We start from the raw sequence: 72,089 nt of genomic DNA, 5'->3' as shown, positions 1-72,089 counted from the left end.
GAGTAAGGTCACCCTTTCAAAGTGAAATGGTCAGAACTAAGCAGCAGACCAAATACTGGTTGATATAAAGGGGAGCGTCTAAAATGACTCCCAGGTTTCCAGTCTGGAAAGCTGAGTAGCTGGCGAAGTCATTAGCCAATTTGAGGGACACAGGAAATAAAGCATATTTGGTAAAAATACAATGAAATTTTGCGGGGACAGGTTGAGTTTGAGGTGTCTACAGGATATTCAGTTCGAATCAGCAGAAGGAGGTGTATATGGGTATGAATCTCGGGAGAAAGATCTAGAGTGGAGATAGACATTTAGGAGTTATTCACTTAAAGACATTTTTCTCACCCATCAACTCAATCATCCAGCCAGGAGTTCATGAATAAATAATCTAATGATAAAAATAGATTGTGGTAATTCTGATACAAGGACACACAGGATTTGGGGGAACTACAGTGGATAATCCTACCCAGTTTGGGGACATCAGAGAAAACTTCACAGAAAAAGCAACATATGAACTGAGTGGTGAAGTGTGAATAGGACGCACCTGACGGATGAGCACTGGGAGGCTGCCGGGACTTCTGGAGAGAGCGCACCTCCGGGAGCGTGGAGCTGGAGCCCTGAGCCGCGCCTGCAGTGAGGCCTCGCCACTACTCCAACCAGTCCTAAACCAGATGTGGTGTACAGATGCAAAATGGATTGCATTTGGGCACTGGTCAGTTTTATTCTTTCTGCTGTAACAGTTAAAAGCCTAAATTTCATTAATAACATTGTAGAAGTTGCTTTTCACTTACGTAACAGCCCAGTGTGAGCAGGAGGCTCTCCTCCACATGGGGATTCAAAGATCCAGGTTCCTTCCGTCTTGTGGCTCCATCATCCTCTAAGGCCTGAGAGTCCTCAGCTCCCAGGCATTGCAGAATAGGGAGGAGTGGGAAGGAAGAGTAGAGAACCCCCACCAGCTGCTTAAAAGTGCCAAACTAGAAGTGACACACATTACTTCTATTCATATTCAAATAGTGAAAACTAGTATGTAATCAAGCTTAGAAACAAGAGAGGCCAGAAGAGATAATCCTTCACCTGTCAAGGCTCCCTTAGTGATAACTCCAGGCTCTGGGACAGGGTAATGGAACCTTCTAGAGAGCCAGCAATCTTTGTCACTGTAGGCATCAAACTGAGTAGCCGAGGGAGCATGAAGAACTGGTGTAAGGAAAGATTGGCTGCAACAGGGCTCCATGAGAAAGTGATGTGGGATTCATAGTCTGCCGTGCAGGCAGATAGAAGTTAAGGTGGTGACCATTAGTCACAGCCCAAGCGTGACAGATAGTACTCAAATCTGCCTTTCAGTGCAGCTCCCATGGATTCATATGGGGGCTCCATGTAAAGCATGGAGGTTAAAATTCCACTTTAACCCAAAGAAGAAATAAATATCCATTAGTCCATACTCATATAAATAAGTGATTGAATAAGCAAGTAAATGGGGGATTAACAAATGTGGATATAACAAAAAAGAACAAAGAGCACTGTTTTGGTTAAAACTCCACAAGGCTCTGCAGGCATTAGCAGTCCAGCACTGGGTCCCCAACAATAGTGTGACGTTCAAAGGAAGGAGAACATCTCCCCTTACCCAACCAGGGCCTGAACAAACTGGAAACTACAAGGGCTCCAGGGTGTCGTAGTCCTGCCCATCCGAGTCTGAGAACACTGGAGGCAACTGTGGAGCTTGCTGGAGCGGCACATCCCAGCAGGCTCACACCTCTTCTTGGGCACATGTGAGAGTCCACCTGGGCTGGAGAGTGAAGCCTTTACAAGGGGCTAGAATTCTCCATGAGTGTATGAGGGCAGGTGTCTGACACAAAGACATAATTGTTAGTAAGAACCCACCATACCTCTCAGTGGTAAGGCCTTGGGAAACAGCTTAAGTATAACACAATGCATGAACCCCTCCAAAAATGCTAGCCTTCAGAGCCCACATGGCTCCCTCCATTCTGTGAGTCTTTACAATTAAACACAAAGGGAAGTGACATACTCTAACACACAGTTAATGACTCAAAAGTGTCCCTAACAATGTAAGAAATTTTTTTTTTAAATAATTATTTTTTATTGAAGGGTAGTTGGCGCACAGTATTACATTACATTAGTTTCAAGTGTACAACACAGTGGTAGAACATTTATATACATAATTCTAGGTTCCAGCTATCACCCTACCAAGCTGTTACAATATCTTGACTATATTCCTTATGCTATACATTACATCCCGGTTACTTATTTATTTTACCATTAGAAGTCTGTCCTTTTTTTTTTTTTTGAGGGCATCTCTCATATTTATTGATCAAATGGTTGTTAACGACAATAAAATTCTGTATAGGGGAGTCAATGCTCAATGCACAATCATTAATCCACCCCAAGCCTAATTTTCATCAGTCTCCAATCTTCTGAGGCATAACAAACAAATTCTTACATGTAGAACAAATTCTTACATAGTGAATAAGTTCTTACATGGTGAACAGTACAAGGGCAGTCATCACAGAAACTTTTGGTTTTGCTCATGCATTATGAACTATAAACAGTCAGTTCAAATATGAATACTCATTTGGTTTTTATACTTGATTTATATGTGGATACCACATTTCTCTCTTTATTATTATTATTTTTAATAAAATGCTGAAGTGGTAGGTAGATACAAGATAAAGGTAGAAAACATAGTTTAGTGTTGTAAGAGAGCAAATGTAGATGATCAGGTGTGTGCCTGTAGACTATGTGTTAATCCAAGCTAGACCAGGGCAATAAATAAAACATCCATGTATGCAGAAGATTTCTCTCAGAACAGGGGGGGTGAGGTTCTAAGCCTCACCTCTGTTGATCCCCAATTTCTCACCTGATGACCCCCCTGCGACTGTGCCTGTCTTAGGTTGTTCCTCCCTTGAGGAATCTTACCCGTCTCTGGCTAACCAGTCATCTTCCAGGGCCATACAGGGAAATGTGAAGTTGGTAAGTGAGAGAGAAGCCTTATTGTTTGAAAAGGTTAGCTTTTTACTTCTTTGCATATTTATGCCCTGTGGCTTCTATGCCCAGCATTTGTCTTGAGGTATCTTTACCACTTGGAAGAATTATGATACTTGGTAAATTTGATATGAGGCACGAATTCTATTTAAGGGTTGTAATTAGGAAGGAAGAAGAAAAGCTATAGAAGTAGCAGGCGGCAGAAAACATGGGAAGATTGATTATTTCTTTGACATATCTTCTTGTAGAGTACTTCAGCATGAATAGGTTTTAAGCTACTACTTAAATTGCACACACACATTAACATAATAGGAGTATAGTTACATAACCAAAGCATACCTGTAATTACCAGCCATCTCCAGTGAAACCAAGAAAACCAGTTAGGCACCTTAGGCATTTGTGAAAACTTATCTATGATATGGTGGATATTGTCCAACTGAACTTGAACAGACTGAGAGAAATCAGACAAATTAAAACAACCCATTCCTGGGGACTGTTCACATGCCATATGTTCTTTTAACAGTAAATAATCTGTAGTTGTAAGACTTTGGAGCGCTACAATTTGCACTTCTCCAAATTCTTGGTTGAGTTCCAACAGTATAGATCCAGTCAAATTTGTTGTTTTACTGTATGCACAGGCCAGCTTAGATATCTCCTTCCTCCTTCCCATGGCAAGTCCAGGAACTGGTGGGATGAGTGCATCTACAGCTGTAGCAGTGCGTGGATCTTTGTTGGGGATTTTTGATGATCATCTTCTGGCATGAGTCTTCCAGAGAGTGCAGATGTTGGAAGTTCTTTTTCATATTGTATCTTAGTTCATTTTCAGGGTAGCCCAATTAGGCTTTGATCCTCTGTATAAACACAAACAGACCCGTTGCCTACACTTTTATATGCCCTTTATATCCTTGTGTAGAACTCATTGGAGGTTACCACACAGGAACTGCCCTTTTTTTTTTTTTTGCTTTGTTTTTTGTATCACTAATCTACACTTACATGATGAATATTATGTTTACTAGGCTCTCCCCTATATCAGGTCTCCCCTATAAACCCCTTTACAGTCACTGTCCATCAGCATAGCAAAATGTTGTAGAGTCACTACTTGCCTTCTCTGTGTTGTACAGCCCTCCCTTTTCTCCTACCCCCCCATGCATGTTAATCTTAATACCCCCCTACTTCTCCCCCCCTTATCCCTCCCTACCCACCCATCCTCCCCAGTCCCTTTCCCTTTGGTACCTGTTAGTCCATTCTTGAGTTCTGTGATTCTGCTGCTGTTTTGTTCCTTCAGTTTTTCCTTTGTTCTTATATTCCACAGATAAGCAAAATCATTTGGTATTTCTCTTTCTCCGCTTGGCTTGTTTCACTGAGCATAATACCCTCCAGCTCCATCCATGTTGCTGCAAATGATTGGATTTGCCCTTTTCTTATGGCTGAGTAGTATTCCATTGTGTATATGTACCACATCTTCTTTATCCATTCATCTATTGATGGACATTTAGGTTGCTTCCAATTCTTGGCTATTGTAAATAGTGCTGCAATAAACATAGGGGTGCATCTGTCTTTCTCAAACTTGATTGCTGCGTTCTTAGGGTAAATTCCTAGGAGTGGAATTCCTGGGTCAAATGGTAAGTCTGTTTTGAGCATTTTGATATACCTCCATACTGCTTTCCACAATGGTTGAACTAACTTACATTCCCACCAGCAGTGTAGGAGGGTTCCTCTTTCTCCACAGCCTCGCCAACATTTGTTGTTGTTTGTCTTTTGGATGGCAGCCATCCTTACTGGTGTGAGGTGATACCTCATTGCAGTTTTAATTTGCATTTCTCTGATAATTAGCGATGTGGAGCATCTTTTCATGTGTCTGTTGGCCATCTGTATTTCTTTTTTGGAGAACTGTCTGTTCAGTTCCTCTGCCCATTTTTTAATTGGGTTATTTGTTTTTTGTTTGTTGAGGCGTGTGAGCTCCTTATATATTCTGGACGTCAAGCCTTTATCGGATGTGTCATTTTCAAATATATTCTCCCATACTGTAGGGATCCTTCTTGTTCTATTGATGGTGTCTTTTGCTGTACAGAAGCTTTTCAGCTTAATATAGTCCCACTTACTCATTTTTGCTGTTGTTTTCCTTGCCTGGGGAGATATGTTCAAGAAGAGGTCACTCATGTTTATGTCTAAGAGGTTTTTGCCTATGTTTTCTTCCAAGAGTTTAATGGTTTCATGGCTTATATTCAGGTCTTTGATCCATTTTGAGTTTAATTTTGTATATGGGGTTAGGCAATGGTCCAGTTTCATTCTCCTACATGTAGCTGTCCAGTTTTGCCAGCACCACCTGTTGAAGAGACTGTCATTTCGCCATTGTATGTCCATGGCTCCTTTATCAAATATTAATTGACCATATATGTCTGGGTTAATGTCTGGATTCTCTAGTCTGTTCCATTGGTCTGTGGTTCTGCTCTTGTGCCAGTACCAAATTGTCTTGATTACTATGGCTTTATAGCAGAGCTTGAAGCTGGGGAGTGAGATCCCCCCTACTTTATTCTTCTTTCTCAGGATTGCTTTGGCTATTCGGGGTCTTTGGTGTTTCCATATGAATTTTTGAATTATTTGTTCCAGTTCATTGAAGAATGTTGCTGGTAGTTTCATAGGGATTGCATCAAATCTGTATATTGTTTTGGGCAGGATGGCCATTTTGACGATATTAATTCTTCCTAGCCACGAGCATGGGATGAGTTTCCATCTGTTAGTGTCCCCTTTAATTTCTCTTAAGAGTGACTTGTAGTTTTCAGAGTATAAGTCTTTCACTTCTTTGGTTAGGTTTATTCCTAGGTATTTTATTTTTTTTGATGCAATTGTGAATGGAGTTGTTTTCCTGATTTCTCTTTCTGTTGGTTCATTGTTAGTATATAGGAAAGCCACAGACTTCTGTGTGTTGATTTTGTATCCTGCAACTTTGCTGTATTCCGATATCAGTTCTAGTAGTTTTGGGGTGGAGTCTTTAGGGTTTTTTATGTACAGTATCATGTCATCTGCAAATAGTGACAGTTTAACTTCTTCTTTACCAATCTGAATTCCTTGTATTTCTTTATTTTGTCTGATTGCCGTGGCTAGGACCTCCAGTACTATGTTAAATAACAGTGGAGAGAGTGGGCATCCCTGTCTAGTTCCTGATCTCAGAGGAAATGCTTTCAGCTTCTCGCTGTTCAATATAATGTTGGCTGTGGGTTTATCATAGATGGCCTTTATTATGTTGAGGTACTTGCCCTCTATTCCCATTTTGCTGAGAGTTTTTAACATGAATGGATGTTGAACTTTGTCAAACGCTTTTTCAGCATCTATGGAGATGATCATGTGGTTTTTGTCTTTCTTTTTGTTGATGTGGTGGATGATGTTGATGGACTTTCGAATGTTGTACCATCCTTGCATCCCTGGGATGAATCCCACTTGGTCATGGTGTATGATCCTTTTGATGTATTTTTGAATTCGGTTTGCTAATATTTTGTTGAGTATTTTTGCATCTACGTTCATCAGGGATATTGGTCTTTAGTTTTCTTTTTTGGTGGGGTCTTTGCCTGGTTTTGGTATTAGGGTGATGTTAGCTTCATAGAATGAGTTTGGGAGTATCCCCTCCTCCTCTATTTTTTGAAAAACTTGAAGGAGAATGGGTATTATGTCTTCCCTGTATGTCTGATAAAATTCCGAGGTAAATCCATCTGGCCTGGGGGTTTTGTTCTTTGGTAGTTTTTTGATTACTGCTTCAATTTCGTTGCTGGTAATTGGTCTGTTTAGATTTTCTGTTTCTTCCTGGGTCAATCTTGGAAGGTTATATTTTTCTAGGAAGTTGTCCATTTCTCCTAGGTTTCCCAGCTTGTTAGCATATAGGTTTTCATAGTATTCTCCAATAATTCTTTGCATTTCCGTGGGGTCCGTCATGATTTTTCCTTTCTCGTTTCTGATACTGTTGATTTGTGTTGACTCTCTTTTCTTCTTAATAAGTCTGGCTAGAGGCTTATCTATTTTGTTTATTTTCTCGAAGAACCAGCTCTTGGTTTCATTGATTTTTGCTATTGTTTTATTCTTCTCAATTTTATTTATTTCTTCTCTGATCTTTATTATGTCCCTCCTTCTGCTGACCTTAGGCCTCATCTGTTCTTCTTTTTCCAATTTCTATAATTGTGACATTAGACCATTCATTTGGGATTGTTCTTCCTTTTTTAAATATGCTTGGATTGCTATATACTTTCCTCTTAAGACTGCTTTTGCTGTGTCCCACAGAAGTTGGGGCTTAGTGTTGTTGTTGTCATTTGTTTCCATATATTGCTGGATCTCCATTTTGATTTGGTCATTGATCCATTGATTATTTAGGAGCGTGTTGTTAAGCCTCCATGTGTTTGTGAGTCTCTTTGCTTTCTTTGTACAGTTTATTTCTAGTTTTATGCCTTTGTGGTCTGAAAAGTTGGTTGGTAGGATTTCAATCTTTTGGAATTTTCTGAGGCTCTTTTTGTGGCCTAGTATGTGGTCTATTCTGGAGAATGTTCCATGTGCACTTGAGAAGAATGTATATCCCGCTGCTTTTGGATGTAGAGTTCTATAGATGTCTATTAGGTCCATCTGCTCTACTGTGTTTTTCAGTGCTTCCGTGTCCTTACTTATTTTCTGCCCAGTGGATCTATCCTTTGGGGTGAGTGGTGTGTTGAAGTCTCCTAGAATGAATGCATTGCAGTCTATATCCCCCTTTAGTTCTGTTAGTATTTGTTTCACATATGCTGGTGCTCCTGTGTTGGGTGCATATATATTTAGAATGGTTATATCCTCTTGTTTGACTGAGCCCTTTTTCATTATGTAGTGTCCTTCTTTATCTCTTGTTACTTTCTTTGTTTTGAAGTCTATTTTGTCTGATATTAGTACTGCAACCCCTGCTTTCTTCTCACTGTTGTTTGCTTGAAATATGTTTTTCCATCCCTTGACTTTTAGTCTGTACATGTCTTTGGGTTTGAGGTGAGTTTCTTGTAAGCAGCATATAGATGGGTCTTGCTTTTTTATCCATTCTGTTACTCTGTGTCTTTTGATTGGTGCATTCAACCCATTAACATTTAGGGTGACTATTGAAAGATATGTACTTATTGCCATTGCAGGCTTTAAATTCGTGGTTACCAAAGGTTCAAGGTTAGCCTCTTTAGTATCTTACTGCCTAACTTAGCTCGCTTATTGAGCTGTTATATACACTATCAGGAAATTCTTTTCTTCTCTCCCTTCTTGTTCCTCCTCCTCGATTCTTCATATGTTGGGTGTTTTGTGCTGTGCTCTTTCTAGGAGTGCTCCCATCTAGAGCAGTCCCTGTAAGATGTTCTGTAGAGGTGGTTTGTGGAAAGCAAATTCCCTCAGCTTTTGTTTGTCTGGGAATTGTTTAATCCCACCATCATATTTGAATGATAGTCGTGCTGGATACAGTATCCTTGGTTCAAGGCCCTTCTGTTTCATTGTATTAAATATATCATGCCATTCTCTTCTGGCCTGTAGGGTTTCTGTTGAGAAATCTGACGTTAGCCTGATGGGTTTCCCTTTATAGGTGACCTTTTTCTCTCTAGCTGCCTTTAACACTCTTTCCTTGTCCTTGATCTTTGCCATTTTAATTATTATGTGTCTTGGTGTTGCCCTTCTTGGATCCTTTCTGTTGGGGGTTCTGTGTATTTCCGTGGTCTGTTCGATTACTTCCTCCCCCAGTGTGGGGAAGTTTTCAGCAATTATTTCTTCTAAGATACTTTCCATCTCTTTTCCTCTCTCTTCTTCTTCTGGGACCCCTATAATACGGATATTGTTCCTTTTGGATTGGTCACACAGTTCTCTTAATATTGTTTCATTCCTGGATATCCTTTTGTCTCTCTCTATGTCAGCTTCTATGCGTTCCTGTTCTCTGATTTCAATTCCATCAATGGCCTCTTGCATTCTATCCATTCTGCTTATAAACCCTTCCAGAGTTTGTTTCATTTCTGCGATCTCCTTTCTGGCATCTGTGATCTCCTTCCGGACTTCATCCCATTTCTCTTGCGTATTTCTCTGCATCTCTGTCAGCATGTTTATGATTCTTATTTTGAATTCTTTTTCAGGAAGACTGGTTAGGTCTGTCTCCTTCTCTGGTGTTGTCTCTGTGATCTTTGTCTGCCTGTAGCTTTGCCTTTTCATGGTGATAGGAATAGTCTGCAGAACTGGAACGAGTGACGGCTGGAAGGACTTCCTTTCTTGTTGGTTTGTGGCCCTCCTCTCCTGGGAGAACAGCGGCCTCTAGTGGCTTGTACTGCGCAGCTGCGCGCAGACAGGGCTTCTGCTTCCTGCCCGGCTGCTATGGAGTTAATCTCCGCTGTTGCTGTGGGCGTGGCCTGGCTCGGGCAGCTGCTCCAAAATGGTGGAGTCGCGTTGGAGCAGGAGCTGCTGGGAGGCTATTTATCTCCGTAAGGGGCCTCCCTGCTCCCTGCAGCCCAGGGGTTAGGGTGCCCAGAGATCCCGGATTCCCTGCCTCTGGATTAAGTGACCCGCCCTGTCCCTTTAAGACTTCCAAAAAGCACCCGCCAAAACAAAACAACGACCACCAAAAAAAAAAAAAAAGAAAAAAAAAATTTTTTTAATTAAAAAAAAAAAAAAAAAAGGTGGTCGTTCGTTTTTCTTTATTCTCCGGTGCCAGCCTCAGGCCTCTGCTCACCGGTCTTTCTGCCCTGTTTCCCTAGTATTGGGGTCCCTATCCCTTTAAAACTTCCAAAAAGCGCTTGCCAAAACAAAACAGCAAAAAAGCAAAAAAAAAAAATGGTTGCGCGCTTTTCTTATGTCCTCTGTCGCCCAGCCTCCAGTGCCTGCTCACTGTTCTTGCTGCCCTGTTTTCCCAGTATCGAGGGCCCTGCACTCTGGCCCGGATGGCGGGGGCTGGGTGCTCGGCAGCCCTGTGCTCCGTCTCCCTCCCGCTCTGCCTGCTCTTCTCCCGCCGGGAGTTGGGGGGAGGGGCGCTCGGCTCCCGCGGGGCCGGGGCTTGTATCTTACCCCCTTCGCGAGGCGCTGGGTTCTCTCAGGTGCGGATGTGGTCTGGATATTGTCCTGTGTCCTCTGGTCTTTATTCTAGGAAGGGTTGTCTTTGTTATATTTTCATAGATATATGTTGTTTTGGGAGGAGATTTCCGCTGCTCTACTCACGCCACCATCTTCCGCCCCCCTGAAAATTTTTTTAGTTTGTTTTTTGCTTGAATTACAAATCTCTCAATTGTCCATTGGTTTTTATACGTGATTTGACTTAGCAAATGTCTTTTAAACTTCACTTTTTCAGTATTGGATGAGACATGGCATTTGTCTTTACCTATTTCCCAAGGCTTCATCAAAAAGATGTAAGATATATGGTAAATCCTTATAGTTAATCAGTTTTCCTACAGCGTGCGCGGGTCACGGCGAGGTCAATGTAAGAAATTTTAAATGTCAAAAAAATGTATGTATCTGAAATGATGAATGAGTAAGTAAATATATGGTAGGTATTAGTCGTATTTTCTACTGTCACATAGAAGTTTCAAGCAAGCAAAGAAGGAATTCTAGAATGAACCAAAATAAACTCATGCTTGTTTGATTTTGATAAGCAAGTGATAGATAGATGAGAGAGAAAAAGAGAGAGAGGTGTGTGTATACGCATGGTCTAGTATACATCCATATTTCCTAACTCTGCCCACTGAGAAAGCCTGAAGCAATGACAGTCCTGTAGCAGTAGGTGCACCTGACACCCAGATCTTGGTTCCTAAATATCATTCCTCAATAAAAGGAACCAGGGCTCCTTGGAGTTGGAGTTGATTCCGGAAATGGTACAGGGAAAACACAGGATGAGCCTAGAGCATCTTGTGGTGCCAAGAAATACATGGAAGTGCCAAAAAAAAAAAAAAAAAGGTGGAATGTGTCAAAAGAACACAGGAGCTTTCATAAAAATGAACCCAATGACATAAGCTGAACAATTTGAGCAAAATAAATAATGACAGTATTTGATTTTAACCCAAAGAAGAAATAAATATCCATGAGTCCATACTAACATAAATAAGTGATTGAGTAAGCAAATAAAGGGGGGTAAGGGACAACTTTTCCTTACAGAGGTATTCCAATTATAAATGTAGAAGAAAATGGGGGAAATAGAAAATTGCTATTAGGACACTACAGTAATAACTGTTAACAGGCAAGATCCACTGATGAATGCTAAAATTAGTGTGCAAAAGTTTAAGGAGACACAGGATATTTGTACCTCCTCAAAGTAACTTCTCCCCAATTTTTACTAATTCAGAGGGAAACACAGGAACATATTACCATGGAGAAACCTGGTAAACACCACCTACACTGAGATTCACGGTTTACATCACCAGGAATAAGACAGACCAATATCATGCACCCGCGGCCATGATGCTCTGAGAACGCCGCATCAACTCCATGCAATTCATCCCCACATCCGTGCCCTCAATGTCACCATGAGAAAACACCAGACCACCCCAAACTGATGGCCAGTCCACAATGCACCTGACCTGCACTATTCCAAAGCATCAAGGTTATGAAAGAGAAGGTAAGGCTGAGGCACTGTCGCTAATCAGAGGAGACCAAGGAGACAGCTAAATACAGTATGGATCCTGGCATAGATCGTGGAACAGAAAAAGTGTTTTAGTGGGAAACTGATGAACTCTGTATAAAGTCTGTAGTTCAGTTTCTTTTTTTTAATGCATTTAAAGAGTTTGATCAAAATTATTTTGGGAAATGTGGCAGAGACCTCAAAGCAATACTTCAAATCAATGTTATCATTAAAAATGGTACATTGTATAACCAGATTTAGCAATTAAAAGTCACTAGTAGACCTGGGGAAAATGGTGCGTGTGTGGCTTTGTGTCAGGGCATCTGTGGTGGTGATGTAAGGGAGACCTGGAAGGAAAGAGGAAGTGCCCGGGCTCTTCCCAAGGGCAGGTGGGATGTGACCAATTTCTGTGTCACGGGCACTTCCCACAGCTGCCTTATTTTAAGCCACAGAAATCCTACTGGGGTTGGGGAGCAGGGATTACTTATAAGTAATTCCAATTTACAAATGAGGAAACAGGCTGAGTGAGAGACATTCAGAATAGAATGACTACTACAGGTAAATCTTTAAATAACATTGAATTAATGCAAAGCAAGGTAGGTACAATTATTAAACTCATTTTAAAGATGGGGAGGCTGAAACTTAGAGGGAGAAAGGGAGTTGGCCAAGGCCACAGACCCAGAGCAGCAGAACCTGGAAGCCATGCTCCTTCCAGGGCCTCTGTCTTGCCCTCTGCCGCGTGCCCACCTCACAGCCAGCTCAGCGCTCACCGGGTTTCTCATATTGAAACAAAATTACATCAAGTCACTCCCCAGTCTCTGGATACCATTCCTGCTGGAGACAAAGAGGCAAAAACAGAGGAAGACAAGGACAGATGGAGAGAGATGAGACTGAGAGAGGCAGAGTTTGGGGAGAGGGGTGCTCATCTTTGAGGGTAACTTTGATTGATGAACTCTGGGTCTGAGTTCTCGGGAACAGATCATTTCTGACAAAAGGGCAGAGTCAGATAAACACCCTGCTGTGCAGACTGAGTCTGATCTATGGGGAACAGCATTGGTGTTGCCATAGCAACCAGTCTTTTTCCCTGAACTGTTCTTCTAAAGAGATGGTGGTGTGTTCTTGGGAAAATTCTCAGGGATTCATTTCTTATTCTTCAGCCCACATGACTCCCCAGTCAGATTAGAGCCCATTTGGGAAGGATACATTGATCAACACCGATTCTGATAGGTAGTCTTTTGATTTTCCAGAAAAATGCATGCCTTCCCATATACCTTCCGGCCTGAGTGACTGTTAGGATTACCCTGGACGCCCTCACTGCCTCTCCCCAAGGCTCAGCAATTGTCTTTCCATCCATCACCCCCCTCCTCTCCCCCTCCTGGCAGGTGAGCCGCAGGGAAGCAGCAGCGGCTTCCTGAGCTGGTTTAACCTTTGCGTCCAGCACTGGCCCCCAGACATTCCCGGGGCGTTTGTGCGGAGCAGCCCGGGCCATCTCTCCTCCACCCTTTCTGTTGTTGTCCCCATTAGATGGGAGGTGGCTCTGTGATGTCTCCTCTCCACCCTCCTGAATTATTCTTCCCCTCAAAATGCAACCCATCCTCCAAGGCTGGTTCCTCCAAGGACCCCTGACAGGCACACCCACCCACCCTCCCTCCACAGAACTTCCTTTATCCTGTCTTATCTCCCTGTCAACAGTGAGCCTCTCAGGAGAGAGGGTCCCGGTGTTATTTACTGGACTTAAAAGTGGGCAAAAGCCAAATGCAAAGCTTGTTCTACGAACCAAAGTTTTTATCATTGCTCCTGTCTTCCCTGGACCCTCTGTCAGCCAGCAGTGCTCTATGAAACCCCACCCTCCAAAAGCCAGAGCCTTTCCCAGACGAAACCCCCTGGCGTTGAATTCTTCAAACACCAATCTCCCCTCCTGGAATATTCATGGGAGGAGCGAGGTGGCCTCCTTTCTTCTCATGAGAAGTGGTGACTCCACCAGGAATAGCACATGGCCCCGGGGTCCTTCCTAAGACCAGGAAGGTCTGCTGCATCTCCTATTCCTTCCTTCTCCCTTCTTTCCAGTCACACACCCATAGCCTGTTCCCTCCAGAGAAAAGACAGCTTCAGTTTATTTTCTGAAGCACTGGAGGGGCAAGTCCATTTATGACAGAATGTTTGAACATGTGTTCATTCAGCCTTTAGTTGACTTTGTGTAATTGAAAAAAGAGTGGGTGTTTACGGGTTGGCGTGTGGATCAGCCTGCCTCTGCGAGCGGGAATGCAGCCCCAGGCCCTGCCTGGCCTCTCCAGCTTGCCGGGCCTGCAGACAGGCTGGAATCCAGGCTTCGTGGGTGCAGGGAGGGCTGTCTGGGGCCTGGGTTCGGCAGCCTGTGCTCTCTTCCTCTTCCCGTCCACCAGCCTGCGTGTTCAGTCACAGCCCCGAGTGCAGTGATGAGCTTAGAGCAGCCCCAGCTCTGCCCAAAGTCAGCCCTGGTCTCCCTGGCAGTGGGCCTGCTGTCTAAGTTTAGGAAGAGCTATGAACACAAACTATAAACTACCAAGGAACGTGCAGAGGTGATTTTCTACCACTGAATGGCACTGCAGTTAAGATGCTGGCACCAAAACGTGGGGGCTGGAATCCTCGCTCACCCCCTTCCTGACTGCATGGCCTTGCTCCGTGCCTCCATTTCTTTATCTTGAAGTGGGGGTGACAATGCCGACATGATCCCCGTAAGGTTAGTGTTGGGGGTACCTACCTCACAGCACTGCATGTGTACATGGCACACAGCAAGGAGCATTTAAGTGATTGCTATCCTTAACATTAACCGTTGATACTGAGTTCAGCTGAGGATAAGCTAGCTCGCTTTCAGAATACCTGTGGCTTGACATGGATAAACCAGACCCTTGACAGTGAGGCTTCACGTCTGACAAAGGAATTTAGGGGGTAAAGGGTTTGAACACAGTGGGCTTGAATCCTGATTTATCTGCTCTAGCCCTCTTCTTCCCTCTGAGCTTCAGTCTTCATGTGTCACATTGGGGCCCTTTTATGGAAAAGGGGACCACACATTGCTCACCACCCTCCTCAAGCCATTGGCTAACAAACCTGTCGTACCGTGCCAGTGGTGCCCTTGGACTCTGCTTTTGCCAACATCTGTGTCCACACCTGACTCCATGCCAGACCTCAGGGCAGTGAACGGGCATCATGCATCGCTGACTGCCTCGCGCCCAGCACAGCCCTGGCCCTCAGTAGGTGCTCAGCAGATGCTTACAGGGTGGAGGGTGTTAGCTGGGAGACAAGTAGCCAGAGGCATCTCCCAGTCGTTGCTTCTGACCTCAGCATCATTTCAGGCCCTGTTGCCTGAGGATGGAGGCCTCCCCACAGCCGGATTCCAGGCCTAGCCTAACAGGACACCCTGCCCCCAGAGCCCACCTTGTCCTCGGGGACCCCTGCCCCCAGCCTCTTCCCCAAGGGGCTCACTGAGCAGAAAATAAAGTTGAAAAGGAAGGTCAAGACTCTCAGACACATCTATCTTTATTTGTTTCCTGTCAGAAAAGTTCAAGAATTACACCAAAAAATACTTCAGCCTCTGCTACCTACTGGCAAAAATACACCACAAAATTATAAAGCGCTCAGCGGTGTTGCTGGGGACAATTTGTTATCCACTTCAGATGACAAATGAATTTACAGGTGACTTGAGGTGATGGGAGGGTGGGAGAGGGGAAGAAAAGTCAGATGATAGCATTTGGCAGGATAGTTTGAGCTATGCTAGTCTTATTACCCAGCTGTTGTGTACGATGACTTCGGCAACGTAGCAAGCCACAAAAAAGTGCCCTGTAAATGGCCTGTTGGAGCCTCGCAGGGAAACAGCACAACATCTCAAATAACCAATTCTCCCAGCCAGTTCTGCCCTTGTTGGGCCCAGAGTCAACACCCCACGGAGTGGCCTCCCCAAAACGTGTCTGGGAGAGCAGCGGGCATGCCTGCTCTGATTCCAGGTCAGCAGGAGGTCTGGCCAATGCCAGATGCTGCCCCCTTGTCAGGAGCTTCTAGAACCAGACTGGGGAGTTGGGACAGTTGTCCCCTGTTAACACAACAGAGTGGGCAAAAGACAGTCACATTTTTCATCTTCCTTTAGAAATGATTTGGCACTGCTGCAGCCCCAATCTTCCAGTCTTCCTGGCTGTCACCTGAGGCTCCTGACAAGGAGCCTTCTTGTTCTTCCTGGGGTTATTAGCACTTTGGGAAACAATCACAAACTTAAAAATTGGGTGCCTGTGCTTATAAGCCTGGCCAATGTTATTTGCAAGTCCTGTGCCTTCCTTCCAGCTGCCTCTCCTTTCCTTTTTCTACCCTTGCTATCCTATAAACACAGCCAGTGTCTAGAAATACAAGAAAAAGACAGAGTCTGCCTGATTCTCAGTGACTGCTTACACCAAACGCATCCCCGGCCACGTGGGGCCGCCCAAGCTCTTGCTCAGATGCCCATATGGACAAGTTTGTGCTAACCTTACAAAACACACTGGTGGGGGCTACTTTTTACTTTGGGTTGTGTACATCCTGAATTTACTAATGCCGAAATCAGTCCTTCTCTCCAACTAGGCCAGTGCTCACACCCCTCATTCCTCTCCTGCAGGCCAGTGGCCAACCAAGAAGCCCCAGCCAGCATCACGCACATTGTCTACACCTTCTGAAGCCCGCACCGAAGTCACAGGTTCTCACCTAAGAAGCCCAGACAGTCTGTGCTCTTTATTGCCCTTCAACATCTTCCCAGTGCAGCTAGTTTAATCCTTTTTCTTTAGTTCTCTTTGTTTCTTTCCTTGCTGTTTTTAAATTTTCCTAACAAATAGTAAGCAGTGGCTTTAAAAATATCTTACATGGGAACAATCAACATGAAACATGCCTTTGTACATGAGCCTGACTTGGGGACAAATCAACAATACCAAAGGACAAAAAGAAATACCAGTTCAGACAACTCCAGTGCACGATATTTTTGATGAGCTCCCCCCCAGCCCCACCCCCGCCCCCATATCCCAGGAATACAGTGTTGTCTTGTAATTGGAGCTTGGCTTAGCCAATGGGGGTCCTCCTCTCGGCCCTCCATTCTGGCTGGGGGTGGGCCTCTAATGGCCCTGGGTCTTGGGCGGCTTGGGCTCATGGATGACGGCAGCCGCCGACAGCCATGGCCCGATGGCCCGGGCAGTGCTCTGCTTGGCCACGCTGTAGTGGCTGATGACCGTGTAGAAGCGGCTTCTGGAGTTGGGGTCCTGGGATGAGTAGTAAGCATCCAGGGAGGCAGGGATACAGCGCTTGTGCTGGGGAAGAGAGAGACAGAGTCAGGAGTAGCTCAGAGGACTGCTTCCAATCCAACCTGTGACACAGTCACCCCATCTGGGGACCACAGCCACATCAGGCTCTCAGCCAGAGGGCAGATGAGGGCACCTGGCCTGGGTCTGGCTGCCCCCAACATCTCACCGTCATCAAAGCTGCTGCCTACTTAAAGGTGGGAGATATAAACCTCCTGCTAGATTGGTGGTTGCCAGAGGCAGGGGGTGGGGCAGGGTGGGGGCAATATCTGAAGGGGTACAAACTTCCAGTTATAAAATGAATAAACCTTGGGGATGTAATGTACAGCATGGTGCTATAGTTAACAATACTGTAATGCATGGCTGGAAGTTGCTAAGAGAGTAGATCTTTAATAGCTGAAAATAATTTTTCATCACAAGAAAAACAATTGTGTTACTATGTGTGGTTAACTGTGTGACTATGAATGTTAAATAGATTTATTGTGGTGATTATTTCCCAATACATACAAATAACGAAGCATTACACTATACACCTGAAGCAAACATAATGTTTATGTCAATTATACCAAATGTAAAAAGAAAAAATAAAAGAAATCTGATGCTAACACTAATTCAAGGTTAATGTCCTGTGCTTACTGACTGTGTGGCGACAGTGGGCACTATTGGTGGGCCCCCAGGTTCTTTTATCTGGTTGATTCACCCATCCTCTGATTGCTCCCCTGGGCCAGTGCCTGATGTCAACTGCTGTCGATTTTATTTTCTTGATTTTATACTTGTCCTTTTTTTCTTTTATCAAAAATCTTGGCTCCTAACAACATCGACACAATTGTATATTTGCATTATCCTAGAATATATATCAAATGATCACAAAATAACACCAATATTATGACTAACAGACTACTGAATGAACTTTAAGATTTCTCTGCAGCTCTCCATGTCCTTAGGATATATTTCACTGAGGGTGCACAAATACTGTGTTCTATAGTCATTCAAAATATTTATCTTCCTTTTAAGTTTATGTCCCCAAGTTGATATAAAGCTGGACTCTTTGTTTAGCATGTTCTTAATTTTGAGGAATTATTTTTTCTTATTTATTTATTTTTTAAACATGTCCAACATTTACAAACATCAAGGCTAAGTGTACAGCAAAACATATCCAGAGATTCCTTGCTGCTCATTCCCATCTCCCCCACTCTGTCCTCCCTTCCCCTGAATAACCATTTATCTTAGTTTTCTTGATTTACCTTTCCACAATTTCTTCCTGAAAATATAAGCAAATATCCTTCCCTTCCCCTTTTCATCACACAAAGGCAGCATCTTTTTCTCCTTCATGACTGTCCTGGAGAATGTCCTACGCCCATGTCTGGAGGCCTTCCTTCCCCACGCGTTCTCATAGTTGCACGGCATTCCACTGTGTGGGTACATCACAGTTCCCTCACTGTCCCCTAGGGATAGCTGCTGCCCATCTCACAGAACTTCAGCTTCTAACTACTAAGAATGTAGCCCCAGGAAGTCACGGCGCAGAACCAAAGGACATGCACTTCCCCATTTGACTCCCCTTTGATTCCCTGCTTTGGAATGTCCTGTGATGTCTTGGAAAACTCTCTTGACTAAATGTTTTACCATCCCTTTGCTCTGTTTCCATATGTAAAATGAGAGCAATAAAAACTTTTTTCAGAATAGGTGTACAGCTCAAAGGAGGTAATGTTTATGGAAATGTCTAAGAACAGGTGTGACATAATAGTAAATGGCAATTTAGAAATCTTCAATATTACCTGTTTTACTCTAAAACAGATTCTATCATTGCAACTAACATTTGTTGAGAACTCATTATCTAGCAGGCTCTTTGCTAACCAATTTTAACTAAATTCTCCTCTACAGCCTAAAGAAAATCCTATGGAAGGCATTCTCAGTGCCCATTTTGCAGGCAAGACGACTGAGGCTCAGAGGGCCAGGAGATGCCCCAAGGTCATGCAGCTGGTTCAGTTCTTCAAGGGAAGAAGCTCAGTTGGAGTGAAGGTCAGAGGAAAGGACCCAGTTGCGGCACTGGGGGAGACCACCTCAAAAGCACCCCTTCCCTGTGTTCACATCTGTGCAGGGCCACCTTGTGGGTGAGAAACCAGCCACCAAAACACGAAGCCCTATGCCAAGGCAGGGCTTTCCCAAGACGGAACAGTTTTTCTAAGCAGGAGTGAACTCTCCCTGACTGCTGATGTCACCTGGGGCCACTCACCTGCCATAAGCCCCTTACCTTATAGACAAATCCCTCTGGGCAGCTGTGGTCATAGGTGAAGGCTTTGTAAACCACCAGGAACACAATGCAGGCAAGGAAGGCTAGGGCCAGGCTGACGAGGATGGTGACCTGGAGGAAAACAAAACAGAATCATCCAGCGTCAGCCTGCCTGCCTTGATCCAGATGTGCAGTCTTTGAAACCTGGAGTTGGTGGGCAGCCTGGCATGTTAGATAGAGCAATCTGCCAAGCAGAACCCATCATTTATGCCTCTAAATACACCCACAATCTGACCACTTCTTACCAGCTCAGTTATCTCCACCCTGGCACAAGCCATCTCAAAACAGCCTTCCGACTAGCAGCCTCCTTGACCCCTACAGTGTATTCACTCACAGCAACAACAGAGGTCCTTGCAAAATCTAAGTCAAGTTGCATCCCTTCTCTGCTGAAAAGTATCTAATGGTTTCCAAATTGTTCATAGTGAAAGCCCAGCTCCTAACCATTATCTAAAAGCAAGCTTTAAAAAATAATACAGCACCAAAAAAATTGGGGGTACCATCAGGACTGATCAGACAGGAGAAAAGGGCTAATTTCAGAGGCACCTCCAGGCTTGCCCTGACCCCATCCACTGCCTATATACAAAGTGGTGGGGTCATCCCTGTGACACTGGGCATCTAGTGTTATGAGCAGAACTGTTTTCATGAGGTCTGTTGTCCTAGAAATATGGCAGAATTCTTCTCATGAACATACAATTTCTTTTGACTAAAAAGGAAAATGAAATCAACCTTGGGGCACCCCATCCCATCTCCTTCCCACACCCGGGCATGGTTTCTAAGGACAGGAGGAGATGGGAGTGAGTCTATGTTGCTCCAAACAAGTGGAGTTGTTTGTTGACAGCTTTACACCCTAGAGCACAGAAATGTGAACAAGAAAAGAGGAAGATGGATATGGGAGGTGTCTATCTGAAGCCTATGGGCAGACACTGTCCATGAGAAATGCCCTGTGCATGTGTATGTTTTAGGACACTGTGCTATTCTGTCCTATTTAGTAAGAAATAGATGTGTTTGGTCTTATTCCTGGTTCCTAACACAGAGCTCCTAAAATCCTTGTAATTTCCTAAGTGATAAGAGCAGGATCAGAATACCTTCTGTTATATTGGGGTTTTGTCCCCAGTTCCTGAATAGCTCAGAACCAGAAAGGTGAGTGGAGTGTCTTCTGTTATTTAGAAAAAGCCCCTTTCAACCACACCTGAGTTTATGTTAGTGAGGTGGCTTTGGAAAGCCCCTAGGGAAGGGGGCTGGCTGCCAGGGAACCAACCGGTGATTAGAAAATTACTTTCAGCCACACTCCCTGACCTCCTGGGAAGGGAGAGATTGAGTTTCATAATCACCAATGGCCAATGATTTCATCAATCATGCCTATGGAATGAAGCCTCCATAAAAGCCCTAACCGTGAAAGGTTCAGAGAGCTTCCAGCTTGGTGAACAGGAGCACAAAGATGCATTAGGAGGGTGGTGCAGCCCAGAGTGCCCAGGGACAGAAGCCTCCGTGCTCAGGACCCTTCCACACCTTGCCCTGTTTTTCATCATCTGACTATTCATTTGTATTCTTTAATAGTCTCTGCGAAAAATCAATAAGTAAAGCACTTTGCTGAGTTCTGTGAGCCATTCTAAGTGAATTATTGAACCTGAAGAGGTTGTAGGAACCTCAGTTTATAGCCAGCCAGTCAGAAGTACAAATGGCAACCTGGGACTGGTGACTCACATCTGAAATAGGGGCAGTCTAGTGGAACTGAGTCCTTAACCTGTGTGTGGCATGTGCTAGCCCCAGGCGTTTAGCATCAGAGTTCGGTTGTAGGCATCCAGTCAGCATCCACCAAGACCTGGAGAACTGCGTGGTGTGGGACAACCCTTACACACTGATGTCAGAAGTATTACAAGAGAATAGTGAAAAACTATTCTTTTCTTGTAGATGGTGACAAGTAAAATTCAGTTCTAAGCTACTGTCTATGCTGTGTGCTGTCCACCCCCTTCGTTTGCTCCCTAAGCCCTCAGCAGCAGTCTGTCGCACACTCATCAGCCTCCTGCCCTGGACTGGAGTGGCGAAGGCTGGGGTGAGAGAGTGCAGAGATCAGCCTGGAATCTCCTGGATAGATATAGGGAGAGATAGAGATGTTAGTGGAGGCCAGAACCTGGAGCAAGAGATGCCCCAAAGATGCATGTGCTGCCATGGGACCCCCGAAGGTAGTATTTGGTTAGTACAGGGAAAGGCCAAGACCACTATCTAATGCTGAGGACCTAGGAACACCCAGTCCATAGATGTCTGGAGCATAGAAGTAGAGAATCTTCAATGCTCAGATTTGCCAAGAGCCAAAAGGTAGAAACAGCCCAAAAGTCCATCATCTGATTAATAGATAAACCAACTGTGGTCTATGTATATGATAAAATATCATTCAGCCACAAAAAGGAATGAAGTTTTAGTAGATACTACAAATGCAGATGGACCTCGAAAACATTATGCTACATGAAAGAAGCCAGACATACACCACATATCATATGATGTCACTTATATATATGAACTATCCAGTCATACGGATGGTGAACGCAACAGAACGCAGATTGGTGCTTCCCGGGGGCAGGGGTGGGGGGAATGGGAGTGGCTGCTAATGGGAACAGTTTCCTTTTAGGGTGATGCAAATGTTTTGGAACTAGAGAGAGAGGTGATAGTTGCATATTGTGAATGTACTAAATGTTACTGAATTTTTCACTTTAAAGTAGGTAATTTTCTATTATATGAATTTTACCTCAATTGTTAAAAACTGCCCACAGCCCAGGCTCATTCTTTGTCAGCACGGGTTTAAGGTCCCACAACTGGGATGCAGACATGCTCACAGGCACATTCATGGACAAAGGGGTGGTTTGACTTTACATATGCAAAGGGGAGAATAGAGTAGAGAGCTGCAGGGCCACCCTGCCACCCCCGCCAGCCTGACACAGGGACTGGGAGAAGACCCCAAAGCCTCCCATCCTAATGACCATGTACAATCCATCCCCCTGCTCCCAACAGAGCAGAGACCCAGGCCTCCTGGCCGACTCAGGAGCAGGACCAGACCTCCCAGCCCGGGCGTCCCCAGGAGGGGTGGACGCTTCCCAGTCAGTGCAGGCCCTGGGAGCTGGAGGAGGGTCCAGCAGGCCTGCCAGAGGGTGGGCTCTTTTCATGGGGGTGGGGGATCTTCCATTCCTAACTGCCCTCACCTAGGAGGAGCAGGGTATGACCCATCCTAGCACTCCCAGAGCTTGACAGCATGAGTACAGCTCACCTGGAAAATGTTTCTGGAAAAAGAAAAGAAAGGGACGGAGGGAAAGAGGGAAGAGGATCCTAAAAGATTCAATGCTGACACCTAGATGGCCACCACCCTAGTGGATTCTGATTCATTGAGTCAGGGATGGTGGGTCCAGGACACATATATTTTATAAACTTTCCCAGTGCTTTTAATGTGCAGTCAGGGATAACAAGCACTACTCCAGAATGACTAAGTATGAGAGGCTCTCAAGCTAGCTGCACAGTCTTAGAATCACCTTGGGCAGTGTTTTAAACAATCCTGTTGCTCTGGCCCTGCCCCAGACCAATTATATCAGAATCTGGGGTAGAGTCCAAGCCCCAAGGTGGTTGCTGTGTGCAGCCAGCGTTGAAAAGAGTGTCGTACTTAGACCCCGGGCAGGCTGCTCTGTATGACCGTCAGAGCCAAGGGTCTGATGCTGAGTGATGCCAGGAGTGTAACCACGCTGAGAGATTCTGTAGAGCAAGGCTAACTTCCACCACGCGTTCCATAACCCCAGAACTAGGGTGAGTGGCGGCCATTTTAGGTGAAGAAGGGTTTGTCTCCTTGTCTCCAGTTCTGGTAAATTCTGCTGTTGGAGAGTATAGGGCTATGAGCTAAGCACAGGCTGTCCCTTGAAGCCTCACAGCCTACAGGGCAAGGAAGAGGTGGACTGATGGATGTGGGCACTTGCAACACAAGGGGTAGCACCATGAGAGAGGACATCAGCACAGGGGGCTGCAGGATCTAACCAGCCTGGGGGTGGGGAATCAAGGAAGGCCTCCTGTGGGAGGTGACACAGGAAGTGATTTCAGGGAAGAAGCTAGCATCGGGGAAGAAGAAGGTTCTCAGCAGAAGTTGCCTCTGCCATGGGCAAAGGCTGAGGCTGTTCTGGAAAAATCGTATGGTTTGGCATGGCTGGCCCAGAAGATGCAAGAAAGGGAGAGCAAGGCCTGGGGTGATGGGCAAATGGGAAGAGAACAGATAAGGAAGCACTAGACTAAAGCTTGGACTCTGTTTCCAGGGTAACAGGGAGGCACTGAAATGACAGGATCAGAATCATATTTTGGGAGGATGTCTCTGGGGCAACATGGAGGCAGGTTTGCAGGAGCAAGGCAGGAGGCAGAGAGGCCAGTGGGGAGAATGATGCACTAGGGCACTCCTCAAATGCAGAGGCCAGACCTGGGGCAGTAGGGTGGAGGGGACCAATGGTTTGAGGAGGCCCAGGGGGTGAGCAGTGGTATGAAAGAGAAGGAAGGGGAAATGACACTGGGCTAGGAGTGGGCTTTTGATGTGGGAGTCAGCGCTGGTTGTTGCAGAGAGAAGTGGGGGTAGCCAAGGTTTCTGATTTGGTTCCAGAGTGAGATTATTTTCCTCAAGTTTGGATATCCACAGGGCATCCTGCGGAACTGGCCACCTGAGCTGGTCTCTCCCTTTCCAGCAGATTTGCGGAATTCAGAGGTTCTGGTGTTTGGTGTCTGCAGCAAAGCTCCAGTGTGGAGGGGAAGCCTCAGAAGACCTGGAAGAGAAGCTCCCCCTTCCCCGCAGAGCACCTCTGAACTGGAAAACCCAGCTGCACAGCAGTACTGATTGACTGGGTTTACAGAACCCTGTTCCTCTGAGGAGTCCTATAGCCCGTGGCCTCACCTCTTGAATGTAACAACCTGGGACTAGAAATAAACAACTTGTTAGATCTCCAGGGCTAGATCTGAGTGCTTCATTAGCGTTGTGATCCTCACCACTGGAAAACTCCCTCCCTGCCCCCCTCTGCCTGCTCACCCTCTCATTCTCTCAGCACATATTTATTACAGGGCTCACTGTGAGCCGGAAGCTGCCAGTTGCAGCCTCAGGAGCTTGGGGTAGGGACAGGGTCTGGCGCTGAATAAGCACATGACCAAACAGATAATAATAAAACAGGACCTGCACAGATCTGCACACACAGGCACGTAGGAGGGGAGCACTCGGACAGGCTGGCCTCGGGTGGCAGGAGCCCCGCACAGGCAGGCAGACCCTGGGTCCGCGTTCCAGGTGGGGGCACCAGCCCAAAGACCTAAAAAGGGGAGAAGCTCAGGGTCCCAGTGAGCCTTGAAGGAGCAGTCTGGCTGAGACAAAGGGGCCAAAGGGGAGAGAGCCCCAAGTGGGGCCCTGTAAGCTGTGGGGACCAAGATCACCCTCTCCTGCCCAGGAGAGGTGAGTCCTACATGTCCTTCCTGGTGCTTGCAGGGTAAAGCCTGGCTCAGCCTGGCCTCCGTCTGCCGCATTCCAGCCTCTCAGGTCCTCACTCTCTGGCTCACGGCTGGTTTCCGTCCAGCCATGCCCAACCTGCTGAGAGCGGCTGCCATTGTGCTTCTCCAGGCCTTGACCGAGGCCTGGGCTCCGGAGCATCCTTCCCTCCTCAGGGAGATGCTCTCCTCAGCCTTCCGGTCCAGCCCTGCTCTGCCTTCCCCAAACGGCTGACCCTGGCCTGCTCTGTACCTGGGGCCTGCTGAGGCTGCTCTGACGGAGCCCACTGCGTCAACATCACCTCCTCACACCTCTGAACCCTCCCTCTGCTGGGAATGCCCTAGGAAGCCAGCACAGTTCATCTGTCCTCTGTGCCCTGCACCCTGACTCCCACGAGGGGAAACCAGTCAACACTTCCTGAACTGAAATGTTTGAATGAATTAAGAAGGCACACACACACATGCACACACACATACCCTCCCCCCAACACGAGCAAACAGACATGCAACCTGGTCCCAACCACGTTGTGTTCATGTAGGACAACTCACTGAAATATCTGCACTTCACTTTCTCTTCCTTTCCATCTCCTATTTTCAACCCCATCAACCACCTGTTCCCCTACCCACAACACATACACACACACAAAACAAAAGCACCTTAACCTCGAAAAGAATCAGGGTTTGTGTTAACATCAGCTAAGACTTGCCCAAGATTTCTCCTCAAGCTCAAGATAGCTCCTTATGCACACGTCAGAGAGAAAAGCGAGGAAGAGTTTAACTCACAGTATGCAGCCAGCAGCCCTGGTGGAGATGTGCTGAGACTGGAGCCATAGTGACCACCCACCACGATCCCTCCCTCCATATAATAATAGTGGCAGTAGCACTAGTAATAATAGTAGATGCTCAGTTACTGGGAACTTACTGTATACTAATGTCACCACAATCCTATGAAGCAGGTAGAATCAGCATCCCCTCTTGCTGATGGAGAAACTGAGGCTGTGAGAGCTTAAGTGACTTGCCAAAGTTAACAAAATTGGCCTGGACGCTGCACTGAGTTGCCTCCAAGGCACCTTGAACTCTCCAGTCCAGAACCAGCTCCAGCGTGTTCTGCCTCCGTCCTGGTGGAAGGCAGCTCTGCCCACCAGCCTCTGGAGCTTGGTCTCCTGCAGCGGACCGACCTCTGCTTCCCTCAGCAGGCCCACACCTGGCTGAGGCCACCCGACCGTGTGTGGGGCCGCCCCCTTGCTGCTCCCCTGCCGCCAGCCTCTCAGCCGCCCTACTCGAACAAGCCAACTGTGTCAGGCTGCTTCCCTGATGAAAGGGGCAGCCACACCTACAGGATGGAGTCTGAACTCCTTAGCACGGCAGACAGGCCCTTCCCAACTGGACTCTGATTTCCTACTTGCGCCTGAGCCCCTCCCACCCCCTGCCTGCATGCACCCTCATTGCCCCACCTCCAGCACTTCGCACCTGCAGTCCCTCTGCCCGGAATGCCCATTTCTACTTCCCAGCCCATCACGTCCCTGCTCTTCCTAGGCCCAGTTCAAGTAGCTCCTCTTCCCTGAAGTCTTCCCTGAAAGTCTTCAGGCAATATTTAGCCACTCCCCTGCCTGCTCCCAACAACCTGAGATACTTTCCCCAGTGCACTATGATTAGCCATCACCTGTCCACTTCCCCACTTGGGAGGCAATGTGACAATACTTCCGACTTCTGTTTACTGATTATGCACCAGGCACTATTCTCAGCACTCTACGTGGATTTGTTCTGTAAGCCGCACAACAGCCCTACAAAGTAGGTACATCTTTCTTTTTTAGATGAAAGAGACTGAGGCACTGAGAGTTTATCTAATTTTCTCAGGGTCACCCAGCTAATTAAGTAATACAGTCAGTGGTCTAACTCTATGAAGTATTGGCCTGGGGTCTTAGCTCATGCTATAGTCCTCATAAATCATTAACTGTGCACCTACAATGTGCCAGAGAGAATTCTACACATTGGGCATACAGTGCTGAGGACAGGGAGGTCCCTGTTCTCATAAGGTTTACCTTCAATCCCTTTGAATCAGTTTCCTCTTCTGTAAAAGGGAGTAATTATAGTAGCTACCTCTTGGAGTTCTGAGGATTAAATCAGATAATGCATGTGAAGCCCTGTAATGAGTTGAATGATGACCCCCTAAAAGATAGGTCCATGTCCAAATCCCTGGAACCTGTAATTATGACCTTATTTGGAAAAGAGGTCTTTGTAGATGTAATTAATTTAAGGATCTTGAGGTTAAATCATCCTGGATTATTGGACACCAAATCCAAGGATAAGTACCCTTCTAAGAGACACACAGAGGGTGAAGGGGAGGCCGTTTGAACAGGGAGGCAGTGATTAGAGTGATGTGGCTACAAGCCAATGAATGCGTGGATCCACCAGGGCGTAGGAGAGGCCAGGAAGGAGCCCTAGGAGGGACCAACATCTCGATTTTGGATTTCTGGTCTCCAGAACTGTGAAAGAATGAATTTCTGTTGCATTAAGCCACATGGTTTGCAATAGTTCATTACGGCAGCCCTGGGAAATTGATACACTGTCCTCCCACAGTGCCTGGCATATGTGCTGTAGATGTGAACCCCACCATTTCTCCATATCATCTACCATGCTTTTCAGCATATATTTCAAAAGCTCCAGCCACTAGGAAGACTGCCATTTTCTCAACACGTGTTGATCCTCTGTACCTTTTCAGCCCTTTCTCCCTTAGTGAACTCCTAGTCATGCTTCAAAATCCAACTCACAGCATGTTGCCTCTCCCCTGGGAAGTCTTCCCTTGCCTACTTGTGCTCTCACCATGCTGTTTTCCCGCCATTCTTTAGCATTCAGCCCCCACACTGTGACTGTCCATTCTGCTGTGTGGGTTACAAGGACAGGGACTATGCTTCATTTGTCTGTGTGCTCCCAGCTTCCAGCTCCTGACCTGGCACAGGGTAGGAGAGATCCTGATATTTATCCCACGTTCCCTACCCCTCACCCCTTTCCTCATTTTTGGCACAAAACACTACCCATAGTGAATTTTAGGGCCATTCTTAACTGTTGCACAGCCTGGCAGAGTGGCTGGATGAAATCACTGCACAGTCATCTGCAGTAGTTTAGCTGATGCCGTAAGAATTATTAGTTGCTCCTGAAGCAATCTCCTCATCTATCTGCTGCACCCTTAAGAGACGAGAAGCTTCTCTCTGACGTCTAGAACAACTAGACCCTCCAATCTGGGCAATGCTCATGCAGGTTTCTGTGGTAGTTGTGGTCTCATCCTGACAGGGTTCTCAGCCCGCCTTTGCATCTAATGAGCTATGTGATCTTGGGCAAGATGCTTCACCTTTCTGAGCGCTTGTTTTCTTATCTGTTAAATGGAGACCAAAATCCCAGCCCTGAGGATTGGTGATTAAATGAGATGATATCAATAAACTGACCAGGGTTGTAATGACCAGTGGGCTAAGCCAATAACAGCAATCACTTCTGACTATTCAGTAATGCGCTGGGTACTGTGTCAAGTCCTTTCTGTGTGTTATCTCCTTTAATCCTTCACGATAACTTATAAGCCCAATTATTACTCCCATTGGATAGCTGTGCAAAAAAAGGCACAAAGGCACAGAGTAACCTGTCTGAGGCCACATAATTATTGAAAAAGCAGAGCCTGACTGGAAGTCTGGAATATCTCATTCTGAAGCTCTCAATCCTAACTCCTACCTTAACTAGCCTTTTGATAAATATTTCTCTGTCCTGCAGCAGTATTTGCTTGTAATAGTGCAATGAAACACGACAATATGTAAACTTATTCTAGAAGGAGATGTCACTGGACATGGAAACCCCAGGCATTAGGAAGAGAGAAGAGAAAAAACAAAACCCTCCCACTGGCTGCCAAGCCAGGACGCTGATCCAGGACGCTCATTATGCCAGGAAACATGAACTTCATTAACATTCATGTACTGCAGCTTCTCGGCACCACAATACGCAATAAATCGCCCTTTTTATGAAGACTGCAAACCCTGGAAACCTCAAAGCAATAGAACCACTCACATCAGGGAAATTAAACTTTGTGGGGAGATAAAAACAGAGCTATCCAACAGGCATTTATCTTTTGTATGAGACAGCTGGAACCTCCAGAGACAGAATTAGGCTACCCGGCGCCGTGCTCCTGGCTCAGCCTCAAAGATCCTGACAATAGAGCTTGAGTAGAAAGTGTGAGGGGATCACAGTCTCCATAAATTCTGCCCAGTGACACCTGATTTCCCTGGCCTTCTCCCTAGAGCCTAGCAGTGACTGGAGAGAGCCTTTGGAGTCGGATCATCTAGTCTGAAAGCCCAGGTCCTCCACTTACTTGCTGTGTGACTTTCTTGCCTTTGAAATCTTTGACTTGCTTCTCTCTAAAATGGGGGTGATACTGATGGCTACCTCACACTGGCTCTGGTAAGCTAGAATATGGTAGTTCATGAAGCCCTCGGGGGAGGCCTGGGTCACAGTAACAACCTTAGTTAGCATGGAGTGCATACGTGTGTTACATCACTTTGTGCCCTAGCAACTCTGTGGGGAAGGCACTATTAATGTGCCCATTTTACAGACGGTCTATCAGAAGCAGGTGGAATGACTTTACATATATGAGGGCAGAGTAAGGACTTGAGCTCAAGTCTAACTCAGAGGTCCAGCTGCCTGGCCATATATTATACTGCTGGTAAATCTCTAACTGTGCTAGAGTTTGTTTTTAATTAAAAATGCATTGTACTATTACAGTAAGAACAGCACTGGAAATCCAAGAGGAAAAACACCCATTACATTCTGCCATCATCTCAAGTCTGTTTATGCACACTTACTATCTGTTCTGATCCAGGTGTCCCTGCATAAATCTTGGATTTTTTTTCTGCTTCTTCCCATTTTACCCATTTGTGGACCATCCAACTTTCTATGGTCACACAGAACATCCTCACATACCAAGTTTGGACCACCCCAGAACAAGACAGGCCTCAACTTCACCATCTGCAAAATGGTTGTAAACCATTACACTAATCTATACAAAACTGTTATGAAGCACAACCAAGATGAATTTTGCAAGAGGCAAAAGTGCCGTGTAAATACAAGAGTGATAAACTAGTTCTTTTGGTTGCCATCACTCTTATTGCTGTAGTTGTGCATCATTACAGCTGAATTTGGTTCAGGCGTTCCTCAGCACAAGGACCATCAGGTGCACCACTGTGTTGTCATCAGCTGTGACCTGTCCTCCGCAGCCAACTGACAGCCCCTCAAGGGCAGAGAAGTGCCCTCTGTCTCTGGGCTTCCAAGGCCTGAGGGTCCTACTATTTTAAGGGTTTTCTGGTAATGCATGCTGATGGGACAGAAAAGCACCTCTGATGTGGGTTATCTCTTCTCTGGTCTCTCTGGCCTCCCCTCAATCCATCATCCCTGCTGGCCACCAAAGGGATCTTCCTAAAATTACCCCTCTGAACATTCTGTGGTGGGACTCCCATTGTGGAGCTGACTTCCTGTCCTGACAGTGGGTCTGTAACTTTCCTGAGAATCAGAACCATCTAAGGAGCCTGATCAGATACAGAGTCCTTGGTCTATACCCACATAGATTGTGGCTCCCTTGGCCTGCCACAATGCCCAGAAGTCAGCATTTTCCATACAAGTCCAAGAGGTTTGGATTCCAGCAAGTGATCTGGAGCCTATAGCCAGATCAAGACAAAGGTCAAAATCCTTTGTCTGGCTTCTAAAGAGAAAAGGGCAAGGAGCTCACATCCTTGATTGCACCAGACACTTAGCACTTTCCATATATTATCTCCCTCAGTTCTACCCAGTAACCCAGGAAGTAGGTACTGTTGATATTTCTTCCTTTCAGATTTTGTACCTTAGGACTGCAGAGGTTAGATAAATTGTCAGGATTTTCCAGCTCATCAGTAGTGAAGCAAGGCCTGGAAACCAGGTCTGTCTGGATCTAAAACACATTTTCATTTCTTGGCACTGCACTGTCTTCACAGCTGGCCCCTGCTGTCCTTCATCACCCATTGCTACTATCCCAGGAGCCTACACACACACACATACACACAAACACACAAAGACATACAGGCAGACATAGACACACACATATGCAGACTCACAAACTCACACAGACTCACATACACCTACACCAACACAGACATGCACAGAGATCTACACACTGACACACACAGGCACAAAGACACATAGACACACAGAAACACACAGACAGACAGACAGACACAATCTAGAGTTCAAGTTCCTGAAAGTTTCAGGCATCCTGCCACTATCCTGCCTTTCCACTGCCTTCCCCATGGAAAGTATCTTATAACACACACCAGGAAGCTTTCCCAGACCTTCATCTCACCAGTAAACCCTCTCTGGGGCTCCCATCCTCTCAGTCCTTGTCCTGGTCACACACCACTGCATTATCCTGACTAAAGGTTTACTCTCAGCCTGCCCAACCAGACTGTGAGCTTCTCAAGTACTGTGCCTTGGTGACCTCCTGCCCTGCTCCTGGCCTGGGCCTGCTATGAAGAGCCCATGAGTGAGCTTCGAAGAACTCACATCCATTTCTTCACCACACCCAGAGCCAGGCCCCAGAGCAGGGCTGGTCATGACCTCTGCTCAAAAGGCCATCCACACACATCCTGGCTACTGTGAGAGGCCCACAGCCATCTCACTGCATCCCAGCCAACCTGTGTCTAGATGCAGTCTGCAAACATATCTCCATAGAGACACCAGCCCTGCAACCCAAATAGCTTGTTCCATTAAGCTACTCTCATTCCTCAATTCCCTGTCTTGGCAGGAAAGTTGATAAAGAGAAAAAATCAGGTCAGCAAAATTGATTTGGAAAATTAGAAAGCATCTTCCAGATTCCAATGTGCAGCACTCCTAGGCAAGACAGCGGGGTTTCTGAGCCAGATGAGCTACTACCGTCTTCCTGTAATTCCTGTAAGGGTGAGAAATAATGCCTGCAAATACCACAACTCCACACACAGCCAGAGCTCCTCCAGAGAGAAGCCAGCCATGCTTGGGGGAGGCAGCTTTTCTTCCCCTCTACTCATGTGCTACCTTTGTCCCTGAGGAGGAAGGACTCCCTACCCAATCTTCTACTTCCTCATAACTCCCGCCCTGCACACATACACACAGACACATACACACTCCTTACCTGGGGGAAGCTTTGGAGGCATTTTCACAGGAAAGAGTTAGTGAAGCAGGCCTGAGACTCCTACCCTTGGAAAGGTCTGCTTGCAAGGTTGGCCCTTGACTGGCATCTAGAAACTTGGATCTCGGGAAGGTTCCCACCATTCCCAGAATTAATGAGTGGTTCACTGAACTTAAACTGTACAAAAAGTATGGTTTATGCTGAACACCTGCTTTCCTTCTGCGAATCTGGAACTTAGGTACGTGCTAGGCATGGGGTCACATGTTACCTGACCAACCCCCAGTAAAAACCCCAGGCACTGAGTCTCTAATGGGTTCCTCGGTAGACAACATCTCATGCGTTTTGCTCAGCTCATTGCTGGGGGAATTAAGTGCACCCAGGTGACTCCACTAGGAGAGGACCTTGGAGGCTTGTGCCTGGTTTCGTCTGGACTTTGCCCTGGGCACTTCCTCCTTCGCAGACTGTGCTGTGTGTCCTTTTGCTGTAATAAAGCATAGCCATCAGTACACTATATACAGAGTCCTGTGAGTCCTTCTAGTGAATCAATGACCTGGGGTAGTCTTGGGGACCTCCAACACAGCTCCCCTTGCTATCCTCTTCTTTGGTTCCCCTTAAAGTGGAGGCATTGAGGATCTTATTTTTCAGAGCCTGGCATACAATGGCTATGCTATACTACCGACTACATGCCTTAAAGACAGGTACCAGGTTCCAGGCCTTAACCTTTCCCTTCTTCCCCTGCAGAATCCAGGCCCCATGAACATCTTATTTTATTTCTTGCCTCATGGATCAGGGCGGGGTAAAGGTCTTATTCTTCCTGCATGTGAAGAGCCTGGGCCACCTCTTTTCAGGTCTATCCCTCCCTCCCCTGTGGCACCTTGACCTAGGTTACCACTGAGTGAGCCTGGACATTAGAATTGGGAACAAATACTCTCTCTCACCTTCTACTTCACACTCTTTCCTTCCACTGACGGCGATGGTGAGTATGCTTTGGACCACCTTTCCTCAAACTGCAGCACGAGATCCCTCCCTGGGATGAGAGTGGGCAAAGCAGGGTGAAAGGCTTGCGTTTCACTTGGGCTTTCCACCCTGAGCCTCCTGCCCACCTTCGCTCATAGGAGAAACTGCCTTTCACATTATTGTGTGCTTATCATGTGAGTAGAGCAGTTCTTCGCCATTTGGGGCCTGTCCCTGTATGCAGACCTCCTTGGCAGGCATCCTCAGAAGAAAAGAGTGGGAGACTTCTGGCACCAAAAGCTCTTCCTAACCCCTGCCGGTCTACAGATGTGAGCGACTGGGCTGGCCCCACAGCCGCCTGGCCCAGTCAAGGTGCTCACCATTTTCACCTTCAAGTCAAAGCCCAAGTCCTCTCAACCAGCTATGTATGTTTCAATCAGTCTGTTCTGTCCCCATAAAGAGAGAGAAATGGGATGGTAGCCAGAGCCTTGGCTTGGAAGTCAGGAACACCCATATTTGGATTCCAACCCCACCACCTCCTGGATCTCTTATCACATTTCTTGGACCTCAGCTTTCTCATCTGGAAATTGGGTTCATAAATAACTACCTTGAAGCACTGATGTAAGGATGAAAGACCACTTCATAATGTGAAAATGCTGAGCACACCTGGTATAGAGTTGGTGCCCAGAGATGTTTGTCCCATTCATCATTTTGATAAGAATCTGGGGAGAATGAACATGCATCAAGGATCTAAAATGATATTCCCTTGGCCTGTGCCATGGTCCCATCTTTTAAAATTTTTTTTTTCATGCCAAACTGACTGCATTTACTCAATACCAATGAATTTATTTTCCTATATTGGATTCATCTAGACTCACAAGCATACCCATGACTGGGAGATAACCAGAGAGATCAAAACAAAGATCCATAATATTTTTGTTGGTTTATTTGGCCTACTCAGAAGAAAATAAATCCTTTCCTTTGTGCTTTATGAAGTATTTATAGGAGGCTGAAGATGGCCACCACTACTGGCCGGAGCTGGTTTGGAGCCAGTGCAGAGTCTGAAATAGACACACTCTCCACTTCCAGCCCCTCCTCCTACTACCTGCATGACTTGGGACAAGTTCTGTGACATCTCTAAGCCTTGGTTTCTTCATCTATAAAATGGGAGTTACAATGATTCTTAGCTCCTTAGAAGGGTTGAAAAGCGACATGAAATCTTATAGATCACTTGTCTGGCTTTGGTCTGACACAGTGCACATTCAGTAAATGGCTTCTAAGTGAATGTATCAGAAGGATTTCTGTCATGACATTATCTCTTAGGTAGAAATGCTGACCCTAAAAAGGCAGGACAGGTCTGGACAGTGAGCATCTGTTTTATTTACCACCCATATTCTACTGAATTCCTCAGTTGAGGTCAATTCCTAGAAAGGGAGTTGGCTTGCTTTGGGGCTGTGCTCCCAGGTCTAAGCTGATTTCATTGTAAAAGATCAAGATGGACATTAAGAATTATTAAGTGTGCTATAGTTGTTTTAACTTTATTTCTTATTAATAACTTTTGGAACCAACTCACCAGGTCTTATCTTATACAATTTTATAAGTAAAGAATGTAAGACTCAAAGAAGTTAAGTCACTTGCCTAAGTAAACTCACATAATGAATGGAGAAGCAGAATTTGAACTCAGGTGTGATCCCAAAGGCTGTGTGTGCTTTCTGTTCCCCCCACGTCTTCTAGAATGGCCACTAACAGTATGGCCACTGGGGATACAAAGGTTCTCTCCATCCCCAAACCAAAAAGATTGCATCATCACACTGCTTGGTAAGCTCCCTATGGAAACCCCCAAAAACCCATTAAATAAGCCCATTCTCCAGGGCCCCACTAAATAAATTGCCTTTTGAAGGGAAAAGGAAAATGAAACATCTGTGGCCTCAAACTTTATATGAGCAATAATTCAGGACTGTCTTTCAGAACCCAGAAGGGGAAACTCCCCATGGGAAGGGGAGTGGCACAGGAGTGTGATCCTGGCTGGAGCTGGGAATTCATTAATATTTGTGGAACCCCTGAAAGAGAAAAAGCACAATTTAAATTGGAACATTCCAAAGCAATAACTCATTTCCCAGTTTAATTTGCTATTGGCATAATCATTAGAAAGAAGAAATGAGGGTCTAGGGGACCGGCTTTTGTAGGAGATAAATCTCTGGCCTCATGAAGTGTTTTTCATTCTGAAAGTTCAAGCCATTGTTCAGTTTGGACCAGAAGATATTAAGACCTTTGACAGTGAACCTCTTACAAGATGGAGAAGCTGAGGCCTTACTTTACAGGGTCTTTATAAGCCAACAAATCAAAAGTAAATACAAAATAGAGATGTAAGCAAATGCAACTAGATGTAAGCAAACTAAGAAGAGGAAAGAAGCTGACCCTTCTGGTCACTGTGTGTGAGCATGGAGCAGACACACAACATAAATGGGCGAAGAGGGTCAGGTGAGAGGCAATGGGGCATGAGAGGGACTGGAGGGAACATGCCCCATCTACACGGAAGAGCAGCTGCTCAGCCCCAGACAGTTGTTCTCAGGGACCGGAATGAGGTCCTAATATGGCTGATGTGCTTTTTCAAGAAAAGACAGAGATTCTGAACATTAAGTGAAATTTCTTATTTTTCAAATTGGAGATAGCAGACACAAAACTATGCTTTCTTTTGTTATTTTAAACCTTTCAACAACCCTGTAAAGTCAGTCTTTTAAAACCCTACTTTATAGGCAATAAGGTTCCAAAAAGTGGTTGGTTCAGGGTCAGATAGGCAGCAAAGGCTGGAACTAGGACTTGCCCCCGATCTGTTCTAGGAGGGAGGTGACAAAGTCCAAGGTGAGGTGGGCAGTGTGTCTGGTCTGGAGCTGGGTGGAGAGCCAGCCCAGATGGCACAGAGAGCACCTATGACCACTTAACTGTACAGGGAGGGTGGGCATTAAAAGGGCCTGGAGCATGTGTCCACAAAACAGCTCCAAAGAAGCCCAGCACTGTCCTCTTCAGACAAAGGATTTGGGGCATATGGAGAAGAAAGACCTAACATTTACCGAGCTTTTACTGCAAGTCAGACACCATTGCTTTTTTGAGCCCACACAATGACAGTCTGATGAAGAAGCTATTACTCCTGTCTTACTGAGGGCACTTCCAGAGCCCCTCAGCCAGGCGACGGTTGAGCCTCTTCTTTCTAACATTTGCTCAACACACTTGGGCCTTCCTCCTGCCTAGGCTATCAGACAAGGAGAGGCCTGGCATTTCCACTGCAATCAGCAGTGTTTTGTAAAAACGGTCCAGAAACACAGGCCATCACAAATCTTACCAGGGTTATTTTGCACAAAGTGAAACTTGGTAAATTAAGATGCCACACAAGTCTTGCTCTTTCCAAAGGAAGTGTCTGTAGCTACAAATCTGTCCTGTATGCAGGCAAATGGGCTTTGAGCCAATAGGTCAAGAAGGTTATTTACTGCTGCCAGGACCATGATTTTAATTTATTATTAAGAAAATAAAAGGTTTCCAAGTGTTCAGGGTACATGTGGTGTAGCAGTTCACTTTTGTCTATAGAGTCAGGGATACAGAAGTTTAAAAGGGAAGCGGTGGGAGATGGGAGAAGGGGCCAGGCTCTGGTACCAGACTGGCCTGGGATCTAGTCTGTTCCACCTTTAACTGGCTGCGTGACCTTAAGCAAGTGACAACAACCCTCTGAGCCCCAACCTCCTCATCTGCAAAAATGGGATTAATCATAACACCACCCACGTGGCACATTGGGAGGACTTTTGAATACACTGGATATAAAGCTCCCAGCATATTGGGTATCATTACTGCCCTTATTATTGAAATGCATCCCTCAAGCAGTCACCTATAGAGCCCACTGTTTGACTTCCTGTCACTAAAATAGTCAATGCTTGGCTAGACCTCTTAATTTCATCAAAATGGTCTGTTGAGTTACAGCCATAATCAACATTCCCATTACTTTACTGGGACAAGAATCAGGCCCTTGCCTTTCACTCACTCTTCCTGGCTCCAAATAATAGAAGTGCATGTCCCTTATAAACTGTTCTGACTCTACAAAGATGAGCAAATCACCCTAGACACACAGGATTGCACACACAGCTAGCCTGCAAGGCCACAGAGGAAACTCTCCACAAAACATTAAAGCAAGGGCTTAGAACCTAATAAAATTACCATCCCTCTACTGAGCTCCCTGCAGTGGCTACAGTCCATGTCCCTGTTTGAGTGATTATTCAACTGGGACCTCTGGCCTTCTCTCCCAGCAGCCCTGGCAGGATGAGTTGGGCATCATGTCCAGAGTGAAGGGTCAGTTTCCTGTATGCAAAGCTGACCTTGGTAGGGATGCAGAAAGCCATGGGGCTGGGGGAAGATTCAGTTCAGGGCTGCTTTCTAGACACGGTCAATAAAGCAGGTTGGAAGATAGAGTGCAGAATGTTCTTGGCACAGGTTCCATGGTGGGAACTGGCTGGGAAAGCTGGCTTGACCTTTGCTTTTGCTGTTTGCTCCTTGATGGCCCCAGCCTTGAGGATTCATCTTGGCAGCTCCTGCATCAGGCCAGGGCTTGACTACGGTAGGTGCTCGATAAATATGTGCTAAGTAAATAAATGCCTCCTAACTAGTTTTATTCATCTTATATTTAATACACCCATCTTTTTCTAAAAATGATTGACGGCAGCGTACAGGCTCCATGATTTAGTAATCACTAACATTCAGTGAGTACTCACAGTGTGCCAAGATCTGCCTTGGGCACTTTACGTGGTTTCTCCATTGTGTCTTCACAACAATCCTTTGTGATAGCTATTTTTATTATTATCCCCATTTTACAGATGTGGAAATGGTAATGAAGTAAATGGAAGGAGCAAAGATGGGCATAAATTGGAGGCAGGTGTCACAACAGTGCCCATACTTGCAGCAGGAGGCAATAAATTGGCTTAAAGTTTTCTAGAAGCCTGACCAAAGACTGGAACTGGATGCATTATAACATTCACAGAATCCAGAAGATAAAACAAACTCATTGCTCAGAAGATGGACAAATGGCTCCTATCTAACGTGTGTGGTCTTTGGCAAGTCATTTCTCTCTGACTGCTTTTGCCTTTGTACAGAGGAAGTGATTACAATAATGCCCCATCATAGGGCAAGAAGATCAAAGGGGATGATAAATCCAGCAAGCCCAGTGCCTGGAGCCCAGAAGATGCTCCATCAATATTCATCATCCTGTCTTACCTCTGGCCTTCTCCACCCCTGCCTCCACTTTATTGAAGTAGGCATATTGGAGTGTGGGTGTTTAACTGTAAAATCATTGCAAGGTAGCCCAGCCAGCTCATTGCTACTTAAAAAGAAGAAAGAGGCTCTGCAAGGCAGCTCAGGGCTTTTCAAGCACGCCTGCTCCTGAATTTCTTGAGCAGTGGGTGGCTGAATGCTTTGGTAAGTTCCAGCCTGAGACCCACTTGAAATCCACGTTAAAATGAAAGGTGCCTCCAATTCCCCATTATAGTGCTGTGCCCTGGGAGGCTCAGAAAAGTCATACTTTCCCAACATCTCCTGTAGCTGAGAAATGCAATTGATTTTCCTGGCCTCATTTTTGTGTTTTAGGGAACTATTTCTCCAGGATTCCTCTGAGAACTGAAATGTAGAAAATCTCATTCATATTTTACCATGTATCTTAAAGACTAATCACACAGCTGACAACAGATATGGGTGGAACACCTGGTCCATGGTAAGCCCAGGTCCAGGCATATGGGAAGCAAGGATGACATATCTGTGGTCTCTGCCCTGCAACGAGACCTTTAGAAGGCAAGGTAAGAAGTACTGGAATGAAGATAGCATCAGGGAAGGGGGCTCCTAGGCCAGCCTGGAAGGAGAGGGGTAAGAGGTGGCCAGGCAGAGAGAATAGCCTGTGCAAAAGTAGAGATGGAGGTGTTACATGACAGTGAAAATGGAAGCTGGAAAGGAAAACAAGAGACGACCAAGCAGGAGCATGGTGCCTGACTAGAATTTATTGGGAGCACTGGAGAGATAACGGCTGTTTATGGACATGGTTCCATTTGAGTTTCAAAAATTACTTTGAGAGTTTGGATGGAAATTGAAGGGAAGAGGGTGAAACTGGGAGGTAAGAAAACCCATCAAGGGCTCTAAAAATAATCCAGACTGAACAAATATTCCGGGAGGGTCTTCTTCATAGCCCAGTACTAAGCTAGGTATTTTGGGAGATACCAGAACAAGAAGATAAACTTAGGTTTACGGGTATCAATTGTGTTTTGATGCTTTACATACGTTATCTCATCTAAGTATCACGAAAACAGGATTAAATCTCCATTTTACAGATAAAAATCTAAAGCTCAGTGAGTTAAAGAGAAGTCAGTCTCATAGGGAGCAGGTAAATAAAGCAGGTCTGATGGACTCCATCCACCTCAGACTACTGTAGCCCGACTCCGCAGACCAGCATCAGAAACTGCAGGGGACTCACTACCAAGACAAAGAGGGAAGACAATTGGCTGCAGAGTGTGTGATGGAGTGAGATGTTGTCGTTTAAATCCAAGAATGACTAATGTGTGTCTAAAGGGTAATCTGTAAATACAGAGCCCCAAGCTTTATTAATATTCAGTGATAAATGGTGTTGCTTTCAAATCAAATTCACATAAATGGAGGTTTCAGCTGTGTGCCAGCATCCTGGGAACATTACAATTGTGAGCCATGTCTTGTACTTCCATGAATCACCTACACCACTTATCCCAAAGCTTGGGACATAGTGACTACTCTGTAGATACTTATTGACTGAATGTGGCATAACAATAATACCATACCTGACAAAGATAGCACATACACAAAAACTCAACACAACCTCATGATATTATTAAAGCAAAATTTCTAAATCATACATTACCGAACAGAGTTCCCTGGTGCACCATGAACAAATGAGGACATGTAAGAATGGTTTAGTATTAGTAGTATTTAAAATTCTATTAGAATAATTTACCATAAGAAGTTCAAAGAAGACAAACCATACAAGCATCTCCATAAATACAGAAAGGGCACTTGGGGAGAAAGAAAAATCCATCAGAATATAAATGGTGAAATCCTAGAAACAGCAGATCTGAAAGTTTTGACCAATGAAATCAGGCAAGAAAATAACATTAGGAGTCTAAAAATTGCAAAGAGGAAATAACATAAGAAAACTAAATATCAGAAAATGGAAGCAATATTAGCATTATGGGCAGATGATACAACATATATGTAGAAAATCCAAAGAATCAAATCTTCAAAAAACTATTAGAAATAGTAAGAGAAACTGGTAACTGCATGGTGGTAAACAAATGTACAAAATTCAAAAGCATTTTTATTAAGTATAAATAATAACCAGTTCAAAAATATAATGGAAGAAAGATCCCTTTTCCAATATCAAAAAAAAAGTAATAAATTTAATAAGTGCTGTAAAGATTTTTTTTTAAAGCTCCACAGACAGCCTCAAAAGAAGACTTCACAATATGTACAGCTAAATCTTATTTCTACATAGATGCAATATTTTGAACATGTAGCTTTTCCTCAAATTAATCTATAAATTCATGTAACCCAAATCAAAAAGCAGCAGGAGTCTTTTGGAACCTAAAAAGTATATTAATATTTATCTGGAAAAACCAACATGCAAGAATGAATGAGGAGTTTCTAGATAGCAAAAAGAATGAGGGAAAACAGTTTACACAGGTTGTAAGATGTATTATAAAACTATATAATTGAGACATTTTGGTATTGCCTCAATTTTTGATACCAAATAATTGTCAGATCAATGGAAGAAAAGAGAGCATAGAATTAAACTTACATACATATGGGAATGCAGTATGTAAAAAGGTGGTATGTCAACTCAGCAAGAAGAAGGATTAACTAATGGTTGCACAACTGTCAAACTGACATTTGCAAAGAAGTAAAGTGGGTTCCTACCTTACTCTTTACAAGTTCCAGATGGATCAAAATTTTAACATAAAAAATGAAATTATAAAAATACCAGAAGAAAACATGAGTTTAGGGTGGGAGAAGTCCTTGATTTTTATAGAGTCAAATATAAAGTGACTAAGTTCCTAGCTTTGGGAAGAGGCCATGTAATTCAGTAGGAAGGAACACGTGGTCAAGCCACGTAGGACATCCTCCAAGAAGGGAGCAAAAGGCAAACAGTCAATTAGTACACAAGAAGAGGCTCCATCTCATTGATTATGAAAGACAAACAAATGTAAACAAAGGTCAGGTACCATTTTCTTTATATCAGATTGGTAAAACTTAAGATTATTAAAAATGGCAATGTGGAGAAGAACATACAGGCATGGTAGAGGAAGTATAGCTTGGTAGGAAAATTTTGGAAGATAATCTGGCAAAGTTTATTAAAACTGAAGATTCACATACTCTCTGGCAAAGCTTTTAAGATGAAGATTCTCGTGCCCTACAAACACACTTGTGAAATATATAAAAAGTGTGTGTGTGTGTGTGTGTGTGTGTGTGTGTGTGAACATGCACACTAGGAAGTTCACTACAGCAGGTTTTTTAGTGGCCAAAGACTGAAAGCTAAACAACATGAGGAGACTAATTGGGAAAGATTATGAAAATCCTCAGTCTATAGTCATTAACGAGAACAAAAAGAATCTCAATGTGCTGACATGGGAAGAGCTCTGACATATATTAAGAGAAAAAAAAGGCAAGGTACAGAAGGATGTGTGTAAAACTGTCCTATTTAAGAAAATGAAAAAGAATATCAAATGTGTATATGCCTACATAAATACATACATATGCTGGCATGTAGAAATGTATCTGGATGGGAACATAAGAAATGGTTCCTGTGCTGACTAACAGAGCTTTCTGCAGTGATGGAAATGCCCTACAATTCTGAGCTATCCATTATGGTTGCCACTAGGCTCATGTGCTACTGAGAACTTGAAACATGGCTTGTGCAACTAAGGAATTAAATTTTTAATTTTATTTCATTTGGATTAATTTAAATGTACATAATCATACAATGGCTAGAGGCTTCCAATCTGGACAGTTCAGTCCTAGACGATGGATATTTTGGGTGAGAAGGGTTTTAAAGGAAGATAAGGGAGACTTCTTTTTCAGTTTATGCCTTTCTATACTGTTGTAATTCTGTGCATGTAATATGTTACTCTTATTTAAAAAGAAAAGTTACTGATGCCAATTGTTTTCAAGGCCCCTGGGTCAATAGTCGTAGAGGATATAGAACTGAATCAGGAGCGGTGTCTGTCTTTAAAAGCTCAAGCTTTCATAAAGCCGTAAAAAAATGAAGATAAGGAAATAAATGCACAAAGAAGGTCAAGTTGACAGACTCTCCCCAGTAAGGTCCCAGAGGAGGAAATGGCCAATTCCACATCTGACAATGGCGGTGGGGGGTGGGGGAGTGCAGCTATTAGAACAGGCTTCATCCAAGAGGTATGTTTGCACCAGGCCTATAAGATGCATAGGTATTCACTAGACCATACAGGAGAATAAGTATTCAAGGCAGAGGGAACAGCTAATCTGATAGGGTAAGATAGGACAGAGAGTGTTTAGGTTCCCACAAGTAATTTAAGTTGGCGGGAGGGATGTGGAAGCAAGAATGTGAGGAGGTTGAAGAGATGAGCAAGGGACTAGTTCTGAGGACCAGGTACAATGGAATATGGAGTTTAGATTTCACCCTAAGGGCCAGAGGAAGCCCCAGAATGGTTTTAAGCAGGAGAAAGAAGTAATCACACATGACTTTGAGAAGAGACACACACTAGCTATGACTTAGAATTGCAAAATCAAAGACTAAAACGGGAAATGATGGTACAATTGAAATATATGCAAGACTTTTTATCTTCTATAGAAAAATAATAATGCTTTTTATGGATCTAAATTGCATTCTGTACATTTTACTTTGCCTATGAAATGATCACATTCAGTCTGTTCACAGCCATGCAGTACCAAGAGAAAAGAAAGTTCAAAGGAATATTATTTTTCCACCTCCTGAGGCCATATCATGTTTTCTTAAGCCCTCTAGGATGTTGAGAAGTCTTTTGTCTATGCTTTTACTAATTTTTCTAAGATTTAAAATCTCTAGGAGATGGCTAGGATAAGAAACTAAATACTCAACAAATCTGACTTGGTGAGGCTACAGTAGCATGATTCTTGTTTTTAGACCAATAAACATGGTGTCAAATCCTAGACCAAAGCAGGATAATTCTTTTGTTGGGTGGGCTAACATGCACATTACAGGATGCCTGACAGCATCCCTGCCTCTTTACCCACTGAACACTACTAGTCCACACACACACACACACACACACACAACACACTCCAGTTTTTTTTGTTATTTTTTTGTTGTTTTTTTAATTTATGCAGAGTAAAAGTTTTATTTAAAGTTTCTTAAAGAGAGAAAAAGTACAGGCCACCTCAGCAAGGAGAGGCACACTGAAAGTTTGGAGAGAGAAAGTTTAAGATTAAAAGGTTACCCACTTAGAAAGTGTGGTGACCTCAGAGAGAGGAACACCCTGAAAGGTTGGGGGTTCCCCCTTTTAAGGATTCTTCAGAAATATGACTAAGGGCTGGGGATGCAGACCTGCTAAGTGGTCTTTGAATACTTAGAATTAACTTAACACAAGGAACTTCCTGCTCTGATTTCTCCCTGGGATACCTGTGTCTTGGTCTGGTTGCATATCAGACAGGCTGCCTGCCCAGCCCCCAAGGTGGGCTGAGCTATTGTCTGTTTGCTAAAGAGTAAGTTAAGAATCTTCTCAACTTCCTGGGTATTAAAATGCAATCTTTAATATGGAATCCTTCCTGCCTTTTACTATGTTTATGGCTGGGCCTGCATGCTAAATTAGTTGCCTTGGTTGCAAACTACTTGATTAGGAGAAAAAAACAGCATATGGGTAAAGTTAAAAAATAAGCTGGGTCTGCATGATTAACACAATAAAGACATGGGCTATGTTGAGATACCCTCCTTTATCTGGGGAATATTTAAACATTCTAGGCCAAGTTGCTCCTGGTTTTCTGAGCTTTAATTGATTAACTCTGGGTCTTTTTGGTGGACCTTCCTGACCTTTTCACTTTCCATCCCACTCATATGTATTTTCCTGCTTAACATTCCCCCCTCAAGCAGTTGGAACCCAAATCACTGGGGTGAGGGGCGGCGACCACTCTGGCTGCTTCCTGCTTGTGAGGGACAATGTGGTTATTTGGGTCCCCCTGCTTGCTGACTGTCAGGATGGTGGAGATTAGGACAGGAAGGGCACCCAGTTATGGGTTTTAGTTGCTTGCTGTCTGTGGAGGCAAAGAGGACTCAGATTGGCTGTAGGGTGTCCGTCAAGTGGTCCCATGAAGATGGAGGTGTGGTCACTGGAGGGTACGGGTTGGAATCCTTGTCTTAGGACTGTCCGCAGTTTGATTGTTTCATAGGTGATCCCATGAGATGTGGCAGGTGTTGACAAAGGCTGACAGCGATGTCTTATGGTAGCTTGAAGGAGATTCAACCAGGTCAGGCAATTAGCTAGAAAGCTGACCTGTAATAAGTAGGTGAGGGGAAAGGCCTATGAGAGAACAGTGAAGGAGGTGCAAGTGCAGAGGCCAGGCTAAAGGTGGGAGAAGGGAAGCCACACTCCAGTCTCTAGATACTGGGGGGTCATCCCAGCCAACCTCCTCATTTTACAGATGGAAAAACTGAGACCAGAAACCAGGTTTCCTTATTCAGTTCAGAGATTTTTGTAGAGATAAGAGATCTTTTCCTTGGCCTCAGAGAAATGCAATTTTAAAAAGGGAAGAATTCTAATTCAAGTCTCTTTCATCTATCTAAATATTCATTTCTGTTTTCTCTCCCCACCTCTCTTCTTATCTCTAGCTCTTTCTCTCCCTGATATACATGATTCATCTTAGAATTTCTATTGACTAACTTGGTTTTCTAGCCACAAATGCTACCAAATTAATAATAATGATAAAAAGTTATTATGACAACATCCACCCTTTCTAATTGAGTATTTTTCATTTGTTCACAGTGAACAGGTTAAAGGAAAGATGTCTAATATACATAAGGGGCTACTGTGTGTGATGCTCTCTGCTAAGCACATCACAAATTAGTAATTACAACAACTCTCTGAAGGACATTAGTATATCCATTTACAAAAGAGGAAACTGAGTCTCATGGAGGTGAAGTGACTTGCCCAAGGTCACACAGCCTATGAGTTCTAGAACCAGCATTCAAACCCAGGCCTGTCAGATTGCTTAATAAAACTGAGTTCAGGTTGTGGAAAATTAGAACAAGTTTATGATTATCACCCAGGTGAGAATTGAATCCTCTCAGAGAACCAAATTCCATTGCAGATGCTCAGCTCACAGAGCTGAGGAGCTTGTCAGCATCTCTAGGAGGAAGCTCGGCCTATATAGCAGTTGCTATGACAACCAGTTTTCTTATAATTATAGAACATGGTGGTGACATGACAAGCTGCACATAAAGTCACTTTGTTAGGGCCTGACTTCCTCCGACAGTTCCAGGAGCTTAAACATCATACATTTTTTTTAACAATCATATTTAATATAATCATGCACTGCAGCAGTAGAGGCCCAGAGAGCTAGAAAGTCAGGAGATTAACCCTCCCACCAAGTGATGGGAATGTGAGGTAAGCCAGATAACAAGCAGTGAAGTAAATGGCATTTTTTCCCTTGGGAAATATTTGCTTCTGTTTTTTCCTTTTGGATCAGTGCATCTCAGGACTTGGCCAAACAGTGTATAAAAAGAAAAGAAAGAGAGAGAGCCAAAGCAAAATTAGCCTAACACTTGCCAAATAGCAGGGATAGACAGCAAAATTTCAGTATTCTAGTGGCCACTTTCAGTTTAGTTTAAGTTAACCAATTCCCCAATTGTACAGTTTCCCAACTTGGAATATGATAGAGACAGAAGAGCATATACGCAAATACACTCAAAAACACACAGACATACACATACCCCTCTGGGTTAGAAAAGCCTGACTCTGACCATTATTGGCTCTGTGATCTCGAGTATCTTAACCAACTTCTCTGATCCTCAGTTTTCTCATCTGTACATCAGAAACAATGCCTACTTCATGAGTTACAGTAAAGATAAAATGGAAAATGACTAGCCAACTACCTGGCACAAAAGAGGAGCTCAATAAAATGGAAGTTATTAATTAATTACAAATAAGTTTTGAAATATTAATTTACTTTCCATGAAATGTCTTCCTTTTATTACCCCCAACATGGTGTTTGAGAAAATTTTACGAAGCCCTACATTTGGTACTACCTTCAGCAGCCAGGTGGCAGGAGAACTCTAATGACTCCAATATGCTGCCTCAGAGCAGTGATACGTGCAAGAGCCAAGGGAAATGCTGGCACTGTGGGGCCCCCAGATGAGAAACTGACTTGCGGAATCAAGGACAGGTTTGCGGAGAAGGTAAGATCTGAGCTGGGTCACAAGACAGAAAATGTGGTATGGCAATAGAAGCCGAGAAAACTGCATGGGTACAGACCTGGAGATGTGGGAAGGCATGGCAGCTGGGCAGCCCTATGAGCGGCCTGAAGCCCTGGGAGTACAAGAGGTCTGTGGCGGCCAGACTGGAGCTAGCAGCAAGGACCACCTGTGGAAAAGTTGCAGGGCCATGCTAAGGACTTCACACTGGTGCCTGTAGGAAGTAGGGGGCCATAAAAGAATCATAAAAAAAAATCTGATGATCCAATCTGATATTTCTCATAATGGGTAGAAGGGGGTGGGATGGAGATGGAAGGTCAAAAGCTGGCACAATGGAAAGGATGAGCAAAGAGAAACAACTGCGCCAGGCTAATGTCCGTTGAGATGGAGGGCCCACTGAGATGGAACTAGGCTTGGCTTCTCATGGGACCCAACCTATGTGTTGGATGCACCCTATACAGTCAGATGACTTAATCCCCAGGAATGAAACGATCACGTAATTATGAAAGGAAGCTTGTGTCTATCGAGCGACCATGGACTGTGTTAATTTATACTGTCTCACTTTGTCTATGATATAGACATTGTTATCCCATTTTACAGATTGGGAAACACAGGTTGAAAAAGTGATATGAATTGCTTTAGTTCAAACAAACCCACAGTGTCTAACCCTCAACCCCGTATGTGTTCCCCTTCTTTCCCAGTGCCTTTCATGCAGTAGTCTGCTGGTGAATGGGCTCTGTGAGGGGACGGGTGTGATTTGTAGTGTTTGCCCATTTCCATGGTGTAAATACTCCCACCACGATTGGTTATAAGCTTCCAACCATCTAACAGCTGGTCTGCAAACTTGTAACAACTGGTTCTTGGGAGAGGGTATGAGCTAGCCCCAACTCTTCCCTGTAATTGTCCCATGGGAATAAGAATATTTTAAAACTCTAGACGTCTTCTTCTACAATAAATGTATTAACAAGTGACATGCTTTATTGCAGTATTTATTTACCAGTGTTTGAACAGTGAGAATGAGAAGCTGACAATGAAAGCATCCCAGTGTGCTCTGGAGTGGTCACTGAATCACCCAGTCCCTCATCCAAGACCTGAGCACATCCTCCTGAGATGGCACCAGGGATAGTTTTGTTAAAAAATAATAATAATAGGTGACATTTGCTATCAATTAACAATAAAAACATATAATTCTGAAGATCACTCTAATAGCATAATTCCATCAGGCCAGGAGAATGCACCCAGCCAGAATCATAAGCCAGCATCTATATTCTGGTTTTCAATAAAATCCTAGCCAGAAGTGCAATGATAAACATCAAATACTGTCATAGCCTTTGTCCAAATACTCACATGCAAATTCTTTCCATGCCAGATAATGACTCTACTTCTAACCCAGGAGGCAGTGTTTTTAATAACTTACCTAAAATGTTCCTCAAAATTTAAAAAAAAGGGGACCAATAAAACCAAGACAGCAGATAATAAAGTAAAATGTCTTATCTCCATTTGCTGCTGTCAGCTAATATTAGAATCCTACCAATGGAAGGCAACCCCTGAGGTTTTGATGAAAAACTGGTGGAAGCAAATGGCCAAGCTACAAATGGGGTCTCCCCTCCCCAGAAATGCAGCATCAGGAAGAAGACATTTGCCCTCAATGAGAAGCTGAGAAGCAAAGATAGGGCCCTGATTTTAAATAAAGATATTAAAATAGAGGAAGCCAGAGCTCTGGTGTTATTGACAAATGTGAAGTTTCTCAGTCAGCCAGAGGGATTCTTTTGTTTGCTCCTTCACCTGTTTATTCAGTTACTAAAGACACCTTTTGGTGCCTAGGATGGCCAGGCACTGGCTGGACTTTTGGGGTGCAAAGATGAAGAAGACACCATCCTGACCACAGGTCAATGGAAGACACTGCAGGCAACCGAATGGTGCCAGCACTGTGTAGCTGGTGCTAGAATGGAGGGCTGTACAGCAAGTGCAGAAACCTCAAGGAGGAAGGACAGACTTTGCATGGGCAGGCAGGACCCTGCAAGGAGCCAACTGAGTTGCCAGTGGTGAAGGTGAGAAAAGGCCTCCAGCTGGAAGGGACAGCGGGAACAGACGGCAGGGCATGTGGTGTATGTTATCCTGAGGAAGGGCCAGTGCTTTGGGCAGGTCAGGCACCTGTGGGGCGAGGCAGGTGCGCAATGCAAGTGCAGGAGGCTTTCAAGCCTGGCCAGGCCATTGTGGGATATGCACTCCAAGAGATTATGTCTGGGGCAGTGAGAGCAGTGGGCAGGAGCAGACAGAGAAAGGAGGCTGGGCCAGGAGGTGATGAGTGAGAAGAGAGAAGAAAACAGTCACTAGGCACGTTCAGGAAGGAGAGAGGCCTGGACTCTGTGGAGGGTTAGATGTGGCACCCTCCCAACCTGGCTTGTCCTGGCACTTCACTGCTTCTCTTCCTGGGTGGGTGTGAGGGGGCACGTGAGCAGAGTTGAGGTCTCTGCTTGACTGCATAGAAGGAAAGAAACTACTGCAGGTAAACAGGCATGGTAGCACCTCCAGAGGCTACCCACTCGTGGCAGGCTTCCCTTCCGCTGCGGCAGCTTCCTGCAAACAGCTGTCCCCACCCCTCACATCCAGCCTGCTGTAGCATGCTGCTTAGGGCCTGGGAGTGCATCCCCCCTCCACAGTCTCCGGCATGTAGAACTTGGGAAAATCTCTGAGTCTGTTTCCTCACCTGTAAGTGAGGTGATAAGCTCCCAGCCCAGTTTGCTAGGAGGATTCAGTGGGATACTACACAGAAGGCACCAGTCACAGGCTGGGAGCACAGCAGGAGACCAGGGAGTTGAGTGGATCAGCAAATGGAGGAAACAGTGGAAATTCAACACACTATAATGTTAGGCCTGAGGTTTCAACTGGAATTTTGTTTATTTTGGTATCATATGTTGTTGTCACTTGTGTTTAGTAAAGCTCACAGACACCAGTTCTTTGAAAATGACTAGCCCTCTCAAATCCAGTTCTGTTTTTTTTAATGTGCCCATTTGCCAAAGACAGGAATGGTGAGTCCTGGTTCCTTTGCCCTAGTGCGCCCCTCCCATTCTGGCTTCTCCCCACTGACTGTGCTCTGGGTCTGGTCTACCAGCATAGCCAAGGTCTTTCCCCATGTACCTGGACCCCCTCCAATCTGAGTTCACCCAGGCCAGAGCCACCAGAGTCAGATTTTCTGAGCCCTGAATCAGGATGTGTGGTCAGGGAGGAATATGGAGGCAGTCTCAAAAGATTGGGGCTCACATTGCAACATACCCATCACCCACTCTGTTGTGCCACACCTGGCACTGGGATCTGGGAGCATGCGTATGGCCAGATGTGACCCTGCACTCCAGGGATCAGGAGCTGTGGAGGCTGCAGATGCCAGAGCAGCCAGTAACAATACAGTGGCACTGGAGGCCCCCATCTGACCTGCAGAGCCTAGAGGAGACACTGAGCCCAGCGGAGAGGATCAGGGGAGGCACCCCAGGGGAGCTGACCCTACAGGGACAGTCCAGCTGAGTTAGTTGGAATGTTCTCCTCTAATCCACACATTTGCAAACTCAGGGCAAGAGTTCTGTTTTATGCAGCTTTTGTGTCTCCCAGCAACACGCATTCAGCTGAGACCAGAGCAGACATTTATAAAGACAAAGGAGAAAGAGGAGAAATAACAGGAAGGAAGGAGAAAAGGCAGACAGGCCATTGAATGGTGAGGACAGTGGCAGGGCGATCAGTGTGTGGCAGAGAGTGAGATATGGAGTCAGAGAAACTTATTTTGTTCTGACATGTCCCTGATGATTTCCCTGATGATCAGCTTCCTCGTCTGTAAAATGAGTATAATAATGAGAGTACCTAGAACACAAAGCTATTGTTAAGCTGAAAGTGGGTTTTTAACAGATACTAGGATTATTTTAAATAAATAATAGTTATTAAAAACTTTTAATAATTGAAATACTTTAATATATAAATAAAGAAGCATTTTTAATAGATACTAGGATTGTTCTTCTTGTAACTGATATGTTGAGAAATAGCCTTCCAAAAAAAATAGTGACTAACATCCCAGCAGGCAAAGGATGGTTCCAGAGGTCACCATAGAGAGCCAGAGGCCACCTATGAATCCTAACACTGAACTGACTACTCTTTGAGCAGTTCCTCCAGCTTTTCCCAGCCAAATTCCCAGGGGAAAAAGCCAGGAAAGGGAGGCCTAGATCCATCTCAAATCACACACAAAGGCTGGATAATTAGACAGGAAGCTAAGAACCCAGGAGAAAGAAGTGAGATCTTAACAAGAAGAAAATAAAATGATCATTCAAGTCCTACAGTGTGTCAAGGACTTCCGCTATTTGTTACATCAAGATGGTGTCCTGGTTTATTACTGAGGTATGAGGACCTCAAGGAGGTGACAGGACTTTCCCAGGTCATGAAGCTAAGAGGTGACAGGGATATGTCTGAGTTGTGCAGCTGAGTCTAGCCCCAAAGCCCAGAAGTTCTCCAGATCACCTCTCACCACCTTAACACAAGGACTCAAAATGCAACAACGAGCTCCTTTCACACAAGCCCGAGAAACCAGATCTGACAGCTTGGCCAGATGCACCAGAAGCCTCCATTCCACCGGCTCCCTTTATTCCACCAGCTGCTTCCAAACCATTCCACCAGCACCTTTAATACCACCACGTCCTTTTATCCCACCAGCTCCCTCCTTTCCACCAGTTTTCCCTCCATCCCACCAGCTGCTTCCATACCATTCCACCAGCACCTTTAATACCACTAGGTCCTTCTATCCCACCAGCTCCCTTCATTCCACCAGTTCCTCCATTACCACCAGCTCCCTCCAGGCACCAGAATCCTCCATTCCACCAGCTCCCGCCATAGCACTTCCATGACACAATCAGCTTTAGAAGAACTGCAGCCCCAGGACTAAGAAAGAAAGGCTTCTCTGTGAGTGTTCTCATCTTCTCAAATAAGCCTGATGAATGATCTTTCAAAGAAGTATCTTTGTGTGGCCCCTCACAATGACTCCAATAGCCTTCTTGCTTTTAGGAAAGACAAAAATTCCATCTGATTCATTCAGCGAATCTTTCTCAATTCATCTCTCCCCATCCCTTTCTCCTCTCATTCTCTTTCACAGTGTAATTGCTATGAGCTGCTCTCTCCAGGTCAATTTGAAATGTGAAGTCATAAGGTTCCACTTTTGTGAAGGTATTAGAAAGAGGGACAGATGCATATTTGCCATCCCCGTGGTCACCTCTGCTTTGAGCAGTATCCTGGAGGGGTGTCCCGGGCACTGTTTACCAGCACCATGCTCTTTAAGACTAACTGATTTCCAGCCCTGGTTCTCCAGCCCGAATCCCTATCCTGAGCTCCAGACAGGTAACATCCAAGGGCAGCCAAACCACCATTCACAGTCCATACCCCACAGGCGCCACACACTCAGTGGGTCTCCCCAAGCCAGGGTCTCTCAGCCTACTGCTCCAGTGAATAGCATCCCTTGGGCCAGTCAGCCAAGCCAAACACCAAGGAACCTCCACCATCCTTTCCTCCCACCAGGAACAAATCTTGTGAATTCCACCTCCACAACAGCCCCCCTTGGCCCCAAGCCCTACTGCAGGTGACAGACTCTTCTTAATTGCTGCCACTGCCTCCTCCATAGTCTCTTGGGTCCACCCCCACCTGGCAGATGCATCCTCCGCGGGGCCCAGAGGAAGCTCTACTGAAGAAAGCAGAAGAGGCTAACGAATGTTCACAGCTTTACATAAACAACTTTGTTCCATTCCTTCCATTTTGTTCTAATCCGCAGGACCCACCACCCATACTTAACGCTGTGGAAAAGGGCTGCCACCGTCAAACCCCAACACCCTCCTTGCTGACCCCCAGGATGAACTGAGTCAAGCTGCGTGGGGGGTTTCCGCAGGCCCAGACCCTAACTGAGTCACTCCTTTGCTCTGAGCTGACTCACGTCCGTGATAACTGAACTTGCTATTACTTACTGCAGGCAGAGAGAACAGAAAGGCCGGCCAGGCCCAGCTCTGAGCACTGACTCCGCCACTTGCTAGCTGGGTGAGCACATCACATTGTTGCTCTGAGCCATAGTTCCCCTCCAGGAAATGGAGGGTTGTATCAGTCTCTCAGGCGCTTGTAGGCATTAAATATGATTAACTAGCAACATCACCAAAAGTTGCCAAATAAAAGGAAAAAGAAAAACCTGTCCAACACCACCACTGATAACAGGGCCACAGATGTCATTCTGATACATTCTTTCCATGTGTTTTTACCTCTGTAGACTTGAGGGTGTTTTCATAGTTCCAGTCCTAGAAAACATACAATTTTAATCTCTGCTTTTTTTCTCTCAACCTTCTCTCTGAAGTATTTACCAAAATTATTACATGCCTTCCTAACCATCATTTTTAAATGACTGCTACATAAGGAATAATTCCATCAAAAACTTGTAACACTCTTACGCTGATGGACAGTACTGTGATGGGGCTTGTGGGGGGGATTTGGTGAAGGGGGGACCCTAGTGAACGTAATGTTCTTCATGTAATTGTAGATTAATGACAACAAAATTAATTAATTAATTTTAAAAAACTTGTAACACTCTATTTGGTAAGAAGAGTAAATTTTTAAAATAATTCTAATTTTTCTGTTTTCTAATTTTTTCTGATTATTGAAACAATACATGGTCATATAAAATTTGGAAAGCACAGGGAAGTAAAAAGAAGATGAAATATCTCATAAGCCCGTAATTCAGAGTAAACTAATTACTTTCGGGGAAAAAAAAGTGATTCTTAAGAAACTGTTAAAATAGTCTGACAAAGCTGTTAAAAATCTAGCATTGTTTCCAATACTTTGATTTTATTTAAAAAACACTGCATTCTTATACATGAATCTAGGAATTTGTGATGATCTCTGCTGCCTGGAGGACAGGTCAACTTTCCTGCCTGGCCCTGTGCACATACATTATATACCAAGATACCATGCCCTCCCCTTGAAACTGCATGCTTATTCTTGCTTGTTCCTGCACACAGTTCAGGCCAGGTTCACTGGGACCATGCTGTGAGCCAGACACTGAAGCTACAGCCAAAAATAAGAGCAATCCCTGTTCTCCAAGAAAGGGTCAGCAACTAGGGAAGTCCCACATTCCTGTGGATGCACAAGGAGGTGCCACATTCCATCCCAGGATCACACACCCAGCTGCTCTAGCACAGATTTAGCAGGGAGAAAGTGAGGGATAGAAATAGACCAATGTGTTTATCCAAGTACACACTCCAATTCTTAGATAACCAAGCAAGGGCTGTTTTCACTTTCAAAGCCCCAAGTCACAGTTGACACAAAACCACTATGCTAATTGTGTATTTATCATGTACAAATCCAATGCTTTGCATGTATTCTGTACTTCACCCTGATAACAACCCTCCATTTGATTATTTCCATTTGACAAATGAAGTTTACTGACTTGCTTGTGGCCATATGGCTACTATAAAGTAGAAACAGGGCTCAAGCCTCACCAGACTGCTGCAGTATCCATACACAGAACTACTTGTCCTTCTGCCCCCATTGTTGATAATTGTCCCCTAAATATCTTTTAGGTCTGCCCACATCTATCTACTCACCATCCTCGTTTGAGCCACTATTTTTCACTTGGATGATAGCAGTAGCCCACTATAGTCCATCAGCCACATAAAAACTAGTGTGCCTTTGTCAAAACTCAAATCTTGTTACTCCCCTTCTTAAAGTCCTTCAGAGGCTTCCTTTATACTTCTAGCATAAAACATAAATTTCTCCATACAGCCTACAAAGCCTGGAATTTTCTGCCTCTGTGCACTTCTCCTTCCTCATCTCTGTCTGCTCCCCATTCTCCTCCTAGAGCCCAGCCCTCACTGCCCTTATTCCTATTCAGCATTGGGGCCAGCCTCAGGACCTTTGCACAAGCTGCATTTTCTTCAACCACCTGAAGTCTGAAATGACTTCCCCAGGATACTTCCCTGAAGGTCCTCCTTGCATCCTCGTGGAGCATGCTTCATGGGTCCTTCAGGCAATTCATTAGAGTGATAAATATTTACCAGTCCTCCTACTGCCATCTCCACCAAGAAACAGAAAGTCACACACTTGGCTTTTAACACTAAGAAGTCAGCCTTTCTCTCCTTTGTCTTTTCTATATTTTGTTGCAACCAACCACTGACTAAAATTTCAGCTTCTTTATACATTTCCATCATATTTCCTGGAGATTGTGATGGAAAGGCAGGGAGATGGGGTCAGGAGGAAAAAGAAAAAATGAGACACATTTATCAATTACCAAATTACCTGAACATTCTGGAGCAGAAGAAAGAATAAGTAGTCAGTCCTCAAGAGCAGAGATTTTGTTATTTGATTAGACTCAATGACCCAGACAGTGTGGCCTCAAGAAATCCTCTAAAAATAGCCAAAGTCATTTTCAGCCCTCCAGTAGTACCTGCTCCACTAGCATGAGGTGCGTGGAACTGACTGAGGCCAGCTTTCCCTTCTCTCTTTCTGTTATACCATCAAGAAACTGACCGTAAATTCAGCAATTTTCGGCACCCGGAACTTCCCTTTGTTCTTCTGTTCAGGCTGATATTCTGTTCTTGTCTTCACTATCACCTGAAATATTTAAACAGTGTTAGCACACATGGACATATTAAACATTTTTATTTTTCTTCTCTTTTATTTAGTAACCAAAATTTATTATACATCGAGTAAAGATCAGAAAATAAAGAAACTTCCTTAAACACACACAAGAAAATAGAAAATTCAAATTATCCATAATACTTCTCCATTCTAACTGAGACAACCATCGGTGACAATTTTGGTTACATCTTTCCAGATGTTTTCTTATGCACATACATACATATATTATATATATGTGCTATTTTTGCAAACATATATTTTCTTTTTATGAGATGGATTCTTACTTAATGAATTATAACCTGCTTCATCACACATTATATTAACATTTTTTCCATGTAGCTAAATATATGATTGTATTTTTCTCTTCTGATATAGCATAGTATTTCATTGTGTGAAAATACTACAATTAATCTAATTAGTCTCTATTGTTGAACATTTAGCTCATTTCCACAATTTGGGTTATACAAACAAGCTATGATGAATATCCTATAGCTAAACCTTTGCACACATACTTAATTCCAATTTGATTAAGGGACTTCCACAAAAGAAAAACATTAAAGTCCACTGAATCTATTATATCATCTTATTTTTCTAATGTCTGAATATTTTGCAGAGGTTATTAATATTTTATCAAGATACACTGTCAAGGTGCCAAGACATTTATGGAACTCCATCCCACTGTGTACGGCAAAGTGTAAGAAAAAAGAAACTTGACAGATAATCAATAACTATTGCTGAGTGCCACGGTGTCATGGGGAACACAGAAACTGTCAGAGCCTCAGGGCCTCACCTGTAAAATACAGGCAATAATCATAATCCTAATCCCAGTTTAACAAGGTTGTTTTGAGGGTTAAATAAGATGATATCGGGTAAGCTCTTTGGAGTCATTTATTATGTTCCATAACTAGATCAAGCACTTCATATACCTTATCTACACATTACCATCATTTCCATTATCCTGGAAACTGAAGCTCAGAAAGGCTAGGTCACTTATCCAAGGTCACACAGCTAAAAGAAAGCTATCTTCTAACCATGATCACTCTTACTTCTCATAGGAGCTTAAATTACTCAATTTTCACTAAAAAAGCCCACCAAGTTTTCCTGGAGACTACAGTCAAATATATTGACTAATGCAAGAATTCTACTATGAAGAAAGTTCTTTAAAGTCTATGAGGCATACCATGAACTAAATGTAGATCAAAAAGGAAAGGATAGGAAACTTATTGAACATCTACCAAGTAACACTTCACTATGTTAGTTAAGGAGGCTCTGGGACCCAGCTCACCTAGAACATCTCTCCCTCCCTGACACCTAGAGGCTATTTGCTGATGGAAATCCTGCTGTGGGATTGGAACTGATGTTGTCAATATTGAAGGGTGGTGGCAGAGTACTGGGTTCCAATCCTAACTCTGCCACTAAGCCTTCTCTCTTGCTTTTCAAACTACAAAATGGAAAAATAACCATAACACCTCATTGGATTGTTGCGAGGCTTAAATGATTTACTCTAAGATGAGCAGTCAGACCATTCATTCAATAATAAATGTTATTTTAATTATGCCAACAACCTGAATGAGCTTGCAGGAGGACCCCCAAACCAGAATGCAGCCCCACTGACACTTTGATTTTAGGCCTTTGAGGCCCACAGAGAACCCAGCCAATGCATGCCTGGACTTCTGACCTACAAAAACTGAGATAACAAATTTGTATTATTTTAAGCCATTACTTTTTTGGTAATTTGTCACACAGCAATAGAAAATTAAATGTGCTTTTTCACATTGCCAAGTCCATCTCAACCATTTCTTGGCTTGATCTCTTTAGTTCTAGATCCTTGGCCATCAGACTGTTCTCAGGCATCACACATCAGATATTAAGAAACATTTGCTTCTTAGTCCTTACTCTGCTCCTCTAATTTCATAAACATCTCTCCTAAAGCATCTCAAAAAGCTTAAAACCATTTTCATCATTCCATGTAATCTTAAAAGACTCTATGCATAGCCAACGTGTTGAGACAGAAGACAGAACTAAAAAAATATTACTATCAGGATGAGATAATAAATGATCATTATAGGCAACATCATTGTAATTATCATAATAAACATTTTGTGGTTGCTTCCCTAGCATCCATTTCAACCAAAAGTTCCCCATTATTCCCTTCAGGCACTCAGCCCTACCCTGCTGTGCGGCAGTCATGTGGTTTGGTGGGATTGATCCCTCCCTTAATGATAGGGGTGGTCCCTGATTAGGTTAGCCAATCAGGGCATGCTATCCTATAGATCACACAATTTGACTGGCTCAGAGATGGGCATGTTACCGAATTTGGATCAATGAGATATGAAGTAATAGTGACAAGTAACTTGGGAAAAGAAGTCCCTTTGCTCTTGATAGATGTTCCCCAAAAAGCATGATCTTCCTCTGGATGGTGTGGAGGCCCTGAGTCCTGAAACTGCTGTAGAGATTGTCACAATGAGGAGGAACCAGGATTAGGATAAAAGCGGCACATAATGGAGGGCAGTCCCAAGAGAAATCCAGAGAAATGGAGATGGGCCCTAATGATACCCTGTCCTCTGGATCACAGCTTGCCTGAAGTGCACCCTGGACTGTGAAGTTTTAGGGGCAAACATATATATATATATACACATACATGTGTATGCATACTTTTAGGAACTTAATCTAATTTGGGCTGGGTTTTCTGTTACTTGAGGCAAAAAGCTCTCTATCTGTTACAAATGTATTTCAAGAAAAATGAGCCGAAAAGCTATTAGAATTTAGTAAGATGGGCAAATGCTAAATAAGCACAATAAAATCAATAGATGTTCTTGGGGCCAGCAAAAATCACCTCAAAATATAATAGGCTCAGCAAAAGATACACACAAAAACATTCACAGACACTTTTTTCATAACAGCCCAAAACTGAGACTAACCCAAATGCCCATTAACAGGAGAATGTATAAACTGTTGTTTATTCATCAAATGGAATGGGACACAGTAATACCACACACACAGACATTACACTGAATGAAAGAAATCTGACACAAAAAGTGAAATACTGTGTGATTTCATTTATTTCAAGTCCAAAATATACATATACAGTAATTTACAATCACACAATTTATATGATATTTATAATAATATATATGTTTCTTATAAAAGTACCCCGTTTACTATTATAGTAATGGGGGGTGCTGAGTTTAGGAAGAGTTAGGATCATAGCCCTCCCTCAAATCCTTGTCCTGCTTCCCTGACCCCCTATTAGATGTTGTTTATGCCCAGAGTGACTTTCTAATGAAAATAGTTCTTTTGGCTTCAGAGCCCCACTCCTCAACCACAGAATTCAAACGCAGGCCAAGGGACAGGTGGGTACCTGACTCTGTGTCATTCCTTAGTCATCTGCTCGTGTCTTTAGCTAAGGCACATTTTCCCCAAAAGTAACCCAGGTTGCTGGATAATATTTTACCTTTGCCCCTACAGAAGTGTCAGCTCATCAGAACCCCATCTCCACTTCAAAGCTGTATCTTTGCCCATTTGCCTAGAACAAATGGGCAGTCTGCTGGCCTTATCTTCCTTGACCCCTCAGTAGTATTTGATAGGCTTGTTCATCCCTCCCCCCTTGGGTCCATGGCAGCCCCTCCCTTGGTCCTCTTCCTGCCCACTGACCAGCACCCCTCAGTGTCCTCTTCAGGCTCCTCCCCTCCCACCTGGCCTCTCAGTGTCAGGCTTTGTCAGGGCTGGGTCATGGGCTCTTTGCCCTCCTACGAGCCCCCTCTGAGCATTCTTATTCCCATTCATTTCCAGTTCATCTTTATCCTCATAACCCTCAAATTTATATCTCCAGTTCAGACCTCACTCAGCACTCAGATTACCCTACTGGACATTTGCCCTTGGACCGACACACCTAAATTTACCATGTCCACAGCAAAGCTCTTGGGTTCACTGCCAGACCTGCCCCTAACATTTCCTTCTCCATGTAATCCCCAGCTCAGAAAGTAGTTGCATTATCCATGCCATTGTTTATATCAAATCAAATACAGGAATCTCCCATGATTCTTCCCTTCCTTTCACTCCTTAAATCCGTTCCATCACCAGCTCCTGCTTCCTCAGAAACTTCTCTCCAATCAACCCATTTGTCCATTTGCACTACTGCCACCCTAGTCTAGAGCACCACCACCTCTCCATGAATGGCTCCTCTCTCTGGTCAGCTTTCTTGTTTCCATTCTTCCTTCCCAAACCCAGAGAAAAGAGCTTTTACGTCTGAAGGAACAGCATCTACTATCAATCCTTCAGAAGACCCTCAGAAAACTTGGGGGAACCACAGTGAGGTGGTTTTGCATGGCCAGAAAACAGGGCCGGTGAAGTGAAGGGTAAATAGAGGTTCTGAATTGAAGATTAACTTGAGGGCAGTGAGTAGCTTCGGGAAAGCAATAAAACAGAGAATGGCTTCCCAGGTAGTGGAGAAGCCTCTGGCCACAGTGGAGCTACCCTGGAGAGATACAAGGAGCAGGGGAAATACAACCCTACCAAGTTACTGGAACCAGCCAACTACTGGGTATGTCATGAAGTTTAGTGTTCTGTTACCATGGAGTGAAGTCAGAAACAGTCCCCTTATATAAAAGGAGATATAGTAACAGCCAATTTTTTTCTTTATGACTATGAAGGGGAAAGCATAATAAATGTTAGCCAATCATTATTAGCTGTACCTTGGAGAAATCAGCTTGCATAAGCAAACAAAGAGAGAGAAGAGAAAATAAATTTGCAAAGAAAGCCTCTCTTTTCTGCAGCTGGAAAAAAAATGGAGCAAAATGGAGCCCTGTGCTCCTTGATTAATAACAGAAATGGGGTTGGGGTGGTGAGAGGAGAGGACAAAGTCCTTCTACTCTTTTTATTATTTAAAGTAAAGTGGGGTTTCAAAAATATTTATAAAGATGAACCTCCAGATTTTCAAATATCATTGTGGATTTGGGCAAAGAAATAAATTTGTTTTCTTTTCATATTTATACATCAGTCCCCATTGTCCTGTCAGTGGCTGATATGAAGAACATAATTTAACATAATTGGCATTGTGAAAATGGGATAAATTATTCATTCCTAAAGGGCCCCTCATCTGGATATATTCCCCCTTCACTGGCAAGGCCAGATAATACATGGTGGTTCAGATGGCGCAAAGTACAGACCATAAAAATTTAAAATACTACTTCCCGGGATTATCAATAATGAAGAGGTTCCCACGTGGAGAGGCCCCAGGATTGGCAGGAACAATAAATAAAAGTACAGAGGTGCTGACAAGGAGCAAGACTGTATTTTTATGAGCTGGACTTGCACAGGCCAAAAATAGATCTAAGCTGTCCCTTTCAGCTCATCCCTAGAACTAAGATTAAAGTTCAGAGCAGAACAACGACTGGCTGTCTGCTGAGCATCCACCATGTGCAAGGCACTGTGCAAGGGGCCCTACTGATGTGTACTCAGTTAATCCTCATAATTCTCCTTACAATAATACATTCCCCTATCCTCAGTTAACTCCTTTAAATCATTACTATTCCCATTTTTGGAAATTTGGCCTCACAGAGTTCAGTCACCTTCCTATGATCAAATGAGTAGGAAGTGGTTGATCTGGTATTCAAACTGGTATTCAAAACTTTCATGTTTGTTTGTTTTTTAAATGGGTCAGGGGTACCCACTACCACTGGGCCAAAAGCTTTACAACTATCTCAGCAAACCTTTCAATAATTCTGAGATAGGAGTGAGGATCCCATCTACAGATGAGGAACCTGGGTCCTGGAGAGCAGAAATGATCTGCACCTCACAGGGCCAAGCCTTGAATCTAAGCTTCTGGCTCAGATCTATGTGCCACCCACTAGAAAGATCATCATTCAAGAATCATATCACTCAAATTCTGATCTGATGACACCTGGCATACAATAGGAGTTCCATAAACACCATTGACTGAATGAATAAATGAATGAATCCCATCTCTAGAGACAAGGTGAAGTTGCCCAGAGGGGGCTTGAGTGGGTAGTTGAGATGAGTAGTTGGGCCCCCTCACTCATCACTCCACACTCATTTCTTTGAGTTTGAGTCTCTTTCCCTGGGCCCTTGAAGCTTGAGACTGGGCCCAGGACACAGGGTAAAATGTCATTGCTCAGAGGAAGTTAGTGACAGTGTTGTCCCACTCCATCTACTCACAGATGGGGAGATGGGGGCTCAGAGAGGAGAAGGAATTTGCTACAATCATACATCAAGGCTGAGTCAGAAGCAGGACTCTAGTATGGACATGGTCACTCCCAGTCTGAGGCTCTTTCTGTGGGATCATGTCTCCTTTCTTTGCTGGGCCTTTACTTTCTCAGAGGCAGAATGGAAAGTTGGCCGGTATGCCCTCAAATGGACCAGCTAGCCCAGCAAGTCTATGACTCTCCAACTATCTGGCAGTGCATACACTGGTCCTCTACAGTTCCTTCTGCCCTGAGCGGAGGTCAGCCACCTGAGCTGTGGTCCTTACCGTGGAGCTCCACAGCTTTGCTGCTGGGCTTGTCCTCTGTGGTTCCCGAGGCCCAGACCACTTCCTTCTCCACCCTCCTTGAGGCATGGGGTCAGCCCTGTCTCTCCAGGAGCAATGATCTGGATTCTGGGACTGAATTGATGATGATGACCAGTGCCACCACCACCTTGCATTGAACATTTCCTCTGTGCTGGACACTGTGATAAACACCCAACATGCATGTTCTCACTTCACCCTGAAAACAGGTCTCAGAGGAAGATATTATTCTCCTTGTTTTAAATGAGGAAACAGCAGGACTGAGTGGTTAATACACTTTCACAGAGTCACACAGCAAGTAGGCAGTGGAGTTAGGGCTCAAACGCAAACTGCCCTGCCGTAAACGCCTCCCTCGACAGGCAGAGCCTGGCTGGTTCTGTGAGCGAGCATGAACAGGTCACTTCAGCTCTCCTGCACTACTTCACCATCTGTGAATGGGGGTGATTTTTTAAAAGTAAAAAATGATATATGCTTATGGTAAAAAAGGTATGAAAATTATAGAATGAAAATCTTCAACCTGATCTCCCCAACCCCTATCCCTACTCCCTAAACAGTTAATGGTTTCTTGTGTGTTTTTCCAAAACTGAATTACAAGAATGAAACATAAACACGTATGTGTTTCCACCAATGGGATCACTCCATTCCACACTCTTTAGAGTTGCTTTAACAGAGCAACGCTTCTGTCCCTTCTTCCACATTAGCAGAAGCAAATCTGCCTCATTCTTAGAAGAATCACTGAGCGTTCCACACCCATGCCCTAGAGTTCAGTGCAATCTCATGGATACCCATACAAACATACTCACAGGATAACTTCCTACCAGTATGAAGTGTACCAATCACATGGTATATATAGTTTAAATTTTATAAACAGTGTCTAAACACCCTCTGAAAACCATTGCACCAAATTATATAACAAGAGTGTACTGAGCCTTTGCCCTGGTGTTAGCAACACTAGACATTATCAAATGCTTTATTTTGTGGCCAGCCTGACAGGTAAAAAATCATATTTTGTTTAAAATTTTATTTTTAAACAATAAAGAATTTTTAATCTGCCTAGTAGTCATTTTATATCTTTTTGCTGGAATCCCCTAGCAGTCAGAGCCTTTGCTCCAGCCTGGGGTGGTTTGTCATTTGTCTATGAGAGTCCCTGAGGAGCAGAACAAGGAGGCTCGAGAAGCCGGGAAGCCACAGGGATGTGCACCTCTGCTGCTCTCTGAGGGGGAGACCCACAGTTCTCTGGTCCTGTGCCTCAGGGGAAAAAGAAGCCCTCTAGTGAAGCCACAGGAGAGGCCAAGAAAGCACACAGACCAAGTGACAAGAGTGGCGTCTCCTTTGCCCAACATCCTTCCAGGTCCACCCCATTGGGCCCCTACATTCCTGGAAACTCTGTTCTTCTCACCATGCTTCACTTCTACAGTTATCTTCCCAAACTGTCAATTTCAGGAGACATGTGCTGGATGTCCAGTGACAGGTAACTACATCAATGAGCACCATCTGTGTGCCATTAGACAATTTTCATGTTTTTCCTCACAGTTACCCTGTTAAGGAGATATGCTCATTATACAGTTGTCAAAAGTCAAAGTCCAGAGCTGCTAAGTAACTTGTCTAAAGCCACACAGTAAGTAAATAGCTTACCTGAGATTTGAACCCAGGTCTCTAGAACTACAAAGCACATGCGGTCTACCATGCAAAATATGAAGTGTGCCAAACATCAATAATTGATCTCTATGTGTCTGCATTCCTTCCCTCCCACAACCAGGGGAGCCAGCCTCCTCCAGGATGTGTAGACTTAATAATTAGTGCAAAAGAAAGGAACATTTGCCCAGAGCTTGACAGCTGCCTTGCTAAATATGCAATTCACCTGGGACTTTGCCAAGGTGGGTTGTGCCTGTCTGTGGCTTGTTTTCTGCAAAACTGCCATTGATTAGTTGTTATGTCCCAGCACACCTGCGTGTAGATCTTGGCAACACTGCCTTCTTTTAGTGTGTCCTAGACAGCATTTCACCTCTCTGATCCTGTTTCTGCTTCTGTAAAATGGGGATAATGGTAGCAAACTGACAGTGGGGTTGTGGGTACATCTTGCTTATTGTGGTCACTTAAATAAACCAACAGCTGTGAGGTCCCAAAGGCATGTCCCAGAATTTAGTATCTACAGATTGACGTTTCATCTTCTCAAGAGCTTGCTCCCATTGCCTAGAGAAAGCCACCCAATTGCTTAGATTCAAGTCTATTCCACCACGTGTCAAGTGGAAAAACTAAGCTCAGCTTTAAGCTAGGCAAGGGACAGGGGGCCTCGCTCAGCCAGCCTTCCCTACTGCCCACAGCATGCCAGGACGAAGGCTAAAAGAATGAAGCAGAGCCAGAGCCCCAGAGCCTCAGCAAACCCAGCACCAAATCTGTATAAACAACCGACCTCCCCGTTCCCACTGCCACTGCCCAAGTGCCCACCACCACCATCTCCTTCCTGAACAGACGGTGGCCATCTGGCTCATCTTCTGCCTTTCACTCTCTTCTCTGCTTCCACCATTCATGGTGGGAGTGCTGCAGGAAACCCAGTTGCCTCTCTTTTAGGGAAATTACTCTGGTGCTGCAAGAAGGATGGATTGGAAAGAAAGAGGAAGAAGATAGCAGGAGACCAAGCATAATCCCTTGTCCAGAGCTCCCTGTGCTGACATCAAACACAAGACTCTTCCTAAAACAGAAATCTGATCCTGTTACTCTCCTGCTTTAATCCCCTCAAGAAAATACACTGGGCTCCACATAAACTGGCATCCACCCCACCTTACCTCCCAAGTCTCTCACCTCATTCAGTGTGCCCAGCCAACCTGGCCTACTGACTGTTCTTCCAGGTTCCTCAATGCTTGTCCATGTGCTGGTCCCTCTGCCCCCTACTCCCCTTACCAAAGCATCCTCTAGGTCTCAGCCAAGACTGAGGATCTTCCTTAGAAGGACTCCCCTGACCATTCTTTGATCATAATAAGGTCCCCTTAAGCCTTATTCCTCTCTTACATTATAGCACCATATTCTTTCCTTAATAGCCCTTCTCATGACTTGCATCTCTGTACTTCTATTTGTGTGATGGCTTGTTTGACATCCTATTTCCCACTGGACTGGAAGCTCTATGAAGGCAGTGGCCATGCCTTACTTTTCATGGCTGTCTATGCACAGCCTAGCATAGTGCCTGGCACATAGAAGGTGCCCAACAAGATGTGCTGGATGAATGAGTGGGTGAGTGAGTGAGTGAGTGAATACCTTCCAATGTGATCAGTATAGCCATAGTGTAACTACACGTGGTCAGATAACGAAGGACCTAGAATGCCAAGGTAAGGATTTGAAGGTCATACCCTGTAGACATGATTGAAAAGGGTTCCCAGGAGAGGACCTACTGACAGTCTAGAGGTCTATCTAAGGTGCAGTGTGGAGGCCTGGTTAGAGTGGCAGAAGAGGTGGAACACCAGCCATGAGGCAGGCCAGTCTCTCCTCTGAGGCGAGGACCAGACCCTCCAGCACTGGGTGTGGAGGGAGTATTGGAGGCTGGGATGTTCTTTCTGGAGGATCGTCCCAGGCTGTACCTGCAGGTACGGGGGCAATCAAGGAGGAGGTGTGGCCACAGAGGAAGGAATGTAGAATTTGAGGAAGAGCTCTCCTGGGGGTGGGAAACTTCTCATTATTGAAGGCAGCACGGTGCAGAGGGAAAAATTGGTGTGTTGGGTGTACCAGTGTTCCAAAGCCAACTCTTCAACTCTGTTTGTGAAGTTTGGACAAGTCACGCCATTGATCTGAGCCTCAGTTTCCCCATCAGTGAAATGGGCACACAAATACCAGCTTCACAGGACTGTTGGGAAGATTAGCTGAGATAACAGATGTGAGTGCCTTGCAAAGCCCATTCCCAGCCCAGAGCAAGGACTGCAGGCATGCTCATCCTCTTCATTTAACCTCCAAAAGGTTTTCCTCTTTGGAAACTTATGAAACTCATATTGTATACTGAAGAGTATTTAATGAACAAATAGAAGGATGATTGTCACTATTACATACCAAGCATATTTTGTATTTTACATTTTTAAAAATGTAATTTTGATTTATATCTGGTGTCAAATATACTTGTTTCTGATAACCATTTTAGCATCACACACTCACCATCTGACTAGAACCTAATCAAAGAGCTGACAACTGGTGTCAGGATTCACTTCCTCCATGTAGCCCTGAGAGATGAGTCCCAATATTACTATCCCCACTTTACACACAAGGAGGCTGAGGCAGTTTAAGAACCTCGCTTCAAGCCATCAGCCCAGGTAGGCCAATAAAAAGTAGGGCAAGAACGTGAACCCACCTAGAGTGGTGGCTCCAGAGTCTGTTCTCGTCACTAAGCATTTGGAGGATCCACTGGTTTCTTGAGTGCAATTCACCTTTAACATATTTGTTCTAATGTCAGGAGATAAAATTTATTTATTCTTGTAAATACTATAAAATCTAAATACTAGCACAGAAAACTGCTAACACAATTTATCTCTCAGAAAAGAGGAGACAGGCCTAAAGGAGGAGAAACAACTCATATGAGTTGCTCTGTGGGCTAGCAACTGATCTCAAACTAGAGCCCAAGTCTGTGGACTCCCAAGCCAGCTGGCTCCTTCTTTCTGCTGAGGTGAAAGGTTCTGGAACAACACTGCGTGGGTTCTGGGTTCTCCAGACATTGCCAGGATGCTCACCACCTATGTGTTTTGGGAAATTACTGTACCACTTCATGCCTCAGTTTCATTATCTTCAAAAATTGGATTTAAGTAGCAACTCTCTTATTGGGTCCTATTAACTAGAAAGGATGAAAGAAAATAATGTGTGCACACCTGTGTGTATATGTGTGTGTGTGTGTACATATAGCTTAGAACAGCATCTAACACTAAGGAAGCACTTGACAAAAATAATTATTATTCTCTTACAGTTCATTTTGTGTCAGGCACCTTACATATGAAGCCACATCTAAGTTTGCTCTGAGCATTGTGTGGTAGGTGTGTTCCCCTCATTTCACAGAGGAGGAGACTGAGGTCCCCGTAGTAGAAAGACTTTGTCACGAACATCAGAGAAAGTCCGTGATGTGCTCCTGTGAGAATGTGTCCCTGTAGGCATTTGAATCTTTCAGGATGCATTGGCTTCCCTTTCTACACATGCAGGTCCAGTATATTTATCCTTCAGGCTTTGGGGAAGCTTTTTGGTACATCTGGACTGGGTGCTCCATGGTTATTGGGCCTGTCTCCTCTCTCAAGGAGAAGAGGAAATCCTTGGAAGTGGGAGAGAATATGGTGGGGGAATAATGGGAGACAGAGACTGTGGTAACTGGATGACTTACAAGTGTGTGTAGGGGTTAGGGGGAGAGATTGTATGACCTTATCACAATCTCTTTTCCTTGCACAATTCTTGGGACATACAGATTTTCGAGGCTGTAGGTATTGGCTAAAGGGTAAAGATTCTTCCTGAAACCACATAAAACCTCAAGAGAATATCTTCCTTCTCTTCTCCAATTTTCACTATATATGGGTTCAAATTCCAGCACTGCCACTTACTCCTTCTGTGAGCTTGGAAAAACTAACCAAATTTCTCTAACCCTTCAGCTTTTTGTCTATATATGTGAGTGCATAATCCCTGACTCCCAGGGGAAGTGGGCGTCTAGCACAGTGGTTCTCAACTTTGGCTGCACACAAGAGTCACCTGGAGAGATTTAATTAATACTGATGCCTGGGTCTCACCCCCAGAGACTCTGATATAAATGTTCTGTGATGTGGCCTGGATATCAAAATTTTGAAAAGCTCTCCAGGTGATTCTAATATTCAGTCAAAACCCAAGAACCTCTGCTACACACGTAGCAGATACCAATTAATACTCTCCTTTCATATTTCCTTAGTGTTAACTGCCTGTTCAAATTATTTTTGAAGGTCTTATCATTCTCTCAGGATATCTCAAGGAGCCTTTATTTCTGCCACCATCATGTACCCTCTCATACTGACAACCTCTGCACTTTCAAAACAGATGATGACTCAACCCCCAGCCAATCAGCCAGGCCCTTCATCTAGCTTTGGCTCCTCTTCAGTTCATTGGATAGAGCCAATTGGTTAAGACACACAATGCCCTCCTGGAGATGCCAGGGAGAAAATCAAACAGATGGAATGATCCATTGTTCACTCTTCAGCCAGGGAACTCCATCATTTGCCTCCAAATCTCTCTCACAGTGTAGAAAAGCTCACATTATAAAACCCCAAATTCTCTCAGGTAGATCTTAGACAATAATGTTTCTCCCATTTGTGTCCATGGCATAACTCCCCCACCTTTGTATAAATGCCCACCTCTGTCCTTCATGGACTACTCCCATGTCAGGAGATGTGCCATCAGCCAGTCACTCATTTCCAGCCACGCCTCCCCCAAAGACACTCTACTCCAGTCATGCTATTTCCCAAAAGCTTTGCATATATGTGCCCCTTGCCTTAAATGTCTTGTCCTCCATAGTATATCTGGAAGGTTTTTACTCACCTTTAAAAGCCAAATTCAAACGTTCTCCTCTGCAGTTTATCTTACCTCTTACCTGTCCTCCCAGTCCCCTCCCCATCCCAACAGAATTTAGTTGTTTCCACCCCTGTGTTCTCACAACCTTTGTAATGCTCAAGTATAGCATCTACCATAATGCATCATATGAACTGTTATACTAGATAGGGATTTTGTAATTTGTCTTTTTATAACCAACTTCTAGCACAGGGGCAGGGCTTCAGCAGGTGCAAACTAAATGTTTGTTGGGCTGCATCCAATTCTCTGTCCTCAAATCTATACCAGTCAATTTTTTATACACCTTCCCAAAACAATCAAGACAATTTTCTCTGTAACCACCTAGAAGCTTATTACTACTCATCTGCTATGACAAAACTTTAAAAAGGAATGATTAATTTTCCCGCTCATGTGTTTATATATGAACAAAAAAATGAATAAACACCATAAATTTGAAATAACACAAGAGATGTCTCTGCATTTTACAAGGAAAGGAACATATTTGGCTGATGAGGGAATGAAAGGGTTTGGTGAGGGCGGAATTTTTTCCTGCTTTATTTCCTGAGATGGGGGGGCGTATGGGGAACTGATGAGAAGAGCAACTGCTTTACCTTTTCTGGAGCAGGCAGCTGTAAGTGATTAACCTCCAAAGGAGTGATGAGAGGGACGGTCTGGAAGCCATCCTCAACCGAAGGCGGCTTGGTTCCCTTCTCACTGGGGTTACTGTTCAGCTTCACCATCCTTATGCCTTTCTTCCCAGACCTAAGGCAAGCAGTGGGATGCTAGTTACAGTGGAAGGTGAGGCAGGGAAAGAGAGGCTGAAGACAGAGAAAATAGCACTGTCCTCAACAGCTCCACTTGGGAGGCTTTCGGTGTAGAGATCAGTCATTGATCTTCCTCTAGATTTCCTGACATGATTCTCATTACCCAGTGAAACTTCTTTTAATCATCAAAATGTGCCACCTGCCGACGGGGTTCAACTGTCCTCAAATTTGGGAAAATCAAGAAAAATCCCAGACTGACAAAAACAATATACAAGCTTTAAAAATATATCCAAGCAACTAGAGCTAATGTAGTCATATAATCTCAGTAAAAAAATTATTCTTAGTACAAAATTAAATCCTATTATTCTGGGTCACCCTGCAGTATGATAAATTTCATCTTACCACCCTGGTTACTATTTTATTATATTGGTTTTCCTTCAGCAATCTCCCTAAAACACAATACATGCATTCAGTGTCTCCATGTATAATGTGCCCTTTCACATGATATATAGGTTGTACAGGAGATACAAATTCCTAAAGCAAAAAAGAAATGGCTTGAACCCAACCCTGTTATTCAGCCATGGAATGCCTCCGTTTCCTCAATAGCGAAGGGCCATTGTTTTTTTTTTTTTTGCTTCCATGGAAAGTTAGCAACCCCCATACTGCAAGATTGCCAACTAAATAAACATATCACAGTTATTCCTCTCCAGCTCCCTTGGAAGTCAAATGCTGCTCCCACCCCACCCCCAGAAGCCCAGCACAACTGAATTTCTCTTGTCACTCCTGCTGATGGAAGGTTATTAAACAAAACAGGGTAGTTGTGGGGGTGAAAGCGGTGGTAAAGGGTTGGAGTATATAGGGGAGTTGTTATAAGAAAAACAAATGCCTACTTACTGTGCTGCACTCTTGGGCGTCAGAGCAGATTCAAGCCAATTTGAAGAGGAGGAGGACGGCCAGGAGTCCTCCCTCCTCAGCCCGAGCTTGTGGTGCTGAAAGGACAGCGCCTTGCCTGTGTCTGGATTGGGAGCTTCTGAGAGCGAGGCGCCAGCGAGAGGGGAAGAGCTCCTGGCAGCTGCCTGCCTGCTCGCTCACTCTCGCCTCCTCCCACCGGGGAACGGGCTCCCACACCATCTGTCATCTGGCACCACCTGCTGTTTCCCATGCATGGCCACAATCAAGGCATGGGACAAAACGGTTTCAAGAAAGTGGAGGGATTCTGGCCACAAAAAAATAAACCAACAAAGTTAACATACATGATATAACAAGCAATCCTTTAGCCTTCAAAACAACTGGAGAAGGAGGCACATTCATTAGGAGAAGGGACTACTCCTAAAATCTTCCAGAACAATATTATGGGGCAAAGAATGGTTCAGGACATGCACCATCTCCGACCTGTGGTAAGGAGTGAAGGGAAAGTAATGTTTATCTGCCACGCAGTGGGCACTTTTCCAGGCTCTTTCAGACTCTTTTCCTCATTTGTAAAATATGGTTTCTAATAGCACTACATGATAGGGTTAGCATGAGGTGTGAATCTGATAACATGGGGAAAGCATTTAGCTCAGAGCAGGGCACACGGAAAGCACTGCATAAACATAAGCTACTATTCTTACAATGCCACTGTAATCATACAGGTCAGCAAAGATCACAGAGCTGGTATTGCCCCAGGAACTGGGATTTGAGCCCTGGTCCATTGTCACGGAAGTTTATATGCAGTACCTGACATCATATGGCTTCCAGGTTGGTGCCTGGAATCAGATAGGGCAAAGACCTAGTGTCAGTTCTACAAAGTTCTGGGTGTGAGAATCTTGGACATTTTGCATTTACTCTCCAAGCCACCATTTCTTTATCTTTGCTGTGGAAATAACAACACCTCCCTTGCATAATGGTTGTGAATATGAAGAGAGATTGTGCTCAAGGAAACCTCTTTTAGCTTGGGGACAAGGTTCTGAATGACTGATTTATTTCATCCCTGGGAATTGCTCTTACATGATCTTCAAACCATATGAAGTCAGGACTGTTGCCACTGGTTTCTCCCAGTTGTGGTTCAAATCACCACTAGTCCTTCATCCCTAGCCGCAGTGCTGTTTATGATGTACTTCATAAGGTTTAGTTGTCCTGACGTTAGTAATAGCATCTCCTTTCTCTTCCAAAAGTATTCTTGCTTACATGATAAACTGTTCACTTGAGTTTGCACTCACATGCTGAGTGTATACTCCACCAGCAAAAGACCAAAAAAGTCATACATATTGTCTGTATTGTTCAGTAACGAAATGGACGTGTGTGTGTGTGTGTGTGTGTGTGTGTGTGTGTGTGTGAATGTGTATAAAGAGAGAGATGTTTCTGAGACAGGAAAGTCTATAACATACCAGAGCTACAGAAGACACTATTAATAGAAGTATGCATATACATATGAGTGGGAGGTATTCCAATAAACTGTTATTCTGTTATTCTCCTGTTAAGTTCTGACAAATATATTTGACAGTTAAAAACAAAAATTATGACATTTTATGATGAGGTTTTCCATGTATATAGAGATAATATATACAGTAACTGCAACATAAAGAGTGGAGGATAAAGGGACCAATATTGTGGTAATGTTTCTATATTCTACTATGAGTGGTAAAGTGTTGATTCCAACTAAACACTGAAGAGCTAACTATATGTATTGTAATCCCTAGCACAACCAAAAATATAGAGATACAGTAAAAAAAGGCAATAGATAAATGGAATACAAAAAAAATGTCAAAAAAAGCAAAAGAAGGCAGGCAAGGAAAACAGAAAAAAAAAAATAGAGAACAAGCAGAAGACAAATAATGAAGTAGTAGACTTGAATCCAAACATGTCAAACAATACATTGAACAGTCTAAAGAAACCAAATAAAAAACAGAGTTTGTCAAAATGGATGAAAAACACAAACAAAATACATGGTGTCAACAAGGAACTCACTTCAAATAAAATGATGCAGGTAGGATAACAGTACAGGTTTAGGCTTTTGGCTTTTGACCTGGAGAAGGCCAAGGTGCAACTTTCTTCTGTCTTCCTATATCTGGGTTTATCCGACACCATCTGCTTCCACTATGTCACTGAAGCTCAGTCCCAATGAGATTGAAGTCATGTACCTGAGGTACACTAGTGGGGCAGTCAGGAGTCAGCGCCATGATGTCCCTGGCCCCCAAGATCAGCTCTCTGTGATCTTTTCCCTTGTTTGGTAATTGATCCCTTGTGCTGCTAAACGTCTTACAATTTATAGGACAGCCCCTTCCAAGAAATAATTAACCAATCTGAAATATTAATATTCCTGAAATTGAGAAGTCCTGGAACAAGGGAAATGATCACATCACCAAGACAACTGGTGACTGGAATGGTCTAAGGATTACAGACAATCTGACCTGTCAAAACAGACAAGTCCAGATTGAGGTGGTACATTCTGCCTC

General features: G+C 44.2%; 1 protein-coding gene across 1 annotated transcript; it reads right to left on the bottom strand.

Annotated features, from left to right (window-relative positions):
• Positions 1 to 15,057: 15,057 nt before the first annotated feature.
• NSG2 (neuronal vesicle trafficking associated 2) lies at positions 15,058 to 69,747 on the bottom strand. Its single transcript, XM_036884822.2, has 5 exons — positions 69,550 to 69,747; positions 68,503 to 68,653; positions 54,730 to 54,813; positions 19,094 to 19,204; positions 15,058 to 16,851 (listed from the first exon to the last, which is right to left on the bottom strand). The coding sequence occupies exons 2-5, from the start codon at positions 68,629 to 68,631 to the stop codon at positions 16,660 to 16,662; spliced, it is 516 nt and encodes a 171-aa protein (XP_036740717.1). The 5' UTR covers positions 68,632 to 68,653; positions 69,550 to 69,747; the 3' UTR covers positions 15,058 to 16,659.
• Between the last annotated feature and the right edge of the window lie 2,342 nt (positions 69,748 to 72,089).

Source organism: Manis pentadactyla, chromosome 2, assembly GCF_030020395.1.
Source record: "Manis pentadactyla isolate mManPen7 chromosome 2, mManPen7.hap1, whole genome shotgun sequence".
Taxonomy (NCBI): Eukaryota; Metazoa; Chordata; class Mammalia; order Pholidota; family Manidae; genus Manis; species Manis pentadactyla.
Note: the sequence above shows the minus strand (reverse complement) of the source record. Positions and strands in the feature narration are given on the sequence as shown.

Coding starts and splice junctions, on each gene's coding strand:
- NSG2 (XM_036884822.2), bottom strand. CDS start 68,631: ATGGTGAAGCTGAACAGTAACCCCAGTGAGAAGGGAACCAAGCCGCCT. Junction 54,814..68,502: donor AGCTGCCTGCTCCAGAAAAG/GTAAAGCAGTTG, acceptor TAAATATTTCAG/GTGATAGTGAAGACAAGAAC. Junction 19,205..54,729: donor CGAAAATTGCTGAATTTACG/GTCAGTTTCTTG, acceptor GTTTTCCTCCAG/GTCACCATCCTCGTCAGCCT.